We start from the raw sequence: 72089 nt of genomic DNA on the forward strand, positions 1-72089 counted from the left end.
TTCACTGTCCACCCACCCACTGCCTGGATCCAGCTCCAGCCTCTTCCTCTCTGGGGACCTCTGTGTTGCAGTTTCAAGTGTGAGCGAGCGTTGAAGATGGATTCCTCAAAGGAGATTTCTGGGCAGAAGTACACGTGCATTTTAAACTTAGGGAAATATTAACAAATTGCCTCCCTTACATTGCATTAATTGGTATTTTAGGTAAGTGAGAAGGAAAACCTGCTCCCTGGATCTCACCAAATTTCAAATCTGCCAACCTGACACTGTAAAGATATCTCACTCTTACTTTACATTTAATTTTAATGAATAATTCTATTAGTCTCCCCCCTATTCAAAGCTTTATTTCCTTTCCTGAAAAAGATCTGTATTCTTCGACAATTTTTGCATTGTGCCAATCTTTATCTTACTGATTTATAGAAGTTTCTGGTATGTTAGCCCTTCGATGTGAATTATGAATATTTTCTCTCATTTGTCACTTGGCTACTGACTTTGTTTCTGGTAATTTTGAACCATGAATATTTTATGTAATAAAGTAAGTCTCATCAGTTCTTGTCTTTTAAGACTCCTGAGTTTTTTTTCACTTTTAGAAATGTCTTTCTTTAATATGCAATGATATAAAAAATATTCACCTGGCTCAGAATCTAGCTCGACGGTAGAGCACTGGTCTAGTATGCAAGAATACCTGGGGTTGATCTCCACCACTCAAAAACAAAACAAAACAAAACAACACTCATGTTTTCTTGAAGCATTCCTACGGTTTCATATTACTTTGAAATGAATATACATTTTATGCATTTGGACTTATTTTGGTGAAGAATATGGGGTTGGATCTCACTTTCTATTTTATCAGCACCGTGCTCTAACTAGCTGAACTAACTGGTCACCCCACTTTTTTTTTAAATGTTATATATGCCAGGCGTGGTGGTTCACTCTTGTAATCCCAGGATTTGGGAGGCTGAGACATGAGGATCACAATTCACGGACAGCCTCAGTTACTTAGTGAGGCCCTCTACAACTTAATGAGACCCTGTTTCAAAATAAAGAATAAAAAATACATCAGGAGGTGTAGCTTGGAGGTCGAATGCCTCTGGGTTCCATCTCCAGACCAGCAAAAAATAAAAATGTTATATGGCTTTCATACATTTATTGTATAACCTCTGTTTTCTATCATTAAGGCATTGGTGCCTTTATTAATAATTATATATCTATAACTTTTATCATATTTCTAAATATATTTATCATAATGTACAATTGGTTTATTTTAGTGAGCTATTACTACAAGACAGATTTAAAAATCAGATCACACTAATCCCATCCCCTTTTCTGTAAATTGTTTTTATATTAGACTTGTTTTTTCATGTTATAGGACCAGAATTTCTAGTATATAAAAACACCTGTGTGTTCCTTGACTTAGAAATTTGGAAGTGGGAATTAATTACAGTTATAGGTCATATTTGTGATATTGTCTCCAACAACAGAAAACCCATTTATAGTCAAATACTTATTGTCTTTCCTGAGCTCTATTCTCATTTTGAAATACTTATTGTTTTGCTTGTATTTAGTGCCCTTACTCTCCCTCTCTCTAGTAAATTGAAACTTTCATTCTTTTAAATTTTTCATTGCCTGTATACAGAAAGTCTACTTACTTTATATATGGGCCTTAAAATACTCAACTTACTGGATTTTCTCTGCTGTAATAATGGTGTCATATTAACTTTATGAAACAGGTTTTAAATTTTTCTTATGTATCTCAGAAACATGAAATTAAACTGGGACCATCTGCATACGGAAGCATCCATTAACATTGCTAAGGAAATTTAAAATTTCACACATATATGCAGAGAGGAATGAGTGCACTAAGATGGGTTTTCTTGGATTTTAGAACATTAGGTAGTTCTACCTCTCGCCATTTTAGCCAGAAACCACGGGCCAACTCCTCCGTGCCCCGATGCACGCCAGGTATGAGCACCTGGGGACTGGTGGGTGTGACCTCAGCCCACACTGCACAAGGGCCCGGCACATCTCAGGAGAAGACAGGACATGCTGGTGGGTAGAACTGAGTGTAAGGAGAGGAAGTTTCAAGTCCTTTGACTTGCCCCCAACCAGATCATAATAGCCATACAGTAAAACATCTGCAAATGTATGAATGCGAAGATAAATCCATAAGTTATCAAGCATTTTGCTTATTCCAAACTGGAAAGATCATGCGTGTTTCTGCTCTGTGCCCGGCGTTCCTCACAATCCAAAGCCCATGTTGAGCTGGAAGTGTAACTCACAGTCATGACTTTCCCTATGTCGACACTTGTTCATTGGACGTCCCCAACTTTGGGCCACAGATCCATATCTTTAGCGATTATTTGTGGAATCTGAGTGGAGCCATCAATCCCTAGACAAGCATCCAAGGAGAATGCCTAAAGAGATCTACATTCTCTTCCTGGGGAAAAATGAGCTACCTCCCCCAGAGACTACAAAGGCAAACACAAGAGAACACAGGTGGATGGATACGGATAATGGGGAGGGGGATAAAAACTACGCAGAAAGTTCAATACGACTATGTCAATATGGATACCAAATCTAAAGGATTTAAAAGGACAAAATTCAGAGATTATGGTGGGAAAAAACTTTAAAATAAAAAATGCTTCCCCAATACAGAAAAATAGATTTCATTTCATTAAGCAAAAAGAAACCTGAGGGACCATATTAGTCTCAAAAAGTAGACTTTAAAATAATGGCAGCTTCTAGGGATAAATAAAGACATTTTTTAAATGACAAAAGAGCCAATGATAAAGATAACATGGTTAGACAGAAGCAATAATTTCTGTAGCACAGAGGGGTGACTATAATTCGCAACAACCCATTATATATTTTATGAATAACCAGAAGCAAAAAAACCCCAAAGGCTCAAACACAGTGATGATAAGGAGATGGAGACATAAATTACCTGATGTTATCCTTGTGTTTAAATATCACACTGTACCCGTAAATAGGTACCGTTATTTTGCGTTGATCAAATTTTAAAAGAATGTTTAAGAGAGGTGCCACCTACCCTGATTTTATCATTACACAAGGTACATGCATCACAAACGATCACATTGTACCCCCCAATACACACAATTAAGAAAATACATAAATAAGATTTATAGCGCTGAGTAGTAAGTCTCTGAGTTATCCGAGGATCACACAATAAATAGTTCTTTAGGTATGGCATTACTGAAACAAATATTAAAATATAAAATATTTTATGATTGTAAATCATAAAAATATTTATGATTATATAATATAAATATGATTATAAGATATAAAATATGTTGAGATCTGTATTTTCATACCGTGTGTCAGAATTTGTCCTAGCTGGTCATTTGTTGAGAGACACTGATACAGTAACTAAACGTTTTATTTTTCTTTATCCCCTGTGTAAGAGACAGCTAGGGCTTCCAGATGAATAACTCTGGAAAGTCCTCAGCAAGCTAACTGGGGATGGTGCAGGAAAACTAAGACGAGGGGCTTCCCACCTCTGCCTAAACTGCAAATGAAAAGACGAAAGAGTTGAGTGAGGAAATATTCCTAGCAGGGTCAAATTTATAGGAGATTCTCATTAGGACTAGATCACACTGTCCTCTACAGTGGCTGGCTTAGATCAGCTTGCCATACTTGATGTAGTTTATAAACTGAGCAAGATGAATAGAGCGTTAAGGCTTTATGGACTTGTTATGACAGCTAATTTCATATCGCCTGACATAGTATCTGGGCACGTGCCGAGATGTCCATTCGTTTTCACTGTGCTAGAGATACTGTGCACTGAGTACCTCCCCAAGTCCAGGCGTAATAGCTGACAAACGCCCCTGCTCCTCACAAGAAGGAAAGTTGTAAGTCATTGGAGTTCAACGGGAAAAGTCAGCAGAGAACTCAGGGCCCATGCATCTTCTTAATGACCGTGTGGCAGAAATCTCGCACGGGCTGCTATGACAGTCTACCAGGGGACTCAGAGGACACCTAATGAATTCGCCATAACTTTGATTTAAGTGGCGTGAGACCTGACCGATGCGGGGCTATTGCTATGCTGTGGAGTTTAGCAGCCCCTCTATGAAACCGCCCCTGTGACTTAAGCTCTGTCTTTGTTTTCCCCCTTACTGTGATTCTTTTCAAATAGTATAAAGTCAGCAGGTGCTGTTATAAGGTCAATACCACACATTGTCCTATGCAGTCATCCTGAAGGAGTCGTGCTACCCTGCACCTTAGTGTGTTTCCAGCCCTGACAGCTGCTCACCCTTCTAACCCAAGGGCTTCCCAAGCATTGGTCTCTGCAACAGGTGCCAATATTCATCTGTGTTTTATTCATGGAACACTATGTATATGATTTCATCTCTAGCTTTCATCAGATTAAAACCCAAAGCTTAAAAATAAAGAAAATGTGGAATTATCATATGGCTTGTATATCAACATTCATGTAGCTATTTTAACTGCTTATAATTTCCCATTTTCATGACCGAATCCTTTTGTGTGTGTGTGTGTGTGTGTGTGTGTGTGTGTGTGTGTTTTGAAGATCCTTAAAAATATAGACATTTTAAGAGTATTACTTAAAGAGCCAGTCACATTGAATATCTATAGTTAGGTACATTTTTCATTTAATATGAATCTAAAAGTTGAAATTTTTATCTCATGTTAAAGAGTAAAATAAGACCAGTCTTCTATGTTTTCTCAACCAACTCTTGTCAAGCTCTGTACAAACGTCTCCATCTTATTGCAATGAATGTAATCTCCAGAAGACTCTGCAGCAAAACTTTGTTTGCAAACCAGCTTCTGCTTAAGGTCCCATACAATGAAATAAACTACAGCTCCTTCAATTAGTGTTTGGGGCTCTAATTTCATTATCTAACACCAATGGTGGAGATGTTAATCATGTGAGGAAGGATAGATTTTGCCTTTCTGATTTCCAATGGTTGCTTCTGCAAGCTTCCATAGTTCACGTTTCTCTAAAATCATAGCCCGAAAGTCGTGGCCTGTGGTGGCAAGGATAAAGTACTGAAACAAGTCACGTGAAAAAAAGGGAAGTTCCATTTCCTATTAGAAGTCACGTGGAGAAATGGGTAGTGTGTCTATAGAATACAAATGTCCTCAGATAATTTTTTCAGATACGTCTCTCTTATGCCAGATCTGTTTCATGTATCATAAATATGTAAACTAGAAGTGGCTTCGACAAATGAACCTGGGAAAGCATTGCTGCTTGATGAGCGTGCTGCGGGCGTCTTTGGGGAATGCCGACTGCTCAGCCCCTGCAGGGCGGCCGGGAGTCTGGCGCTGCTTGCTTTCGCTGCACGCCAGGGAGATGGGTGAATGTGAAGCGATTACAGAGGAAATGGCCAGGCCCTTGGGTTTTCATCTGGTGGCTTTTCAATGATCAGTGGTGGATAACAGAAACAACTACAAAAACTTGAGATGGTAAATGAGACCAAATATACACACTGTTATACATCTAATAAGAGGAATGCAAACTCCTCATCATCACGGCGTATCATTTTACTGGAAAAACAAGCAGTGGAAATAATGCAAATGTATATTGTAATTCCAAGTAGTTTTTTGTTTGGTTTGGTTTGGTTTGGTTTGGTTTGGTTTGGTGGTACTGGGGTTCCTGGAAGCCCTTCTGGGCTACACTCCCAGATCTATTTTTATATTTTTTATTTGGAAACAGGGTCTCTTAAGCCAGCACTGCTGGCCTTGAACCTGCACGGATCCTCCTGTCTCCGCCTCCCAAGCACGGGGATTATAAGCGTGCGCCACCACGCCCGGCTAATTCCAAGTAGTTTTAATGCTCTGAAGACAAAAAAAAGATAGGGTGATATGAGGTGAAGAGGTAAATTTTATGGAAGAAGCAGGAAATGTCTAGGTGAACATATTCAAAACAGCATAAATGTTATTTTTAAACATGAGGAATCTTTTAAAACAACATGATTTAAGAGATAGTATTTATATGCCAAGTGCCAGGATGGCTGTAACCCTAACCTTGTTCCTACGTAACTGAGTAACACTTCAACATCTGTCGCAAACATTTTCCCATCTCTAGGTTGGCCTAAATCTGCTGCTTTGTGCCTCTTTTTAATGCAAGGAGAGAATATTTAAATGAGGGAAATAGAAGAAATGTATCCATATGAACTCTCACATGTGCCTCCATAGAATTTCTTTAGCATTTTTAGGCTATATTTTGCATTCCTGAGGAAGTATTTTTATAGAGAAGTCTGAATGGGTAAATATTTATTTATGGTTGAGAACCAGTGGAGATGCTGAAATAGCATTTTTAATGTAGAAAATATGTTGAAACACATACTTCAGAGGAAGGATTGGCAGATGAAGAAGAAGGAGAAGTAGGGGTAGGATATGGTGGTGATGGTGTTGATGGCGGTGATGGTGTTGATGGTGGTGATGATGTTGATGGTGGTGATGGGGCTGTTGATAATGATGATGTGGTGATCGTGATGATTTCAGAGTCAACAGCGGTGATTTTAAATTTAAATCACTCAATAGCAAAATGGGACATTGCGTGACAGTAGAACACAGCATAGCACTGGGCTTGAAGTCAAGGGAACTGAGTCTTAGCTCATGCTATACTGTTACTCAGTCAAGTGTCCCTGGGCCCCCCTCTTATGTGATCTGAGAACCTGACGTATCTGCTGAGGGATACAGCTAACCTCATGTTAGTGCTAGATTCTATGATACATGCCAATATGCTTCCCAGAGCCCAAATTCTATTCCAGAAAATAAAGTATGTACTACCAATATTAAATTAGAATAAAGATAAAAATACTAACTGGTTTTTTGTTTGGTAGTAGCTGAGAAGAGAAAAATATCATATAGAACCAGCCAAACAGAAATATCTTAGGACTCAAAAAAATAAAAGCAGGTGTGTAAGTATAAAAACAAAGAATTATCTTAGGATTCAAATAATTTTCTTATATATGCTTGAGGTATACATCATTCTATGTTGATACATGTATAAGTAACAAAATTATTGCTTTATTTAAGAAAGGTAGATTATCCATAATCTTCCTTCCGTATTATGTGTTAAGAGCCCATTTAATCTAGCCTGAGCAAAGTTTTAGCATGAAATATTATACTGTTGACAAAACTCTCTATGGTGAGAAGCTGGAACCTACACTTACCCTACAGAAGTGCGGGCCTGCACCATCTGATCGACAGGGCATTTCCTTTCCCTTTCTGCTCCTGCTCACCACGGTTCAGCTCTCTATTTGCAAGCATTTGATATTTTTAGATTACATATGCAAATGAGATCATCCAGTACTTTTCTGATGAGTCTAACTTAGTTGATTTATTATCTTCCAGGCCTATGAGTATATCTAGGTTGCTTCAAAGGGCAGTATCTCCCTTTTTAAAGCTGAATAATATTCATATTTTTAAATAGATGCTAAAATTCACTCACTTGTCTAATTTATGACACTTAGGTCAGCTCCTATAGGCAATGTTTGAATAGATATAGAAATACAGATATTTCTAAGAGATGATGATTTAATTATTTTTAGAGTGGGGAATATATACCCAGAGGAAAACTTTCTCTGTCATAGATGGTTTCTCTTTTTTATTTTTGAAGAAACTCCATACTACAATACCATGATACGTGAGAAAAAGTTGAAATCCTTTCTTCTATGGTCTGGTGTAAGGCAAAAATACTCATTTTTACTTCATTTCAATAGAGTATTAGGAGTATTAGAAAGAGCAATCAGTTAAGAAAAACAAAACAAAATTCCAATACAAAAAGAAAGAAAAATTGTGTTTGCAGATGACGTGCTAGCATACGTAGAAAATTCCAAAGACCGCACACAATTGTGGTAACCAATAAACAAATTCCGTTAAGGATAGAAATTCAACATGCAAAAATAAATTGTACTTTTTATACTAATAACTAAACAGAAATCAAGAAAATAATTTCATTAACAATAGAATAAAAAAGAATAAAATACTTAGAAATTCCAACAGCTATTTTCAGAAAAATAAAAAAATCAAATGTATAAAAGATATTCAATATCATTATTAAGGAGGAATGAAATCAAAACTACACAGAGAACCCATCTAATTCCAGTCAGAATAGCAATCATAAAGAATATAAACAATAACAAATGGTGAGGATAGGAACGAACAGGAACTCTTACATACTATTATATAACTCTCATATATTATTGGTAGACTTGTTCATTAGTATAATCACCAAAGAAATCAGCATGAAGTTTCCTCCACAGTCTAGCAACGGAACTGCCATACACTCAGCCATACCACTTCTTGGTATCTTTCAAAAGGAATTGAAGTCAGACTACTACAGTCATGCAGACACACTCATGTTCATTGCAGCACAATCCACAATATCAAAACTATGGAATCAACCGGAGTGTTTATCAACACAGGAATGGATGGCGAAAATGCGGTATATAGAGACACAGTGGAATTTTACTCAGCCGTAAAGGGGAACCAAATGTGTCATTTGTGACAAAATGGGTTGCACCAGAGAACAGTGAGCTGAGTGACATCAGCCAGTCTCAGAAAGTCAAGAGTCATGTTTTCCCTCCTATGTGGAAGCTAGAACAAAAATAGGGCGCAAAAGAGACGTCGGCGGAGTGAGCAACAGAAGAACAGTGGAAGGAGGTCGAGCAGGGAAGTGAGGAGGAGAAATGGCCGAGGAAGAGAACGGTTCAAATAAGGTTATTTGCGTAACGTTTTCATGCCTACTCACTGACCGCACGGGGAGGGAGGAAGGGGATGAGGAGGGTGGATGGAGGGCTGTGCCTGTGTGGTGTGTGCATATATGTTTGTGTCAACTTGAATCTCAGTATGATATATAAATACACCTATTTTTATTTATTGCACCAATAAAAGTATATACAAATAGAAAAAATTCTAAAATTTTACAGCACCTCAAAAGACCTTGAATCGCCAAAACAATCTTGATTTTTAAAATTAAACTGAGTTCAATGTATCACACTGTTTTTAAATTACCCTGCAAATCTATAGTAAAGAAATACAATGCACTAATAAAAATATATTAAAAATTTGAAAAAATAGGAAATAGACATATAGGCAAGAGAACAGAATAGAGAGCCCAGAAATCAGCACAGGTGTATATAGTCAGCTAAGTTTCAACAAGACGGCATAGGGGAAGTACAGTGTCTTCAATGTAGGATGTCAGGAAACTGGATATCCACATGCAAGCAGTGAAGGTGGACCCTTATCTGTCACCACTCACAAAATTAAGCCAAATGCTTCAGAGGCCTAAACATGAGTATTAAACTCCTAGAAGGAAGCACAGGGGGAGAGCTTCCTGCTTTTTGCCTTGGCAACAGTATACAGTATTTTTTTTTTTTTAATGGTACTGGGGTTCCCAGAAACCACAGGGGGAAAGCTTCCTGCTTCTTGCCTTGACAACAGTTTTTTGCTTTTTTTTTTTTTTTTTTATGGTACTGAGGTTCCTGGAAACCCCTCTACCTCCGGGCTACACTCCCAGACCTATTTATACTGCTTTTTTTGTTTTGTTTTGTTTTGTTTTTTGTTGTTTGTTTGTTTGTTTGGCAACAGGGTCTCCTAAGCCAGCGTGGCTGGCTTCAAACCTGCGTGATCCTCCTGCCTCCGCCTCCCAAGTTCGGGGATTACAAGCGTGCGCCACCACGCCTGGCTTGCGGTGGTATTTTAGATCTCACACCAAATCTCAGGCAATGAGAGCAAGCGAGACAAGTCGATTCCATCAAACTCAGAAGCTCCTACATGGCAGGGGGAAACTCAACAAAGTGAGAGGTCAAATCTTTCTGAAAGGTTCTCCAGCAGTCCATGGATCTTCACCCCGAGCTTCCTTTAGCTTCTTGCATAAACTTAGTGCCGGGGAAGGAGTGTTGAAAATATTCTTAAAGATGTTTTCTTCAGACCATGGAATGGATGTATGACTGAGTCATGCCTACACTTTCTACAGGCTTTGGTGGCCTCTCCTGGAAATATTAATACGCATTTTATTTGTAATTAATCCCATTCATTCCATCCAGATGAGAGGTAACTAGAAATCTGTGATCGAGAACTCCCCTCTCCTGGGTTCCTTCATCTCTATTACTCATATTTCTCCTGTGTCAGTAGTAATCCTGTGTCTTCTGTAAACACAGTGTTCATCTCATTCTTCCCTAATCTTATGTTTTAAGTTGATTTATCTCTTTGCTCTAGTTTTTCCAATCATGCCTTGTCAATGGAGTTAGCTATCTAATGCTTTTTATTTTTATTTTGAAGAGTTCATGCATGTGCTACAGCCCTTGGACTCTTTTGCTATCGAAATAACTGTTTGGTTGGGTGTATTTTGAATCATGAATTGGTAGTATGACACTGTCTTCTTCAAACAAAAGCTTTCATGAGGATGCATGAGGCCAGACTAATTTTTAATTAATTAATTAATTAATTAGTTTTAGGATGGTCTGATTAAATCTTTCTGATCTGCCAATTCCCCTAGACAGTATTTTAGTGCCAACTAATCAACATCCTATCATTCTTTCGATTCACGAGCGCCCACCTTATTTTTTCTCAGGGAAGTGATCTTGAATCGTGCACTGAGGTTTCTTCTCTTTCTCTCTTTGGTTCTCTTCATCAAGAGTACAAGTCGGGTCTCGGCTGATACATTATCTCCCATAGGCGCCAGTGTCTCCTGTACCTTCCAAAAATTCCTCCTCGCCTCTCCCCACGGCCTCTCTGAGGCCCCTTCCGCTGCCCTGACCTCCTTTCGTGGCTCTGTTTTCCTTTGAGATGTACTTCCTTCTGGTTTTCATTTACCACTCACATTTCTTTCCTGAACTCAGGCAGCCCAGTTGTTCCTTCTTCATTTCTTTCTTGGACTCCTGTGTTTTTGCTTTGAGCTTGTATTTGACAGAAACCAGATGTTCATTAAAATTTTCCCCTTTTTTAAAAAAAAAAATTATAATGATTTTCTTCTGTATACTACTGGGCTAAAGGTATTTCTCATCCTTGTCTGTTTAGTTTTGTTTGCTATTTATTTCTTCCTTCTCTGTTCACAGTGCTTAGAAGAAATGCTTTTTGTGGTTGTTCTTAATATCGTCATTATTTATGTCAGCATGAACCTTTGAAAAAGCAGCTGTTGCAGGTTGAATAGTCAGAGAACAAGTGGTTGTCAGTGCCAGACAGAAGCCTCCCAGCTCCCTGCAAAGCCCTGGTGTCACCTGAAGGGAGTGGTTCAGCCTCAGGGTCACTGTAAATAACAAGGTCTGGACAGCCGCGGCTGCAGGCTGCCCCAGCATCTTCTCGGCTCTGCGTCCTGCTTCTAAAGGGCCTATTCATAACGTCTATGTGCAGCCTCCCCATCTGCCTCCGGACCTGGGTTCCAGAGGCTCCAGAGCTCAGCTGCCCCAAACCCACAGCCCCTGGGTCTGCCCCGTGCAGGAGCCAAGGCCCCCAGGTGCCCTTCCCAGCAACTCTCAGAGGGCAACTCTCCCTGCAGGGGCAGCCTAGAGCACTGGCCACACAGGATTCCACGTGCCTCGTTTCAAAGAGAAGCTGGGGACCTCACTTCTGTGTCTTATATCCCTTGTTGTGAATCACTGTCTTCAAGATGATAGAGTTGCACTAGCTACTTTTTAAGTGTATTTTTAATTCTTTTTTTATTTTAATCTTAATTTTTTTATTTTTTGGTGGTACTGGGGTTCCTGGAAACCCTTGTACCTCCGAGATATACTCCCAGACCTATTTTTATATTTTTATTTTGAAACAGGGTCTCTTAAGCCAGGGAGGCTGCCTTAGAACCAGTGCGAGCCTTTATTTTGAAACAGGTGCTCACTATGTTGCGAATGGCCTCACTAAGTAGCTGAGGCTGGCCACAAACTTGGATTCTCCTGTCTCAGCCTCCCGAGTACTGAGATTACAAGCGTGTGCCACCATGCTCAGGTCTTTTGCTGGTTTTTAAATGTACTTGTTTGTGTATGTGTGCTGGGAAATTGATAACAATTTGGCCCCATGGGTAACAGCCAGCACTGTCAATACGGAACGGAGTGCCACTCAGCCATCCCAAGGATCTTCTGAGCTCCGCCCAGCTCCCTGACAGTGACCAGTGAGCCCTCCTTTATTCAAGTCATTCCCCTGTGGTCATGTGAGTGGGATCATGAACTGTGTCATCTCTAGAGATGGGCTTTTTTATTCAACAAGTGTCGGTGGATATCCAGCTAAGTTGTTCCAGGTCTTATGAGTAGTAGTTTTCCAAGGTGTGGAGGTCTCACACATTGTCTAACTTTTCACCTGCCGCAGGACAACTGGATTGCTTCCATTTGAGAGCTCTTATGATAAAACTGCCATAGATATTCACATGCAGATTTCTGTATAAACAAAACATTTCATTTCTTTAGGACGACTGTTCGAAAGTATAATTGCTGTGTTCTTTGGGAAGCACTTTTTTCATGTAAAAAACATACCAAGCTATTTTAAGAGTAGCTTTGCCTTTTTTCATGTAAAGGTTCTACATTCAGAACTCTTATATATTTTCTTTGATTAGTACTCAAATTGTACTGTAGTTTTTTTCTATCCTCACAAGTAATACAAGTGACCCAGTATCTGCATTGTCACGAGCATTTGTACTTGGACCCCTAGATGCAGCACGTGTCAGGGTCCCATGACTCTGACAGACATTTCCTAGTGGCTCACAATGAGGGACGGTCTCGGGTCTATACCTGTCTCTCTAGCATCACTGGCTTCAATAGCTCATGGCTTTTGCAAAGTTTCTAATTCTCTGGGTTGATTTGTCCTTTGGAGTTCCATGAGTTCTTTATGCCTTCTAGATTGAAGTTCTTTATTCAGATATGTGGTTTACAGACATTTTCTTAAAGTTTGTGTTTAATTCATTTGTTGATCATTTTTAGAAAAAAAAGTTTATCAACTTTGATTAAATTTAATTTATTTGTTTATGGTTCATGCTTTCAATATAAGATCTAAGAAATATTTTTCTAGATTGGAGTCTGAAATTTTTATGTAAAAATTTGTAATTTTATACTTTACGTGCAAAGCCAGCACCTATGCTGAATTAATTCTGTTTAAGAGATAAGGTTAATTCTGGGACTGGTGATGCATACCTGTAATCTCAGTGCTTGGGAGGCTGCGAAAGTAGGATCACAAGTTCATGGCCAGCTTCAGCATCTTAGCAAAAGCCTCAACATTTTAGTGAAACCCTGTTTCAAAAATGAAAAGTAAAAAGAGCTAGGGTGTGGTTCAGAGGTAAAATTCCCCTGGGTTCAACCATCAAGACCAAAAAAAAGGTAAGGTTAAGGTTGAAGATTTTTTTTTTATTTAAAGCAATACATTTTTACAAATTCACTTTTACAAACATTAAATTGCCATAGCATCATTTGCTGAAAGAATAGTTATTTCCTTTGGCACCTCTGCTTTTGTACCAAGTTAACTGGGCATGTCTTGGTAGTTCTTTCTTTGGGATTTCTACTCTGTTCATAGATTTCTGCACCTGTCCCTTTGCCTATACTGGATGGCTTTGATTCCTGCAGCTGTTAACAAAAACCTTAACACAAGGCACACTCGTTATTCTCATCTTTATTTTCCCTCCATCAAAAGTGCTTTAGTTTTCTAGACTCTTTGCTTTACCACACAGCTTAGAATCAGCTTCTTTAGCTCCAACAAATTTCTTGAGGAGATTTTTAAAATTCGGTGATGCTTACAGGTGAATTTATGTCAGGGGCACAGAATGTTGGTCTATCCATTGAGTCTTCACCATAGTGCTTCTAAATGTTCGTTCATTCAAAATGTTTCCATATTTTGTTGAGTTTGTGCTAAAGCACCTCACTTCATTTTCTGTATTTGTTTTGCAAATAAAGATGAGGCGCAAATCAACAAGCTCACTTGAGTCCCAGCTTACTGAAGGCACAGCGCAGACTCAAGCTCTACTTTTCAGACACAAAAACCTGCCGCTCCCACTCTTCCACCCTCGCCTAAGGAGTGTCTTAAACCACAACGTGCCTCTGTGTGGGGAGACCGGCGCAGGTGCACAGAGTGCCCGCCCTGGGTCAGCTCCTTCCCAGGCAGGTGGACAGAGTGCCGGCCCTGGGTCAGTTCCCTCCCAGGGTCCTCAGGGGATTCTCCAGCTTCCTTCTCCACTCTCACTTGTAGACCACACGGCCTTCTAGAAACATCCGCGCTTTCCCCGGGGTTTTCATCTGTGCTTCAGAGGCTCTAGGTGTTCCGATGAGAGGCTGCAGGGGGCTTGAAGGACACAACCAAACAGATCGGTGCCTCCATAAACATTCTCTTTAAATTCAGAGATGCTCAACCAGAGAGGACGCAGGATCTTGCTGCCAGAAGACTCCACCTGAGCTCTCAGGGAATGCACATCTAGACTCCACTTCTGTCCTCAGTTTTCTTGCTTAGATCATGTCTCCTGAATGGGTTTGGGTGTCCCCAAGACATTTAGGAGACAGTGGTAACCAGCCAGGAAGATGGCTGCTACACGCGGGATCATCTAGGGGCCCGCGGTGCAAACAGAAAGACTGGCCATGACCCCATCTACATAGAGATGTGTGATAGAGTCGCACTTGCATATGTATGCATACATGCTAGAGTTTTGTCTGATTCCTGATACACTCATTTTTACTTATATTCTTTTTTCTTATTTTATCTTTACACCAGCCCTGGTGTTTCCTCATGGACATGAAACCTGATCCTCTCAGTATTAATTATTGATGTCTAATGGGTAAACCACACATTCTACCAGTGTCTGCCACAATAAGCCATTCTGGTAATTGATGCACCCCAGCAGGTCACATCTCATTATACTGAGTGACTTCGTAAACTGATTTGACAGGTTATATGACCACACAATTCCTCAGCTTCAGAAACAGGTTTCAGGTTGCGGCTGGCAGATAAGTGATGTGAGCCCCCTTGGAGTCGGCAAGCAGGAGCACAAGTCGCATGATTTCCAAAGTAGTTAAATACCTTTGATATCTAACCATGGAAAAATGGACCAGTGCTTCACTTCCTACCCCAGCCCACGAAATGCAGCTGTGTGCGTCAGGGACCAGGTAGGAGGGGAAGCAGCTTCAACAGAGGTGTCCTGTTCCCTGTGGACTTAAGGAAAAGTCAGAGGCTCGCTCCCCAGGGTCAGCTGAAACCGGAGGTAGTGCTTTCATTATACAGAAGAACACAGAGGGAAATGTCTCCACATTCTCTTTGTGAGTCTCCTCTGCTAAGGGAAATGAGGTCCAAATGACCACTTAGAGGAAGACTGCGGAGAAGACGGGCAGCATCATGCGAGTACCAATATTGTGAAACCTGGTGGGTGTTGGTATTCCGATTGACAAATTAGATTTTGGGTATTTTTCTCTTTTTTGCAATTCAAAACAATAAAGATGAATATTGTAACAAAAGGTATATTTTCCAGTTTGGGTATCTTTTAAATTTAATTTACATAATAACGCAGTACTCGGGATTATATAAGGTTTACAGGTAACAAAACTATGACTGAAAAGGTGTCTCACTACCTTCTAGAATTGGATTTTTACTAGGTGACACACTCTGAGTGTTACTTATTTCTCTCGAGTGATCTCCACAAGAGGCTTAGTATCTAATTAACAATATATTAGGAAGGTAGAAATATTAGGATAATATGGGATTTAAATCTTTTAAAAAGGTTAACTTTGATTTCCTTTCTGACATAAAGGACAGCTAGTAAAGTCAGAAATACTGCAAGGAGGAGAGGAAAGAAGACGTCCTCCCCCCGCATTGGATTGATGGTCCCATCATCAGTGGTTCTAGACACCCACGTGACCATCCCAGCTTTGGCCATCCAGAGCGTGAGTCACGCTGATGTCAAGTGCATCCCAGGTGAAGCACTTGTCCAAACTCCAGACAGCTGTGACTAACTGATGCAGTCTGGCCCCCGAAGCTGGCCCTGCACCTGTGGGGGAGGTACATTGTCCTTGTTGCCTCTCATTTCTAGTCCCACCTCCGATTTGATGCACAGAGCCCAGATGCCCCGGGCACTTGTGCTCCTGGTGCCCACCTCTCCCACTCTAGTACTCACACCACCTTTGCCGATTTTCAGCTGATGCCCTTTGATCTTTTGACATGAGCTGCCTGGACATCGCAGAGGTCTGTCTTCTTAGTCCTCATTGTCCATATCCCATCACTGGGTGGACCCAAGCTACCCCTGACCTTCAACCTCATCACTTAGAGTCCCGGCACCAATTCAGTCCTGTGCCAGAGCATTCTCTCCTGTCCCCAGCCTCCACTGGCTCTCAGCCCTCTTTCTTCCTCCCCATTAAGGCTGTGGTATGACATCACAGAGGCTTACATAAGGCCACACAGGAAAGAGCATCTTCATACCAGCCCCTGTGGTCCCTCCTCCAGCACACTGCACCACTCATAGCTTCAATCTGCTAAGAAGACTAATTATTTTAACCACCTTTTCATGCCTTCCCACCAAATGGCAACTCTTTTATGAGGGGGAGTACTGGGGAGAACCCAGGGGCATTCTACCTCCGAGCTACACCCTCAGCCCTATTTTTTATTATTTATTTTGAAACAGAGTCTCACTGAATTGCACAGGGCCTCACTAGGTAGCGAAGGCTGTCCATGAACCGCTATCCTCCTGTCTCAGCCTCCCGAATGCTGGGATTACAAGTGTGCGTCACCACGCCCGGCTGGCAACTCTTGACTGTTCCGTGTCCCTGTTTCTGCTGTGCCAGGCTCGAGACTTCCAGAAGAATCCCTCAGCCATACAGATTATTACCTTTAAAATTCTTCATCGCTAACCTAAATGGGTGCTTCACACTCTCTGCTGACGTCCCACCCCCAGGGCTAACTCACAACTTTGCTTTATGAACTCCACACGTAGTGGCCCCCCCTTATCAACCTGAGTCTCCATGTATGCTCACAGAGAGAACAGAAATGTCCTGAGTTTTTTTTTTTTAACTGAAGATGGAAATATTAACTATCTCTGCCTGTGCAGATGGCAAATTAAGATTAAAGAACAAAGAAAACAAAACAAAAAAACCCAGAAAGGAGAGAGAACTGTGCTGAACACAGACAGAAATCTTAAGAATGTCTTGTGGAATGAATGGCTCCTCAGATAGCTGGTAGGAGAGAGGTTGAAGCCCCATTGCCTGGGGGAAGACATGATGCCACCCTTCTGAGCAGATGCTAAAGCTGGGCAGCAGGAGGGACAGGTGCACACGTGCCATCTTTGGGAAAATCCAACGGGAAGAGTGGCAGGAAGATAAAAGGATAATGTGGCCAGTGGGGTAGCCAAAACTGGCGGGAGGAGAGAGCGGCTAACCGCAGTGAGACGTCCATGTGGTCCACGTGTGCAGCTCCAGCCTGTGGAGTCGCTGGTGTGTGGAACAGCAAGTGGAAGGCGCTCTGCGTCAGCACACTGGAGCCACACTCGCGCCAGGCCAGGCACTGGCCTCCCTGTGGTGCTGGCATGAGCAGTGCTGTCACTTTGCCAGTCCTCTCAGAGTGTCCAGCACACACAGGGCAGGCCTAGCAGTGCTCAGCAGAGGAGAGGACCTACAGTCTTCATGAACCACATAATTTGGACTCAGATTAGACGGGATTCTGTTATGGAGAGAGCAAAAAAGATAGCCACCTCTTCTCCACAAAGCCAAAATAACAGTAGCACAAAAACCTGTCAAGCACACATGCAGGGACAGGAGACATCAACTGAACAGTCTTATTTCTAATCTCAATGTGAACTCTTAAAGTATTAGCAAAGAGAATTAAATGATCCTTCAAGTAATATGAGGCATAAGGTTCATATCCATATAAAGTCAATAATATATACATTAAGTAGTCAATCACATGTTGGCCTTAAGCAATAAAATCATCATAGTGAATGCTGACATGGGACTTGGTAAAGTTTAACATCAGTTTCTCTTTTCTTTTCAGTGTTGGGATTCAAGCCCTGGGCCTCACACATGCTAGTCAAATGCTTCTTAAAGAGCTATACTCCAGCCCCAACATCAATTCTGACTAAGCAAAAATGCTCTTAAACAAACATACAAATATAAAAATAAAACATAAAAATGAAGAGCCAGATGCACAGACTATTCCAAAAAGACTGCAAGATGTATTTTCTGTCGGACAATAATTTCTAGTTTTCCCTTCATTCATCTTGACAGTGGTGGAGCCTGGGGGCGGAGAACAGGAGTTAGAGCTTCACACCATAGCGGCCACCTGCAGGCAGGAGCCAATGAGGGACAGAACCTGAAGACCCAGGTGAGCTGCCTGAGGGGATCCTGGCCCTGACCCACCTGTCGCCAGCACAGACGCCGCGAGCGTCAGATGTTGAGGATCTCAGGGCAGAATTCACTCTGGGTTCCTCACGGGATCCTGGCCGGAAGCAGCCACAGAAAGTCGCTGACATCCTTGGGGCTCAAATGCAGGAAAGGAAAGTAGATGGTGAGGACTAGGACCGGGCCCAGGTCGCTCCATTGATGGTGTGGACTAGGACAGGGCCCGGGTCCCTCCATTGATGGTGTGGACTAGGACAGGGCCCGGGTCGCTCCCATCACCCATTACGTGTGACGTGGAAGAGGCTCCACTCAGACAGCAGTCTCCTCTTCTCTGCTGGCAGGGGAGATGGGAAGTGGGCACGGGGACTGGCCTGGTCAACACACTTGATTGTAGAGATGAGGAGGGCAACCTGAGGGAGAAGCCATACTACTGGCCGAGACTACTTGTCTAAGCTGCTGTCCAAACAGGACAGATTTCCACACGAATATTGTCATCACTTAACCACATTCTGGTTGGAATCTTCCAGCAGTATCAATTTATTGTTTATAGCACCTAGTCAAATATATGCTTTTCTGTGTGTGGTACTTTGGGGTGGAACCCCGGGGCTGTCTACATCCAGGCTACATTCCCAGACCTATTTTATATTTTATTTGGAAACACGGTCTCACTAAGCTTCTGAGAGCCTCCTTAAGTAACTGAGGCTGGCTTTGAACCTGCACAGTCCTCTTGTCTCAGCCTCCCAAGAGCTGAAATTACAAGTGTGCGCCATCATGCCCAGCTTGAATATATGCTTTTAATAATTCTGAAATGTGCTAAATGGAGTGACTGGGTGTCACGCCACAACAAAACCTTTTATACCCAGTTCAGCTTTGCTCCCCAGCAGAGGATCCCGTCCCCCTCTTTCTTCACATCACAGACAATTTAGGAATTTAGTTTCAGTAGTTTGGAGAAAGCAATTAATTTTAGTAATAGGAAGGTATCAGACATTTTAAATAAAATTCACTTTATAAGTGCTTTACCAAGTTAAGAGGATGTTGTCTCTGACTATTTTAGTCACTCCTAGAAAGCAGGTGATTTAAATTCATGAATCTATTCACAAACAGATTTAGATACATTTATCTGTTTTCTCAGTAGCTCTCAACTGGTCAATCCATATTCAGTAGTCGGCCTAAACGAGAGAATAGCTAGAAAATAAGCCCCCTGCCCAGTCCCCAGCAATGCTTCTGGAGAGTACAGCCCCAGAGAGCTCTGGTCAAGCTCTGTGAGGACAGTGCAGACATCCTCCCGAGAGGCCGCACCCTTATTTTGTCTAATATAGAAAGCTGGGGCTGTCTCATGTGTAAACAAATGAACAAAGTTATCCAAGGAGCTACGCCCTAACTCACCCTTTATTCACATTAGTTAACTGAAGACGCCGAGGGTCCCTGGGGTAAAGGCGACACGAAGAAATAAGTATCGAATCTCTTGGCACTGACTTAGAAGTACTTCCAGTGAAATCGCACCTTGAGTAAACCAGACATGTAGAGTGTATGCCCCCAAATGCCCTTTCACTGAATGGTAGTAGACCTGCTTCAAAACTTCCATCATCATTTATGAAAAATATTATACCTGTCCATTTGTGCTCAGTTTTTAAATATTTCAATAAGGCCTTGGAGGTAAAGATTGAACTCACATGTGCCCTTAATTTGCACGTTTGTTAACAGAGGAATCCTTTATTTATTTATTTTCCTTTGGAAGAGAGTGTAGCTGTTCCTAATGAGCCCAGATGGAGCTCTAATTGATTTGCACTGGCCCTTGATGTAGCATCTTAAAATAAATACCAGTGAGTTCCAGAGTTTAGCTTGGAGTGCCCTCTGCTGGTCACTAAAATGGAAACTCTGATACAATATACTTCAGAACTTACAGGCTGCATTTTTCTATTTTAATTATTAGTTATTATTTAATAGTACACATTTATGGGATCTGGCACGATCATTTGATACTTGTATATATGAACAAGAATGAAATCAGAATAGTTAGCTTTTCCATTTTCAAACTTTTTTTAGCTTTTTGATTCCACATACTAGTTGTACCAAGCACTTTATCATTAGTCTTGTAACTTTAATAATATAATCGTGCACAGATGTTTTTGTACAGGCTCTACTGGAAAGTGATTGCCTACTGAATAACTTGATTATGTAATTAAGACTTCTTCTCTCATAGCTGATAGACAGGTAAGAGTGAGAGAGAAGAGAGACTTCGTAGGCCCAGCAGGCTTAAGCTCATATCTCTCATATCTTTAATATGAAATATGCTTTCAAGTGTCAGACACTAAATTGGACATTATAATAATATAATTCTGTGTATTGAATTATGTTCCCCCAAAAAAGTACTTCTATGCAGACATCCTACTCCTGGAACCTCATAATGTGTATTTTTTGGGGGGGGTACTAGGAATGGAACCCAGAGGCATTCTATCTCCAAGCTACACCCTCAGTCATATTTTTTATTCTTTATTTTGAAACAGGGTCTCACTGAGTTGCAAAGGGCCTCACTAAGTAGCTGAGGCAGAATGTGATTTTATTTAGCTATGATATCTTTGCAAATGTCACTTATTAGGATGAGGTCATATTGGAGTGGGGGGCCCTAATCTAATAGGGTCAGTATCCTTATAAAGAAGGAAACTTGACACAGATACACAGAGACACACAAATAGCACACCACCTGCCCACCACAGACACCAAGGACAATAGTCACCTACCAGCAGCTGGAGCACAGGCCTTGGACACATTTTTCCTCAAAGCCTCAGGAAACCTCAAACCTCAAGCCCGAGGACACCTTTATCTTGGACTTTCAGCCTCTGAAATGACCAGGAAATAAATGTCCATTGTCCTAAGCTACTTATTTATTGCTGCTTGGCTATGTAGCCCTACAGAGCAAGGAGGAATTTAGAGTCAGAAATACAAGCCAGCAGCGCATAACCATTGTGAAACACAGTTGCACAACTCCTGGTGAGGGAGCTGCGACTGATATCAAACTTTCACTGATGGACTGAGCATGTGCATGCCTGTGCATAGACACACGAACACATGATCCCAGTTACACAACAGCAGGGTGACCAGAAAGCTGGAATTTAAGTTTGCACATCAGCACACACAATAGCCATCTGTGCATGCAGCCTTTTCTATCTCTGGCAGTGGGAACATTAATTGCAGTTATAGTTAGATAGAGATTGTCCCCCGAAGAGCTCAGAAATTGTGTTCCAAGTTGATGCAATTAAGTCAAGAGGGTTGTAATTTCCTAAGTGGATAAATCCATTTAATTTTTCTAGGTAGTAATGCAGGCTGGTGGGGTGTGGGTGAAGAAGGTGGGTCCCTGGGGCAGTGGCCTTAAGGATTGTGCTTGTAGCTTTGAATTCCCTTGCCTGCTGGCTTTCTCTGATTCCTGCCTCCCCTGCGATGTGAGAGAGCCTTACTCTCTCCTCTCTCTTTCCACTGCCATGCTCTGAGCTCCAGACTCTGGCCTCACATAGGCTGAATGAGAAATCTCCAAAAAACTGTGAGCAAATAAGTGCTCCTCCCTCTAATTCATGTGGTTAGTTATGCTGGATTATAGCAGTTAATTGGTACCAGGCAGGTGAGGTTGCTGCTATATCTAAATCTGACCATGTGTTTTGTGAGTCTTTGGAACAGGTTTCCAAGAGGAAGTTGGAAGGCACAGAATGTGGCTAGAAAGGCTGATGGTAAAGACTGTGCTTGGAAAATTTTGGAGGGCAAAGAGGGCTCATAGTCATAGTATTCCACGTGACATCGCTTCTGGTCAGGAGCCCTCTGCAGATATAAAAATACAATTGCTCATGAAGTTGTTGCCTCATTCCGGAATGAATGAGTCTGTGTATATGCCACTGTGTGCTTCCTACTGCTATAATGAAGGGCCACAAAAGTATTTATCAATCTTGTCCATTATTCCCTTGTATGTACCCCCAACTTGTCTATATTTTAAGAGGTTTTGAGAACTAATACTGAAGTTTCTTTGGGAAGGGGCTGTTTTGTCTACTAAATAAAGCTCTTCTTGCTCCCACACCACTTACTTTCAATATAACAAAAGACACCTTGAAGTTCCAGTGTTGACATTATAGGGTATGAATTAGGACGTATGTGCCTCAGCTGGAAGATGAAGGGAGGCCACCATGACATCTGTTCTGATGGTGAGTCTGCATGCTTTCCTCTGCCTGGGTGTTACTTACATTCTGTTAATTGAGCTCATAGTGATGCACTTGTCTCTGTTGGTAGTTTAGGTACAGGGATGCTACAGGGCTGGCAGTATAGTTTACTGCTAGTAGAGCACTTGCACAGCATGTGTGAGTGTGAGGACCTGTGTTTAATCTTTAGGAGAGAGAGAGAGAGAGAGAGAGAGAGAGAGAGAGAGAGAGAGAGAGAAGAGGAGGCTGTGAGCACAGGCTGAGGTGTGCTGACCTGGGTGGGTTTCTTTCGTGACTGTTTGGCCAAGCTGGATTTTGCTATCCAGAATTCGCTTCTTCAAAGGGCTGGACAGCAGGGAGCTCTGCAGGATATCTGGAAGGTGGGCATGCAAGGCTAACAGTGTGAGGATACAGCCTGGCACCTAGTTCTGCTGGGATTCTGCCTTCTTGTTCACCTGGAGTGGTGGCCAAGCCCCACCCGCACAGCCACTGCATGGCCTTGCTGTGCCTCCCTAGGTCCTGGGCACATAGACTGGGGGGGGGGGGGCTTTCCCACAACTCCATTTCTTGGGGTAGAGGCTGTAGATAGACTTCCCTTGGCCCTGTCTCTCTGGCTCCTGTCCAACCTGTTTCAACCTACCAGACCTGGAGCCATGGTATCTTGAAGCTCCCACCTACCAACAGAGATGAGTGTCATGTGGTTCAGCCTATAAAATAAACCCCTCAATCTGCACTCCTCAGTATTGATGGGCTTCCCTCAGACATGAATCCTGGAATCCCAGAGGAAACTGCAGAGTACATGGGACTTCTTTGGTCTCTGCCTCCAAACCCATGTTTGCCACCATTTCTCTCCTTCCCTCTGGGGCCTAGCATGGGGCTTTCTCAGAACCTCACAGGACCCTGCAGCTGCCCCTCGGTATCTTCAGAAGGATATTTTCCATCAGCATGGCTTACAGAAATATCTGTGCAGGCTAGTCTTTGATCTACACTGGAAGACCAGGCCTTTCAATCATTAAAGAAGTGTATACTCGGCTCATCCAAGCTACACTTACAGCCCTTAATTTTTATTTTGAAACAGGATCTTATTCAGTTGCTAAGCCAGGCTTTGAACCTGAAATACTCCTACCTCAGCCTCCCAAGAACTTGAATGACAGGAGTACATCACCACGCCCAGATCTCCTGGGGGTTCTAATACTGAGCAATGACTTGAGAACAGGAGGGAGGTGTGGACACACAGGGATCCTCCATAGCAGTGCCAACTCCAGCTCTCCCAGTCTACTCTGAGTTGGCAGTGACTTTGTAGGCCTAGAGAATTTCTGTGTGTCAAAAAAGACCCTTCTCCTTGGATTTCTTGGGTCAATATGCAGTCAATATGCAGAGGACCATAGAGCCTCATGCCCTGGTCAAGAATATGTCCTGGTTGCCTGGGGATGTGGCTCAGTGGTAGAGAACTTGCCTGACATGTGCACAACTCTGGGTTCAATTTCCTGTCCCCTGTTAAGAGAAGACAGACAGAAGTCAAAAGAGTCTGAGCTAAGCACAGGACAGGCCGACATTTAGACTCAATGCATGTTTTGATTCTGAAAGGCACCAGCTACAAATGCTATCAAAATCTGATCTACGTGTTTAGTCTATGTGAAAAACTTAATGGGCCTTGCACTTAAAAGAATCATATGGTGCAGATAAACCCAAACCAAAGAGCAGTCTACAAAGCCACACGTCCCACGAACACGAAGACCACGAAAAACAGCATCTGAGGAATATTTCAGAATAACAGAGAATGAAAAGAAAAACAGCCTAAATGAAATGTACAAAAAAGTCATAAAAATATCATTAGTATATTGAAAAAACATACATGTGGACTGCATATTAGATATCAGTCTTGCAGTGTAATGTTTAATTTCCTGAGACTAATAAAGGCATTTGGGTAATTGAAGAAAATGCTCTCATTCATGTGAGGTGCATATTGAAGAAGTTAGGAGTGGAACACACGATGCCTACGATTCCCTCTCAAGTCAGAAAAACAACTGTACATAAGCAGAGCTACATATTTTTAGAAATAGGAAGAGGTGGAGATGAATCCAATGTGACCGGATTTTGGAAAAGCAAATGATGTGGGCCATATGTTTTAATCTTTCAGCAAAATTGAATAGATTTGAGTTTCCCTACTGTGAGTGCCTTGAAATGGGATGGAAGAGTGAGAGTGAGAATTTTTTTTTTCTTTTTTTGTGGTGGTACTGGGGATGGAAACCCTTCTACCTCCAGGCTACACTTCCAGACCTATTTTATATTTTATTTGGAAACAGGGTCTCTTAAGCCAGCGAGGCTGGCTTTGAACCTGCACAATCTTCCTGTCTCTGTCTCCCAAGTGTGGGGATTGCAAGCGTGCGCCACCAGAACATCACAAAATAGCAGGAAAGAGATAGGTGGCAACAAACAACAACAACAAAAAGAACCATATGGAAATGTGATGAAAGGAGGATTTAAAAATGTACAAATAAGTCAGGCGTGGTGGCGCACACTTGTAATCCCTGCACTTGGAAGGCTGAGACAGGAGGATCACACAGTTTCGAAGCCAGCCTCAGCTGCTTAGTGAGGCTCTCAGCAACTTAGTGAGACCCTGTTTTCAAATAAAAATATAAAATAGGTCTGGGAGTATAGCCCACAGGTAGAAAGCCTCTGGGTTCCACCCCAAGTACCACAAAAAAAAAAAAAATAGAAAAAGAAAAAATGTGCAAATAAAATAGAATGGCTGATACGTTTATAAATTTTAATGTTTTGATTAATTTTATTCTTAAAGTAATTCATCGATTTTTGAGCCTGAGTACTTTTCTCTCGCTTCATTGTGGAACCGATAACAAGACTGAGCACCAATGGAACAGGGAAGAAAACTTTTATTCTTGGCCAAGAATAAGAGAAGTGGAACTGGGTGTGGTGGCGCACAGCTGTGGTCCCAGTACTCTGGAAGTTGAGATGGAAGGGTCGCAGGATCAAGACCATTGCACAATAACTCAGCAAGTCCTTGTCCAAAATAAAATGTAGGAAGAGACAGGGGTGTAGCTCAGAGGTAGAAATCCCTGGGTTCAATCATCAGTACCGTGGGAGAAGATATAAGAAGTAGAACTGGACTCAGAAATTAATTCCTGGACCCTTGTGAATCCAGAGGTTATAAACATAGGGCCAAAGAAATAAAGGGGGTGGTTAAGCTAACAAATGGGATGTGCATGCCTTTTCTGGAAATGGATGAAGAGTTTTCAGGAATTTGTGTGTCATCTCTTTTGATCTACCCATGGTTAGCTCGTCATCCCCGTAGGAACCATTGACTGTCCTGGTGCTGGGCTGTGTGTCATTGGCATGCAGATGGATTCTAATGACATGGGAGGCTGTCTGGTCACTCTGGCAGCCATCTCACACCCATGTGGTTTTGGCCATCCCTCTTCAAGCAGTCTTTCTGGCCCTCAGGCATCCTGACCTTAAGGATGAATAAAACTAGGGCAGGGCAGAAATTCAGCTAGATCACCTAGGGAGATGGAACCATCTGAGCAACTTGTGACGTGTGCTCAGACCTAAGAATGAACAGGGTGATTCCCAGCCATGTCTCCCTGCCCATCACTTGTCTTTGAGACTGGTAGGGAGAAAGCACTGTGCCTTTCACAGGAAGAAAGGGAAACTGAGGAAGGGAGGTTAAGCCGTGAAGAAGCAGTACTGAAGCTGCTTCAGAGAAGGAGGGAGCCGGCACAGAGGTGGGGAACACGGGAGGCAGGGGTAGTGGCAGGAGGAAAGTCGTGAAGACTCAGGGGACCCGGGGGTTCACCCGTGCCCCCAACTGCAGCATTCCCACGGACCACTGACCCCACAGCCCAGTCCGAAGAGCCACACTAAGGAGGAACACAGTCCAATCTGACCTGTATACCAGGTGCCTGCAGGTTAGTGGAGAAAACTGTTTACGAGTTACCCCAAGAACAGCTTGCGTCTGATGGGGAAAGAAATCCATTACCCATGTTTAGAAGTTCACTGTCTGGAGCAACGGGGCATTTTCTGAATTTTGCCTGCAAAGGGCAACCAGAAGCACTTGACTGGAACTTAGGGAGCCATTTGGAACTTGTGTCCCCAGGTGTCTTCCGGCTGTAGAGCCAGTGCCCTCTGCTCTGTGAAGCTGCTAGAGCCTTCCCGCCACGGCTGGGGCAGCTGTTCCTTCCCTCCCAAAATATAATCTACTGCATGGTGTCAAAGCCCTGGGGTGTATAAGTGAGGAGCTGCTATTGCATTAACCTTGGCTTACATCTATTTATTTTCTTTTTAAAAAACATATTTTCAGTTTTATTTCAGTCATGTTAGATTATCCATGTACTGTAAAAATCTGTGCTACCTGATAATAAATCCATCCGTTCTATTTTCTACTCTGTGACATAAACTGAACCTCCAGTGTTTCACACACTTCAAACCTGTTTTGTGTGTGAAGGAGAAAAGAAATATCAAGTGATCACAGAAAAATTGTATGGCACATAGAAGCTACATTCTGGCCATTGCCACATTATGATCATTAATAATTATTTGTTTTTAGCTGGGCATTGAGGTGCACACTTGTAATCCCAGTACTTGGGAGGTTGAGACAGGAGGATTACAGGTTATCAGCCAGCCTCAGCTACTTAGTGAGGCCCTCTGCAACTTAGTGAGAACCTGTTTCAAAATAAAGAATAAAAATATATGGCTGGGGGTATTGCTTGGAGATAGAATGCCCTGGGTTCAAAATTCAGTATCACAAAAAAAGCAAAATTGTTTTTAGGGAAAATTAAAGGCAATATCATATTCCTCAGTCTCCCTCCCCCTTTATTTCATTTAAGAAGTGTAGGCTACTACACAAAAGCAAGCACTGAAATTATAAAAAACAAATCAAATTGTTTTAAGATATTTTCTTTAATTTTGATATAAAAGAAAAGAAAATGGCCCTTAGGCTGGCAGAGCTCAGAACTGCTATGAGCATCTGGTGTCTACTGAAGTGTAGAGAAGGTTCTCCAGGGCCACCGTGCATTATCTGGATTAGCTGGATTATCTGGATGCTGTGGAAAGACCTGCCACAGACTCTCCTCGTGACTCTTATATCCTGGTGCTAACACCCGGGCCCCATCTGCTTCACGTCGCACTAAGCCCTGGGTCAAGATCACTGAAATGCAACGAGGAAGAGGTTCTCGGCTCACTGAGCGGGTGCGCTGTCCCCTGCAGGCTCTTTGTTTGCTCCTTGGGAGCCCATCTTCCTGTTGCTGCTTCCAAAACCATCATCACTTAGCGAGTTCGTTGCCTGGTTGGTTTCTCTTTAGCTTCTTCTAGCTCTTTCTGGATCTCAGAAGCTATTTGTCCAACTTTTGAATTGTTGAGTGCAATATTTTCCAAATAAAAAACCGAGTAAAGTCACGTGGTAGTTATGAGGAGAAGACACACACTGCTACTGCCAGAGTTGACGATCTGTGCACACGAACCATCTTACCAAGGAGGACAGAAATCATCTGAAGGTGGTTCCTCCAAACGTCAAACATAACTCTTGGTATGTGTAACTTCCCCTCTTCAATTGGCGCTAGAGCTTTGAAGACATCATGAAACGTTGCAAGAGCGCTCAAGAATGTGGCTGCCAAGTGTGGCCAAGTCTGCACAAAACCTCTGTTTTCTATAGGTTAAAACTGACGCCTTCATCTTCATCATCCTGGATACGATTTGGTACATCTTTCAGTACGCTGACAATTTCATTAGGTGCCTTACTTGTAAAGGCAGGATCTAAACAAAGGGCCACAGAATGTTTAAGAACTGCTACTTTCATCTCCATACTTGGAATGCAGTTTGAATCTGCAGATCTTCAAGCTGAGGAGGTAAGAGGAACAATATCTAATATGTGCTGATGGTAAGACAACCTCAAACATTTTTCTAGAACTTTACTCACAAACTTTGGTTTGCGATGTCCTGACCAATCTTCCCAACTCCAAGAGAATTGAAAGTTACCTAAGATGATGAGAGAAGGCCAGTTAATAAACCTGTCTGTGCCAGAGTCTTCATTGTGTCCAATCGCATGTATAGCATTTTAGTTGCCTGTGTGAGAACTTGAGAAATAGAACCAGGTTGAAGCTTGCACAGTCCAATAAGAAGAGGTGAGTACATCACATCTATATGAAGGGGTCTAGAAGCTGAAGAAGCTCAGCGAAGATAACCTCCACCATGGGGTGAGTTTATCAAGGGGACCGTATTCTTCCCTGGACAGCTCCCTAGCTATACAGCACACATCTTCCTTTTCCTCTAGTGTGACCTAATAATACAATGAAAACTCTCTCCTACAACAAATCTTTCTACCGAGTGACTTCTGAAGATGACCTTTGGCATTGGGTACCCTGAATCATCGGAGAGAGGAGGGGTTGTAAAAGGAGGCAGACTGCTTCCCTGCTTCACAGAGGATGCAAACAAAGTAAGATGAGGTCTCAGGAGGCATCATTCCTGCCAGCGATTCATTTCCAATGTTTGAATCTGGGACCCAAGGCAATTTATTTATTTTTTTGCTATAAATTCTTAAAAATTTATTATATGTATAAATAGATATGACAATTTGTAGTAAAATTATAAGTGCTAAATATTTTTAACTTTTTATTGGTGCATTGTGCTCATACATCTTAGTAAAGTACAAGATGGTGGAGGCATACATGCACACATCACCAATTAGCCCTCACCCAATTCCCGCCCCATTCCCTCCCCCTCCCTATGCCTCATGTTTGGCTTAGTGAAAGAATTTGATATGTTTGTTAATGCACATCACGAACATTAGAGAATTTCCCTCTTCCCCTTTCCCATCCCTTCAGGTCACCTTATTTACTCATCTATGTTTCTCCTTCTTTGTCTAGAGTCCCTCCTATCACCCATTTTCTCCCTAGCTTTCACATATTAGGGAAAGCATCCGATTTACTATTTTTTTTATGACTGACTAATCTCCCAGGCAATTTAAATACTTCTTTTGTGGCTGGGGTTTCTCAGCAGTCCACACTTGTAACATGGGCACAGGAATCCTTTAGCATCTTTTTTTTTTTTTTTTGGCAGGTCTGGGGATCAAACTCAGGGGTATTCAACCTCCAAGCTTTACCCCCTGCCCTATTTTTTTATTCTTTATTTTGAAACAGGGTCTCACTGAGTTACAGAGGGCCTCACTAAATAGCTGAGGCTGTCCGCAAACCGCGATCCTCCAGTCTCAGCCTCCCGCATGCTGGGATTACAAGTGTGTGCCACCACGCCCGGCTCCCTTTAGCATCTTTTAAGACAACTTTCAGTGTTGGCAAAGATGCAGTCCATCTCTGCATCTTTCTTTCATACAGCTCCTATCCAATGCAGGAAAAAGAAGACAGAAATGCAGACACATACCAATCCTGTCATACCTGAGACAGATTTTCTTTCTGAACTACATATCAAATTTTCAAACATAGCAACCCTTGATTAAGTGGCCATTACCTGGCAACTCATAGCAGCATCATTATAATTGTGTCTTTTCAATGACTCTTTAGGTTAACAAATCATGGCTTTTAAAGTTCCCCACCAAAGTTGTAATTCCTGGTGTTCAACAGTCAACTTCACAGGTAATAGACATGCAGCTTCGAAAAAAGCCTTTTGAGGTCTTGCTCCTGTAGTTAGGCAGATCCACTTCTCAAAGGCCAGCCAAGCCTTCCAGGTTGCTCTCCAAAGAGCAGGCACTCTTTTCTCCTATATGCACATTAAAGATCCCGTGTGATCGCAGCTGTATTTGCATCAGAGGTATTTCTCTGTTCATGAGGCCATCCTTTCCCACCCTCCTTGCTGTGCCCTCCCAACGTGCTTCCAGCTGGTCAGCCATTGTTTGCCTGGATCCTGGAGCTGCTGCCAGTGGGCTCAGAGGCTCCCGGGCCATAGGTGTCTGGTCCTTGGAAAGCTTCCTCCTCCTGCCTTCTGCTTGGTGTTCTTCAGCCAGGGCCGCACAGAAGGCGACTTGCCCAGGGCCATCCAGTCCTGCCTGGGCTTCAGTCCCACCTGCTGGTCCATGCCCACTTTAAAACCGGTGTCTGTTACCTGACAAACTTTGGGATCTCTCCACCAATCAGTAACATCTCACAGCAGAAAAAAGGTTTCTGCTGAACCTGGATAATTCCCTTAGTCTGTACAAGGAGGTGAAAGATAATTTAACTTAATTAAAGTGATTCTTTTTACCCCCTCCAACTTCTACTGTCTTATCATATTGAAGTAGAGAGATAATTAGCCAAAACCGCAGAGCCCACGATTCTTGCTTCATCAAGTTCTGAGAAGACAGATGAGCCGGATGACAGGGCCAACCCAGTGATGAATGGTGTTTAGCTCAGAGCTCTGGCCCTGATCCTGATGCCTGAGCCAATCACTCACAGTTGAACTGGCTAAGGCGACCGCGACTGCTCTGTCTCTCGGAGACCAGAGAGCCCCAGGAGAGATGACTGCCTCCATCTGGCTGTGCAAGACCATCCAGGCATTAGGTGTGCTCGGTGATGGTGTTTCCATGTGAACAGCATCCACTCAGCCTGGGCTGGAAGATGAGGGGCACAGGGAAAATGCAGTGTTATATCAGCAAGGGACCGCCATTTGAGCAGTCACTGCCCCGGGGTTGACTGTGAGCTGTCCTCAGGTTTCTTAGGGCTCCCAGGTTATCTTTCCTCTGATGTGCATCCACCCAACTCTGGGACCCGACTGAGTCATCCTGCAGGTCTCCTCTTCATCTCTGTGCACTCAGGACCCTTCTTCAGACCACTCAAACCTGGCTCTCAACCAGAGAGGAGGGTGTACAATAAGGAAGCTTCAAGATAAGCAACCAGAAGCTACAAAGAAGCAGGGCTTGGGAGCTGCTGAAATGTGCACTCAATAGAAAAGAAATTAGCAAAGTATTTCAGGGAAGACTTTCCTTAGAAGTGTGGGTACGTGTCACCTCCATAGCAGCTGCGTTCAGCCCAGACGTGCCTCCATGCAGAAAAACATGTCACCTTCTTTCCAAATGTGCAGAGGTGACGTAGAGAAAGGCAACCCGCTCACCCAGATCACTGCCAGTCTCAGCAGGACCGCCAAGGCTAGCCATAGTGCGGTGGCCGTGGGGTGGAGTCAGACCACCATCTCTGCTGTTGTGAGCTGGGTGACCTCAGACAAGTCACCAAGGGTCTATGGGGTACAGTCTCCTGCTCGGTGGAACCTCATGGGCTTGTGCAGGCAGCTCAGGATCATGACAGGAGCAAGCACTTTACCAAGGCCGGCACTGCAGTGAAGACAAAGGGCCACCCCTCCAGCATCACCTGTGATCACTCCAGCCCCCAAGGCAGGAATTAGAGGTGTCCCCACCAGGGTCCAAAAGCGCCTCTGCTGCTAAGCCAAAGCTGGTCCCTTTGTACCACAGACTGTCCCTCCTCAGGAGGGTCATGATAGATGCTGGGGCTGGAAAGCTCCCGCAGGCAGAGCCCAGACTGGCCTTCCTTGCTGATGGGTGAGTCCTGCGTGCTCCCACAGTGCAGACAATGGCAGCCATAGCCGCCACTTGGAATCTTCACATGTTAATTCACGCTGCCAGACATGGTGGTGCAAGTCTGGAATGCCAGTACTTGGGAAGCTGAGACAGTAAGATCACAGGTTTGAGGCCAGCTTCAGCAAGACCATTTCAAAATAAATCCGGGCATGGTGGTCACACTTGTAATCCCCATGCTTGGAAGGTGGAGACAGGAGGATCGCGCCGGTTCGAAGCCAGCCGTGCTGGTTTAGAGACCCTGTTTCCAAAAAAAAGTATAAAATAGGTCTGGGAGTGTAGCCCAGAGGTAGAAAAGTTTCCAGGAACCCCAGTACCACCAAAAAATAAAATAAAATAAAAACATAATATGCTGGGCGTGGGGGCACACACTTTTAATCCCAGCATTTGGGAGGCTGAGACAGGAAGACTGCGGTTCAAAGCCAGCCTCAGCTACTTAGTGAGGTCCTTTGCAACTCAGTGAGACCCTATTTCAAAATAAAGAATAAAAAAAAAATTAGGGGCTGGGGTGTAGCTCAGAGGCAGAATGCCCCTGGGTTCCATCCCCAGTACTGCAAAATAATAATAATCATAAATATATAATAAAAACAGATAGGGATATATCTTTAAGGAAGAATGACTCCAGGTTCAATCTCTAGTAACAAAAAATAAAACAAAATAAAGTTATCATTGGCATGTAATGTTTAGGGACACTCAGAAGGGAATGACTGACATTCACAAATACTTAATATAAAGACTTGACCCATGCAAAACAGAAATGCACATTGGTTACCTACCCAATTAACTTATGTAGAACATCTCAAACGTTGATTATGTTCCATACACTTGGAGGTGTCCACATCCACCTGGGCGAGCGTGTGTGCGCACAACTACAGACACAGCTGTGCAAACCGTCCGCTTGTATTTTGTGTGTCCTTACAATTATTTTTTCGCCATAACACCGAGTGCTGTGTGCATATCACTATCCTGCTGGAACCACGTCAGGATGTGAAGCACTAATGCAGCAATAAGTAAATAATAAATATAGGTAAATGAATAAAAGAACTTTAAAAAATGGCGGTTGCTTGGTCGTGAGTAATATTTTTGTAGTCCTGGAGTCACCTGCACGCCATTTGCACCTAGCCTCTTTGGTCTTTTTTCTAGAATTGCTTTAGTAAAGGACGTGTATGTGTGTGTGTGTGTGTGTGTGTGTGTGTGTGTGTGTGTGGTGCGTGAAAAGGGGGAGCCTCTTCTTGGCCCGCTGAGGGGAGCCAGCCCAGGCCATTCCTGCAGCCCGTCTCCCTGGCAACTGCCTTGGCCCTTCTAACTCAGGTCAGCAGTTTGCATTTGATCAGTGGTCATTTTCTTTTTCATCCCTTCACTTCGCATGTGTAAGTATCTGCTTGCTCCTTTTTCTTTTTTTTTTTAATAAAAAGTTTCTATTTGAAAAAGAAATCTGAAATGATTGTTTTATTTTAGAAAACAAATGTGCAGAACACCTCCCTCTGCTCTCCTGCCTGTTGCAATTACTGATGCAATTCATCTGCCCAAAACCCCTTCTGGTGGGGTTGTTATAGCACTGAGCTACGGAATTCCTGTTTGAAGAGGTGTCTGTCCTCTCGGCAGGGTCAGAGCCAGCGGCCAACAAAGCCTTTGGCTGTGTTTCTGCACCTTCCTCTGTATAAAGAAATGTTCAGCCAGCCTTCCCTAGCCCGGGGCTTTCCCCAAATTCTTTTCTGCAAATACCCATAGCATGCAGGGCATGGTGGCACATGCTTGTAATCCCAGCATTCAGGAGGCTGAGATGGGAAGATCGTGGTTCGTGGACAGTCTCAGCTACTTAGTGAGGTCCTTTGCAATTCAGTGAGACCCTTTTTCAAAATAAAGAATAAAAATAGGGCTGGGGGTGTAGCTCGGAGGTAGAATGCCCCTGGGTTCCATCTCTAGTACTGCAAAAAAAACATACCCATAGCACAAGATTGGGGGCCATCATCTTCTCCCACCTCTAGAAACGTGTTCACATGAGCCATGTCCAAGGATGAGCCTACTCACCCTCCAGGACAAAGGACGGGTGTCTACTCCATGTCTGTGCACAGTGGCGTTCTGGGATTTCCTTTCTCCCCGACTTCTGCTTCTTCCTGGGCAAATGTCGGATTATCCCTCCTGGAGTTTGGTTCCAAAGCAGAGGACCCTCTTGGCTTCATCCATCAGCTTCTCTGTGTTTTGCAAAGGGAAGGCGGTGGATTGCAAGTGAAACATACGTTAGAGGGAGGCTGTCCCCAGGACAATTTGACTGACAGCTTGAAGTGCTAAAGATGTTGCTTATCCTAATTCTCATTTTTTAATATCCTCAGTAAGTGATTTTTATTTATTTTTGGCAGGATTTGAAAGTCAGGGTCCTGGATCAGCCTCGTCTCTTTCCACTGTGGCATATTTCATGATGGGCTAAGAAGGATGACTGGAAGAGGAGAAAGCCCGCCCAACTACACAAATGTCCTTCACTGGGAGTTCAATCTAACTAGCAGATATGGGGGTTGGATGTCTAAGCCAGACAGCGATCACAGGTGAGGTCCAGTGCTCCCAAATAGGGCTCTGCTCGGGAGGGAGCTGCCACTGGCCCTCCTGTCCCTAGGAGCCGGCCCTTCCCACAGATCTCCAGGTGTGGCCTGCTTTCTAAGCAGCCCCCGCAGCAGTCTCAGAGGCTGTGCTAGGAATCCATTCAGGGGAGAAAGACTTCTTGCCAGCTCCTTTCGAGTCAGGGGAGGCTTTGGCCCTCCAGGTCTTACAGGGCTGATCCACTGGGCTGGCAAAGCCCACCTCCAACCCAGCTGCACAGCTGACACCCAAAACTTGCCTGACTTTAGCACTGAAGGTCCTGACTGTCCCGGAAGTCTCTACTCTGTATCAGATACCCTAACTTGGAGGCAAATGTTATTTATGATCTGCCCATAGGGATTTTCCTTGGGGCAGGGGTCTGAAAACCATATCAAGGCCCCTTTCCCAATGAACAGGTCTCATCCAAGCTTTTCCAGACTATACCACCAGAGGGCAGCAGAGGATTGTGGCTAAAACCTGGATGATGCCCCGCAGCAAATCCTCTCCAAATGGAGGCCCAGGCCCTCCCTCCATTCCCAGATTCCTCCTGACTGGGACTCTGCAAGGGCAGAAACTTTTCAGGGGCACAAGACCACTACCGTCTGCCCCACAAACCCTTTGTCCACCTTGTGTTTGTTCAAGACCTTCAAGGTCGGGTCTGCTACCCAGATATCTTCAAAGTCCCCAATCATTTGCTTGAAGTATATTTGAAGGGTGGAAGTTTAATATAGTGTAAAAGAAATGACAATTGCAATCTCGAAAAAAATTTAAAAGAACATTATTTGTTTTTATCAGGTATTGGTAGAATGAAGCGGCATTTAACATCTTCTTAGGGTCATGCTGATATGGGAGAGGTTCCAGTTGATTCTTTATTCCCCTAAACCCTCTGTGGGGTAGCTGCTTCATCCTGCAGAAGGTGACAACTAGGATGGGAACAGGGCTCCAGATAGAGCCTGGGAAGCCCTGGGAACCCCGGCCCTGCACCTCTCTTTCCTGAGGACAGCAGGGAGGTGAGTGGATGCTGCTCCCCTTTGAGAGGAATGGAGGAACTGGCTCTTCTGGAACCTTCTGACCTCCAGAAGCTTCCCAGTTGTGCCAGGGGATGGAGGCACCACCTTCATGTAGCACATGGCTGCAGGGCCCGATTCCCGAGAAGCCCGGGAAGCAGCCTGCTCCATAGTGACTGGTGCACCTGACATCCAGGAGCCTGGGGAACTGGCTGGAGATGGGGTATACTCTGCACATGCTCCAGTGGCCAGGGTCTTCGGTGCCGGGGCTTCTGTCAGTTCCACTCTGCTTCCTGGTTCCTGCCTGGCTTGTGGATGGCACCCAAAGACCTGTGAGAGAGTGGTTATCCCAACAGGCCCGCCTGGTCCTTTGACTGTGCACCCTGTTGGTGTTTTACCTTTGTTTTGCTTTTCTCTCTAAGCGACTTATATCTTATTATACTTTGCTATTTCGCAGGGCTTCCAGGACACATGACCACAAAGTCGATGGCTTACAATAGCAGGAATTTTCTCAGATTCTGGAAGCAAAAGTGCCAAACTTTTTTCTGAAGCCTTGGCCAGGCCACTCCGCCTTGGCTGGTCCTGGCAGAGGACCAACAAGACCGGCCCTGACCCTTCCTCACCCTACAGAAGGTCAGGAATGAGCCGTCCCCGTGTTCCTGGGCGCTTGGGTGCATCCCTCCAGCCTCTGCCTGACCTTTAGGGCCGCCTCCCTTTCCTGTTCCTCTGGACTCTGTCTCTTAGTAAGGCAGCCACACTGAATTCAAGGCCATCCCAAACCTGTAGGATATTCAGTCCTTCACCCGAACTACATCTGCTAAGATCCTACTTTAAAATAGGGAGGTTCCAGGTGTACATGGATTCCTGGAGGATGCTCGTGGTCCCACGGGCCAGGCAGGCCTGTGTGAAAGGCTTCGTGTCTTCCCATTCCACTCTCAGACTGGCCCTCTGAAGTAGCAATTAATAGAAGTCCCATTTTGCAAATATGAATCCTGACACAAGACATGTCGTTTGTCCAGATCTCAAAGCTAACAGGGCCGGGGGTCAGCTGTAAGAGGGCCTGAAGGACTGGTCCATGGCCACACGACCCAGAGAGGCCATGGGAGGCCTTTCCCACGCTCCTCCTTGGGGCAGAGCGGAGTTTAGACACCCTCAGCATCTTTAAAAGCAGAACCAGTTGAAACAAACCTTCAGCTACAGTGAGAATGGCTCAGCATCCAGAGGACAATTATGAGAAGAGACGGTGCTAGCTGCCACACCCAACTGCGGCCCCCTGTGACCTGCTCCGAGGCCCGGACCCCCAGGGAGCTCTTGCTAGTCTTAGGCACTGCCTTCGCGAGCCAGCAAGACTCCTCCAGAGGCCCCGCTGTAATCTGGAGTAAAATGAGAAGGGAGGGGGGGAAAGTGAGGGAGTCCTAAGGAAGGCGCTAAATAGGGGCGGGCCACGCCCACCGCCCCCACATCACAGCACTTCCGGCCTCTGCAGGCCAGATCGAAAATTACAGGCGACCCGAGGCATTGCGGTGACCCCTGGAGAGCGGCCCGAGGCTCTAAGGGCCCTGCCCCGGGCTCTCCTCCCAGATCTGCTTTCGAGGACCAGCGCCCGCGCCAACGGGACCCACCTAGGGGCCAGGTGTGGCACCTGCTGCCTCCTTTTCAGGGGCTTCTCCGCCAGCCCACGTGTTTTTGTCAAATACCTGACAAACGCAACTTAGACAAGGAAAGGTTTGCAAGAGGCTCGGAATGGTCAGTCACTGATCCACGAGCTCCTGGCAGGAACGGCCTGGGGCACGGCGGAGGAGGAAAAGCCTCCCTCCCTTAGCTCAAGGCGCGTGGAAGGAGGGAGGGAGGGGCCAGGAACAGATCCAGATCCCCGAGGCCACGCCTCCGTGACCCTCCTCCAACCAGGCCGCGTTGCTGAGGCAGGAGCTTGGGGAACCTCTGCCCTGGAACCGTAGCAGGTGGTAGGATTGCTGTGGCTCCACCTCGGCTGTCCGGGAGGACCAGGCCCTCCACTCTGGCTGCCGCAGGTGGATCCGAAATGGCCGACGCTGGGCCTTAAACTGATGGCATTATATTCAGCAGTGTCTTGCCAGGGACTTTGGTTACATGCACCACGAATCCTTCAGTATGTCCAGGACTCGCTTCTGACAGAGCTCTAGATAGAACTTTTAAAATTCCACAGGAAATAGGAACTACTCCGAAGGGGTGAGGCGATTGTAATCTGGCACGTTTTCTGAGACAGACACACGCAGAGCGAGCAGCAATGTCGCGCGGCCCTTGGTCAGCGAGGGATGCAGGGATGCATCTCCAGGGAGCGAGCCCCAGGCCAGCCAGAGATGTCACAGAGGAGCGGGGCTCAGCGGGACCCTATAACCGTCCCCTGAACAAAGGCAGGAGTTGACGCGTGAGTGGGTCAGGACGTGAACCCCCGTTCATGTCCCGTGCGTGACATTCGCTGCGTTGCCGTGCCAGTGCGTTTAATTTAATAAGCCCGTGTGTCAGGGGCCACTTCGGATGGGTTACAGCTGCCGCCTCCCACGCCCTGGGCCCTTGGAAAGTTGGTCTCTGCTCTTCCCCAACCTCAGCCGGGCCCTGCACGCTGCTATTCACTGTGTGGGTGCCTTTCTCCAGAACCGAGGCCTGCCTTTCCAAAGGTCACCCCTCCGTAATTTCCCAGGCTACCTTCAAGAATCTGTGAACGTGACCATCGGTGCCTTGGGGATATTATTTCTGTGCAGAAAAGTGCTGAGCATGAACAAAACAGGTAGCAAATATCCAGGTCACCTCAATCTGAAGCCAGAAATGGAAATCGCGCACACATTGTGTTTAAAGTAGGCACCGCATTGGCTCTTTTGTTTTTTATGCAACAGAAAGGAGTCATGTAGGTCACTTTAAAAAATAATAATCATAAAAGCTAAGTTTGGTGTGGTGATGCATGTTTGGAATCCCAGTATTTGGGAGGCCGAGACAGGGAGATCTTAGGTTCAAGGCTGGCCTCAGTAACTTAGTAAGACCCTGTCTCAAAATTAAAAAATATAATTGGGGCTGCAGATGTAGCTCAAAGGTAGAATATTCCTGGGTAGTTCAGTCCCTAATAACACACACACACACACACACACACACACACACACACAGAGAGAGAGAGAGAGAGAGAGAGAGAGAGAGAGAGAGAGAGAGAGATAGAGAAGAAAGTAATAGTGAAAGCTAAAGAAAGACATTGAAAAATAATTAGTGTTGGGCATATAGGTTATTTTTCTGTTTGTTTTTGTGTTACTGGAGATTGATCCCAGGGCCACTCTACGAGCTACACTCCCAACACCATTTTAATTTTTGTTTTGAAACAGGGTCTAATTAAGTTGATAAGGGCCCCACTAAGTTGCTGAGGCTAGCCTTGAACCTGTGATTCCCCTGTCCCAGCCTGCCAAGTACTGGGATTACAGACATGTGCTGCCATACTCAGTTAGTTTGGTCTTGTGCACAACACAGAAGAGGGATAGCTTTTTAAAATAATTTATTATAGTCAGAAACTTGGTCATAAAAGGGAAAAATATTTGCAAAATATCACAAGGAGCTGGCACAGTAGCACATGCCTCTAATTCTATTAGTTGGGTGGCTGAGACAAATATTCAGATTCATGAGCAGCCTCAGCAACTTAGCAAGGCTCTCAGCAACCTAGCAAGACCCTGACTCAAAAGTTTAAAATAAATAAGTAAGGATTTGAACTGTGGCTTGAAGGTACAAGGCCCCAGGGCTCATTTCCAAGTACCCCCAAAAAATTAACAGGAAAAAAAAAACCACAAAAGATTTTTTGTGTCTTTAAGTAAATGGACATGAATGAAACAGAAAAAGGACCTAAAAGACAATCAAAGATATGGAGCAGCCACCAAAAGCAAAGCCTCGGGGCCAGCCATTTCTAAGAACAACGTGGACTTTCTCAGCACCTGGCTTTGGACCTTCTGTTGGTGGGAGCCTCCCAGGTGTTTCTAGAGCATAACTGCTGAACTGGGATTCTGTTGGCTTTCGTTTTGATGCCTAGAATATAGGAAACAGGTTACTCTTTTGAAAATGACTGTGCCTACTCTGTAGTGGGCACTATACATGATCTGTCTGTGAATCTAGCTACAGGTAATGCAGTGACCACCACACACGTGTGAGGCCCCCTATGTGAGATTCGTAGGCTAGTGTGGACTCTCATGTTCTCTGCAGGTCTAGTCCAGCCCTCTCTGTGTCTGCAATGTGTGTCTCCATGATATCTGAATTGCATTTTTAATCAATTCACACTTTTATTTATTTATTGTTTTTCCCTGAGGGTCTTTTGCCTATGAATGTTCATTTCCTCCACACACTCAGTACAGAATTTAAGAATGTATTGATTGCTGGTGATGGTTTTGATTTTTTCCTCTAATTAACAGACTTTGCAAATGCTGTTCTGATTTAACTGGCAATGCCTGCTGTGGCCTCTCTTGGCCTATTTTTCTCTCTTTAACCTGAAAGTGAGTTTGGTTCATGTCTGTAACCACTCACTGAAGATAAATGTCCCCAAATACAAAGAGCTGGGCGTGAGGCGGTGATGGAGGAAAGAGTGAGCAGTGAGCTTCTCGCTTCCTGCCTAGGACCAATGACTAGAGAATAGGGGGTGAGTTTTGGAAGAAAAGTAATCTTAGCCAGAGGAAGGAAACCAAAGTCATCTTCTAGAAAAGAAAAAAGCTGCTTGGAGAAGCAGGACAACTCAGGTCAAATGTCCACTGCCTTGGAAAGAAGGACCACTGAGCAGGTACTACGGAGATGGAAGGTGGAGGCGATGGGGGCTGTGGACCAACCGCTCCAGCTTGTAAGTGATGTGACCTTCAGTCTACAGCGAGAGGGAAGCAATGGCGGCTTACTGACAGCCGCCACTGAGGAATGAGCTCAGCCTGGACGTGTTTGCCTAATGAACCAGGTTACTTTGTGCACTCATACTTTTTTTTTTTTTTTTCAGTACTGAAGATTGAACCCAGGGGCATTCTTCCTCCAAGCTACACCCCCATCCCTGTGTTTTATGTTCTTTACTTTTGAAACAGGGTCTCATTAAGTTGCAGAGAACCTCACTAAGTAGCTGAGGTTGACTGAGAACCTGTGATCCTCCTGTCTTAGCTCATACTATTTTGAGTTGTCTTTTGTGATTAAGAACTAAACCAGTAGTACAACTACTATAGAGATCAGTATGGAGGCTCCTCAGAAGACTAGGAATGGAACCACCTTATGACACAGCTGTACTACCCTTCTCTTTCTTTCTAAAAGAATAAAGTCAGAATACAACAGTAAAACATGCATACCCATGTTTATGGAGGCACAAGTCTCAATAGGCAAATTATGAAGCCAGCCTAGGTGTCCGCCAACAAATGAGTGGATAATGTGATGTGATACACACACACACACACACACACATATATATATATATATATATATATATATATATATATACACACACACACACACACACACACACACACACACACACACAATGGGACTTTGCTCAGTCATAAAGAACAATATTGTGCCGTTTGCAGGAAAATGGATGGAACTAGAAAATGTTAAGTGCGATCAGCCAGTCTCAGAAAGTTAGGGGTTATATGTTTCTCTCATACATGAAAGCTACAGAAAACATAGGAAAAAAATGGGACTTCAGATAAATAAGTAGAAAAACCAGTAGAATAATGGAAAGGGATTAGAGGAAGGAAGTGGGGAAGGAGAAAAGGAGAATGAGGTTCAAATAATGTTATGTCCACATATAAAGATTTCACTCCCAATTTCACTAACATATACAGGGAGGCAGGAGGGGGGGAGCCAGGCAGAATCTGGAGGGAACCACACACACTGCTGTGTTCATGTATATTTTTTATCACTTTTAATCTTACTATATTGTATAATTACAATAAACCAATAGAAGTATGAAAAATCTGAGTGACACATTTGAAAGTCCCAAGGCATTTGAAGAGGGCAATCCTACTTTTGTCTGGGGAGATGCTTAAGACACATTTGGGAAGCAGAGTCAAGATGGGGAGTAGAGATTAATGATATGGCTGAGGGGGGAGACCCAAGCTTGGGCACTGGGAATGGAAGTTGAAAGAAAAATGATTCAAGAAATTCTTAGAAAATTAATAGGAGTTAGAGGTAGACCAGAGTTGGAAAATATAGAAGGGGCAGATCCATTTAGATTAGCCTTGGGTTTGCAGTATTTGTGAGTGACAGATAGAAGGACAGATACTGGAGAAGGACGTGCCTAGTCTTTGCCACTGGTCGTTGGAGTATTGTTGTGTTTTTATATACTCAATAAATAAAGTCACCCTTCCCACCTTGAGCATGGAATCCCCATAGAGAAATAATGGAAGTGTCAGTCACTTGAAGAGGTATGAAATTTATCAATGAAGAGAGCTCTACAGTCAAATGTGTTTATCAGTATATCCCTGCTACATTCTGTGGACCAAAAATACATGTAAGAACACAGCATCTCTGCAGACATGGAGCCCCAAGGAGGAACTGGAAAAGCTGAAGACCTGTATTATCTGTCATGTCTGCCCAGACTCACCCATCAGGAATGAGCGAAGGGCAGATGGGCGAGGAGCGGTGCTGAAAGGGAGTCCATCCCCTGGACATGCAGAAGTGAGCCATTTCCTAACTGCCACCTGGCCCTGGGGAACCTGAAGGAGCGGTGTCCTAAGGCCCCTTACAAGTACACAGCTGATGGAGAGCCAGATGAGAGGCTCACAGGAGTGTGCCCTATGTCCTATGTCCGTGAGTTTATCAGAGAGAACCTCGGGAGGGCTTGGTCTCCCCAGGCAAGGATTCTACTTAGGGAACAGCAGCTGTCAGAAGATGGAGCCCTCAGAACCACCACTGTCTAAAGAAGGATATCAGAGGAAGAGGAGCTCTTTAATGGGAGCAAACAGTCGTGTCCAAGGAGAACCAGGAAACGGAGTGTTCCTGAGGCTGGCAAGGTTGAGTGACACGAAGTCACAATAAAAATAACACTGTCAAGCAATCCATCATGCTGGGCCATGGAAAATGCTCTTAAGTGGTGATAATATGGGAGTCATGAATGGCATCCATAGACATAGGGCAGGATTCCCAACACTTGTCATGCAATAGTAACTAGAGATACTCAGTTCAGGTCCCTGGAATGAACATAAGTGTGCACAGCCTGCCTGAGCTTCCTAGGCATCCTATGTTAGTAAAATTCAGGGCAATGACCTTGAACGGGGTCATTTGACGTTAGGGGTCCAACGGGAAGATGGCGTCTCTCAGGCAGCCCCATGGGTGGGGCGGGGCCTGCTGAAGTCTGCCAAGACTCAGAACCCTGCCTCAGTTTGACCACTTCACATCTCCTATCCTCTTGGCCAATAGTTTTCATCATTTGCCCTTTGGGACCTCAAGGACCCAGGGGCCCCTCAGGATGGACAGAGCTACTCAAGTTGGATTCATTTCAACCTGAGCATAAATGACTGTAGCAGTGCTACCTTTTCATTGTGTAGTTGGGATTTCACCTGAACAAGGGTCCAAAATTGTATATTGAAGTTTGGAAAAGTTTGATATACATTGATGAAATGGAGTCGGGTAGAAAATCTTAAGATTGTCCTTTACATGGAATTGTAAATTGTGTTTTACATTTTTGCCTTAATGTGGTTTTGTTTTAACATGTAATCTTAAACTTAATTTCATATAGTTCAATGTATATTTGAAAAACTAACCTTTGTAGAAAATATTAGATAACAATTTCAATGTTTACAAAAAGTCATACAAATGACTCCAACTTTACTACTAAGCCTAGAATAGAAATATATAGTTGTGAGTCAATTCTTTGTGAAGGATAGGATATTTTTATTAAGAGTTAGATATCAGATGCAGGGGCACATGCCTGTAATCCAGGTACTTGGGAGCCTAAGACAGAGGAATGGCAGGTTTGAGGCCAGCCTCAGCAATGTATTAATACCCTATATCATTATAAAAAAATGAAAAAGGCTGGGGGTATAGCTTGGAGGTAGAATGTCCTTAGAGGTAGAATGTTAGGGGGTTATCTCCAGGACCAAAAACAAACAATCAATATATGTATGTGTGTATGATTATATATTATATTAACATTATAATGTATCAGTGAAATTTTATATTTTATTTGATATTTAGTTGTTTGACCTATAAATTATTTTATAGCCATTACAAAGATATATTTGTATATGAAATATGGAATTTTGAGAGAGGTATATTATTAGAATTGTTCCTGAGAGGATGGGTGTGGTGGCACATGCTTGCAATCTCCATGCTTGGGAGGCGGAGACAGGAGGATCACACAGGTTCGAAGCCAGCCCTGCTGGCTTAGGAGACCCTGTTTTCAAAAAATTTTTAAAAAGTATAAAATAGGTCTGGGGGTGTAGCCTGGAGGTAGAAGGGCTTCCAGGAACCCCAGTACCACCAAAAAGAAGAAGGAGGAGGAGGAAGAGGAGTAGGGGGAGGAGAAGAAGAAGAAGAAGAAGAAGAAGAAGAAGAAGAAGAAGAAGAAGAGGAGGAGGAGGAGGAGGAGGAGGAGGAGGAGGAGGAGGAGGAGGAGGAGGAGGAGGAGGAGGAGGAGGAGGAGGAGGAGGAAGAGGAGGAGGAGGAGGAGGAGGAGGAGGAGGAGGAGGAGGAGGAGGAGGAGGAGGAGGAGTTCCTGAGAAATAGCCATTCTGTTGCCATGGCAGACCGCCCGCTCTTGAGGGCTGAGATGATAAAGAATGGCTATGTCTGCCACAACTGGAAGCTGTACCTCAGTTTACCTACTGCACATCTCATACTTTGAACACTACATACTAGTAGTTTTCAGTTTTTGCTCTTGGAGATCTCAAGGATCCAGGACCCCAGGAAGCTGCTTGGTCCATCAGGGACTTAGCTAAAGGAAGCAGAGGGCACAGAGTGAGTGGCTTTAGTTTGATTCTCCAAGATGGAAATTTCCATTTTTTACTCTGTTGAAGGATCTGCGGGGAGGTAGCTGAGTCCTGTCCCCGCCTGTATTCCAAAGGACAACTTAGGTAATACTCAGTTTATAGCACTTAGGAGAGCTTTCGTGCCTATCCTCATATTGTTATTGTTTGTTTTGCTTTGCTTTGTTTCTTTATTTGTTTGACTGTTAGCCCATCTCTTTCTCTAATATTTCTAACATAAAATGCTTAGGAAGACCAAGTGGGCTGCTTATGGATTCCAGGGACTTAAAAGGATGATTTAGAAATTTTATAAACCAGTATTTTCTTCAGTGGAGAAAAAAATCCCATAGAACAAGGAGAAATTGTTATAAGTCACAGGAGATCCAGGCAACAGGTTTCAAAGAGGAAGAGGCTGAGGGCTGAGGGCTGAGGGCTGAGGGAGACAAGGTCCATCTGAGACCCACAGAAGCCGTACCCACCCACCTTCCACTGGGAATGCCTCAGATGAACTCTGTTTTCTGGGGTTCTCTTAGTTTAATGCCTGAGTGGCTCAAGCAGTAGTCTAAGAGCTGTGGAATAGAAGATGTCTGTGTCTCCATTGCTTCCTGGTATATTTCAGAAGATTTGGTCATGACAGCAAAAGACTCTACTGTCCAAAGATTTCTAACATCTTCCTACAACACTTCCCATGCACTGCTGATTCTCCTCCAGTATTTAAAGGTCAAATTCGGGAAAGTGATAAGGGTGGTAACAAACCTGAGCATTAATATGCAACAGGATTCTCGACTCACTATATAATTTACAAAAAAACACTTGAAAGTTTGCTAGATAACGGCTAGCTTCTACAGTATGCAAAGGGTTCTGGACTTATCGCTGCATTCATTATATGTGTGGTTCTCTAATGAGTTCAAACAGCCCTTGTTTTGAAAAGCCATGAAATCAACATTTACTGAAAGTTACCCACTTGGCTCATTTTATATCTACCTTTTGAGAGGTAAATATTAATATTTTCATCCAATGTTGCAAAAACCCAGACCCAGAGATGTACACAACTTGCTTATGATTTATCAGCTAGCGTGTGAAACATAGATTCAAAGAAAACTTGGGGTTAACTAAAGCCCATATTATAGGATGCGGGGCAAGGTACCTGGTAGGTAAAACATGATCTTCTAATCAGTGTGAGGACATGATCATGCTTTCCTTCAATAGCGTCAACTAGTTGCAAAGTAGAGACAATTTCTCCGTTTTCTTTTGTCTTTTTTTCCTGCAGTTCCTGGGAGTGCAGAATAATGTGGACATGTTTCTCATCCAGTTATTATCAACTTGAGGGAATGGGATGACTTCCAAATGTTTCTCATAGATGTTCACTGTTTTAAACCCACGGGGACAAATGAAGAGCATCTTTAAAATGTTAGCAATTGAAACCGATATGTATTAAGACAAGAATGATGATTTTATAACTATTCAGAATGTAATTTCAAAACTCACCCTGGGTCCTGCTCAGCGCAAGGCACTGACTGTTCCAGTGACCGCACGTGGGAGCTCGGCACCGAGCGCTCCCTCGTGCCAAGAGGGGCTTCCAGAGTTCTCTGCTGATAAGGTCAACAGGGAGGGAGAGGATTTGCCGAATTAAATCTGTCGCAAGGAACGAAGGCTTTTCTTGTAAGTTGAGGAGCATCTAAAGAGGACAGTAAAAGCATATACCCAGGTCCAGAGGGAAATAAAGAGTACACGGTCTTCCTGACGGCAGTAAAACAAGCTGCCTGGACTTCCCTCCTTCACAGTCGTGGGATCTGCAGGTTCTCCAATTCACATCCAGCACAGAGCTAAAATGGCACCTAGTCCTCATTACGTAAGATAACACACTGAGAAATCGATAGGATCAGAGTCCCTGCCTTCTAAGTGAGCATGAAGCCAGACTCCGCTCATTTACTTACCTTCACTCTTTCTGTAGTATGAGCTGCCATTTTCAAGACTGATGAACTCTGGGGGGATTTTTAAACAGATTTCAGAGGCCGGGCGTGGTGGCACACACTTGTAATCCCTGCGCTTGGGAGGCTGAGCCAGAAGGATCGCACAGGTTCGAAGCCATCCTCAGGTACTTAGTGAGGATCTCAGCAACTTAGTGAGACCTTGTTTCCAAAAAATATATAAAATAGGTCTGGGAGTATATCCCGGAGGTAGAAAAGCCCTGGGTTCCACCCCCAGTGCCCCCCGAAAAAAACAGATTTCAGGGCCTTAGCCCTAGATATTCTGAAAGATCAAGGGGACCCCTCCCCCCAAATTGTGAATTCAGAGCTTTACAGCATCCTGTGTCTTCCTCGTTGTAATGTTTTACTCGCTCCCTCTCTGCTCCTCAGTGAGGCCTTCCTCAGGCCCACCACTCAAAACAACCAACTCATGTTCGTTTTCCATCTGAGCTCGTTTTCCATCTGAGCTCCGTGATCAAAATCCAGCCAGACTTTGCTTATGAGACCTATTTTCTGCCCTTTCAATTATTTGCACCCCTTACCTTTGGATATTCTCAAATTTTGATCCCTTTAAAAAGTGTGATTATCCTCCTGTCTTCGCCTACCAAGTGCAGGGATTATAAGCGTGCACCACCACGAAGGCGGAGACAGGAGGATCGCGTAGGTTCGAAGCCAGCTGCACTGGCTTAAGAGATCCTGTTTCCAAATAAATTAAAAAAGGTATAAAATAGGTCTGGGAGTGTAGCCCAGAGGTAGAAGGGTTTCCAGGAACTCCAGTACCACCAAAAAAAAAAAAATGTGATTATCAGCCTATCAGTTTGACTAAGATTGCATTGAATCTGAGGGTCAATTTGAAAAGTACTGACATCGTAGCAGCATTCAGTCTTCTAATTCATGAATCGTGTATGTGTGTGTGTGTGTGTGTGTGTGTGTGTGTGTGTCCATGCTTTTTAACCTCAGCAATATTTTTTTTTGTGGTGCTGAGAATTAAACCAAGGGACATCTGCATCCAAGCTACATCCCAACCTCATTTTAAATTTTTATTTAGAATAGGCTCGCACTAAGGTACTGAGAAGTTAGGTTGTTGAGACTGTCTTCAAGACTGCCATTCTCTGGTCTTAGCCTCCAAGTAATAAGATTACACTTGGCTCTCAACATTACTTTATACTTATTGATGTTTAATTTTTATTTCTTAAATATACATTTACATTTCACACAAATACAACTAATTTCTGTATCCTGGTCTGTAAACTGCAACTTTGCGAAATGTGACTCTTAAAAACTTTAGACTTTAGAAGGGTTTTCCACATACATTCAGATCATCTACGAAGATAGTTTAGCTTATTTATTTTTCATAAAATTGGTTACCTTTCACTTAAAAAAAAGTGTGGTCATGAGTGGTGATATTTTTCAGAGGCTATTTATTATTATTCTGATAGCACTTTCTCTCTCTCTCTCTTTCTCTCTCTCTCTCTCTCACACACACACCACACACACACACACACACACACACACACACACACACACACTTCCCATTATCCCAGTTAAATCAAGTCACCCCAGGGAAATAAAAACAAACTTTTCCCCTGACTTCGTGCTGTGCATGATACCGTCATCGCGCCGCCATCTTTATAAAGCTGGATTCTCTTCCCATGGCCCCTGTCGGAAGGGCTTCGCTAGCTCATTGCTCTGTCTGTGGGCCGGTTTGTCAGTTGGAAGAAATGTGGCGTAGAATATTTGGAAGTATACTGTATGTCCCGTGAGACTTATAAATCTGTTATAAATAATTTCTTGTAGTTTCCTTTTCAGGGAAGGATTAGTTCATCACAAACGAGGATGATTGTCCTCAGCCTATTGTTTTGGAATGGGGCTGCACTATGGAGCCCCGTGGACGTGGTTATTAATCTATATTGAAAATGCAATCACTGACCACAGGTTATTTCAATTAAGCCAGGCCTCACCCACATGTTTTGTTTCATTCAGTGAGGGGACCAGGTCTCTCATCGGTGCCTCCTACTGCTAGGTTTATTTGTGAGAGCTTAAGCATCGAGTCTCTAAGGAAATATTCTGGGTTGTATACCTGCACCTGGTTTCAGCTGGGAAAAATTTCATCCTCCAAATGCATGTTTGGGACTGGAATTTTTCAGCCACCACAATGCAAATGTAAAATACACGTAATATCATCCCTAGGCATTAGCAGAATAAAAACAGAGAGGGCCTATGATCTAAACAGAATTGGAGTACCGCTGAGGTCCCACAAGCAGAGCAGCAGCCTATCATAAAACCAGGGCTCAAGCAAGTTTGCTTTCTGTTTTTCACATAAAAATAAACAGAAATCAAATTTTATTGATAAAGTGTGTGTGTGTGTGTGTGTGTGTGTGTGCGTGTGCACGCATGTGTGTGCACATGTGCATTTTCATTGTAGTTATGGGCCATTCAGCTGTCAGTCCACTGCCCCTTGGTTCTATCTCTGAGACTCATGTATAAACTTTACTCTCTATAGCTCACAGTTGGTTGGAAATAATTTCCTTAATTTAAGACTGATTCTTATCTTTGCTTTTAAGAATGGCATGACATGTATTTTTAAGGTTATTATTTAAAAGAAATATTAATAAGATATCCAAGACTCTACCTTGTCCTTGGCAATAGCTGGGAGAACTGGCTACGCTGAGTTTCTACTTTTGTGCCCCAGGGAACCTCTCCTCCCCGGCTGCAGGTAGCTGGCAAGCTGAGCTCCTGGATCAGCCTTTGACCATGGAGCCTCTTCAGGGTGAGGCCTCCACAGACTCACCCTTCTGCCTCGCATCTGGCACGATGCTTGCCCTGATGCACTGCCAGTCTTGGAGAAGGGTGGAAGTTTTTTTTAGCAAGAAGCACACTAAAGTTCCCTGCCTGAAATGGGCATCGTCTCTCAGTACAGTCTTGTGCATCTTTGGCTGTACCTACCATGGACTCAGAAGACACTTAGAAGGGACAGGCCAGAGGTCCTATGATAGGAATATGTCTTCAAAGCTTTGGCACCAAATTTTGTGGGAAAGGAAGGAGGAACGCTTTTAAAAATATATGTCCTTGAAGTCAGTCCATGGGAATGGTATGTAATCCCCAGATGTGTAAAATAATAAGCAGATCTTTTTATTAAATGGATGTTCCTGTTAAGAACATACTCAGTAAGATAGGACTGATATTTTGAAATATACTCATAGTTTTCTTTTAGCTTTTCATGAAAATCTTATGAAATACAAATGATCTGTATCTCTCCATGTGTAGAGCAAAACCTGTATCATACTATAAATGGCAAGAACTTCTGCATATTTTATGTATTTTCACATTCAATGATAAAATTAATTTTTTAGCAAGCAAATTGAGGCAAGGAGTAAATTATCCTGCTGGTGTTGCCATAGAAAATATACTAGGAGATGACTGTCATTCCCAAAAAGTAAGAGAAAATGAACTCTGGTGGAAAGCTATAATAGATATTACGATTTACCTTTCATGCAAAATGAATATTTTTATTTCTACTATTTCTTGCATGACTATGAAAAGACTCTATTCCCACATGAGCCAACTGTGGACGATGGGTGCCTACAGCAAACTGAGTGTGTATCGACTCTTCCGCCTCTGGCCCCATCCTGGCCCCATCCTACCTTCTCCTCTAGTGGTCCTGAATATTCAGGCTTTAATGCTATAGTATGATCCCTGTCCTTGGTCAGCATGTTGTAACTCCTATGCCCTCCTCTCTCCCTTCTGGCTTTTGGAACCTTAATTATTCAGCAGTATAATAAGGCGTCTGCCAACTGTTCAGTCCCCTGGCTGGGTATCTGAGCGCCCACATGACCAGCCATTTCTCCTTGGATTTATTTCCAATGCTTTTCACTCCATCTCCAGCAGGATTCACCATGACTTCAGCCTTGTTTCCTCCCTGAATCCTGCTGACATTCCACATGCAATTTGGCAGGCCCATCACCTTCTGTCACCTTCAAGGCTGTTAGAGCTCTCACCTCCCTGTCCCTCCTCATCAGGGTGCTGTGCTCTCTGCAACTCAAGCCTGGCTGGCCCCCCATCAGAGCATCTAAGGCCCATCTCAAGGAGAGGGTGGAGTGCCATGAGAGCAAGTAGGACAAGTGGTGGGATTTGTTTTGAATTCCTGTCCTGAACCAAGGCCTGGCAGCACTGCTGTGGGAAAGGAAGATGCATGCTCTCTTCTATTAAATAAGTGCAAAGGGTTTTGCTTACCAAACCACTGATGATTTCTGAGAGCAAGCTCAGCTAGGTCTGTTTCCCGAACTATCACACACTATTATGCAGACGTGGCCAGTACCGCCAGGACCATATCCCCAAACCTTAGCTGTTCTTTTCCTGCATCCTCTGTCCATTCCCAACCACATATCTCCTTTTAGGCCATTCAGGTTCCACACCTGGGATCTTGTAGGCTTCTCAATTTCCTGTCTCTTTAAGTACACTCTCCTGTAGCCCTACAATATAAACCTTAGTCATTCCCCCTGGCACAGCAAGAGCCCAACCTTCCCCTACCCTCAACAACAAAAGAGAATCTCCCCTCCTTCCCAGGGATGCCTGGTTCACACCAGCATAAAAAACTCAATCAGCATCCAGATGCAGAAAGTTCCATGCCTTCTCTCTCTGGGACATTTATGTCACCCCATAAGCTTTTATACACACTAACTGCTAACTCACATCTGGGATTTTCTCTTCCAAAGTCCTCTGGAGCAAACCTCCATGAATTTATGAATCTCCCTTTTTCACGGAAAGATATAGTAGCTGGGATTGCACAAAATGAGGATTACTCTAGAATGGAGCATGATCCCAGTGAGGATTTAGAAATACCAGGGGTGGGAAGATGTGGACCTCTATTTGGCAATTACCCAATTCAGTTCACAGTGTGGTGTCTAGAGGGACGGTAGTGGGAGGTTGGTGAGGTTAGCAATTCAGGTGTGCTGAGAGCAGCCAGCTCTGGCTCTGTGCACAGGGTAGTGTTAGGTGAGAATATGTTGAGAGCCGGCATCCTTTCCACTGGAGTGGTTGAGGGGAAACACCACCAGTACCTTTCTGATGAGTTATTTTTGTCTTCCCCATAGGACATGAAGATGGCCTGCATGCCTTAATTATCTGACCAAAAAAATACAAAGAAAGAAGGTCACTTTACAATGTTTACTCTGGTCTTGATGCCAATTTTTTATCACTAGCAGAGGAAGTTGGTAAGCATATAGTATGGGAAACTCCTGCCAGTGTTCATGGAGAAAATATTGGTGACATTTTCTAATCCAGAAAGTGTTATAAGAAAACATCCTATTGCATATGAATATGTTTCTCACACAGTAACCTGATGGCCAGGAGACACCTGCTTTTCTATTCTAATATTCAGTGGCTGACCCCACAGTCTAAAGGGGTCTTCTCAATGGGCAACAAGAACACAGGAAGGCTGGCAGTTTTTACAGTGACCAGGGCTCCAGATCTCACGCTGGACAGAGGTATGTCATCTTACAGATGTGAAATTATAATAGAAGAAAAGAGACATAAATTTGATTAAATTAACAGGAGTTGAGTTTTAAGGGTCTCCAAATTTGTACTTATTTTACAGACTATGCTCTGTAGATTTAATGGACTATATACACACTATATATATACAAGATGGACAGACTCCTTAACATATACATAAGTTTTATTATTCATGCCAGATGTTGGAAACTTGGAAGCTTAAATTAAAAACGTTAGTTTGAATAAAAGTTAATTTTATCTTTACTCTGCCAAATACCTACCTATGTACTGTTTGCCTATTGGGCATGAGGCATGGCCAGGCCTGGGCTCCATGGTGAGACCATCTCTCTGATCACAAACTGAGCTTTGACTGTTTGAATTCCTCTCTTCCCTCTCCTGTGTATCTCCTCTATGGTTTGCCAATTTATGCTCCTTTTTATTTATTTATTTATTTTTATTTTTTGTTGAAGACTTAAGGAAGTTTATTAAAAAGATAAAAATACAGAAGACAGTTAAAGCCCCATGCCATTCAGAAATGGCACGGGGAGGGGGGGGCATTCGAAAGAATTCACCAAAGTTACAACAAGTGGACCCAGCTTTTTTATACACATGACCTCCATCTTGTTCACATAATTCTGACATAGTAAAAACCCTGTAAGGTTCCTCCCCTTATTTCCCTGCCAAGGTGGAGCCCAGGTGTCCTTTCTGCCTAGGTCTCTTTTCACAAAGGTCATGATCAAAGGTCAGGTCGACCCCAACCTCTTATCCTAGCTAGATTATCTAAATTATTATGTAGATCTATCTTTAGAGAGAGAAAGTCCTAGCTCCCCTCTCCTATGGACTTACTAATTACTTTTAGCCAAGTCAATCTAAGTTTCAGTAGCTGTTTGATGCCTGACCGAAACCAAGTCTTTCTCTCCCCAGGTCTGCCATTTTGAAACAATTATTTGTTTTTATTGTAATAATCACTCTCTGACTAAATCTTGGGTATCAGAGCCTACTATCAGTCTTCCCCAAAACATGCACACACTCACACATACCCACCCAGTTCCATATCTGTCCATTAATAAGTGCATGTGTACCTACACATGTGTGCACCCCACACACATATACACATAAACACACTGTGCCTTCTCTCTGTGGAAGCAAATGTGATAGTCTACACTCAAGTCTAAAATTATATCATGGACTGGGAGTTGACAGGACCCTGTATATACAACTCTTCTGAGAGTTCAGGACCAGGGCCTCAGGGGAGAAGCTGCCGGTGAGATGTTACTCCCTCTCCAGCCCAAGGGCAGCTGGCTCACTCCTCATTTCTTCCTCCATGCGTTGTTTCCCTGCATGAATCACTATCAGCACAATTTCTGCATCAGAGGAGCACAGGGCAGACCACAAAGGCAGGAGGAGCCTGCAGTGGCTGGTAGAGCAAATCACTCCTCATTTGCTCATGCAAAGGAAAGTGGTAAACTTTCCTATAATGTCAGTGAGGCTTGGAAGAAAAAGAATCTAGTTCCAGTTCGGCTCTGGACCTGGATGGGCACACCTCCCGGTGCTGTCTCTGTCAGCCCGGGTGCATGCAAAGAGGAAGAGACAGGCTGGTTCCAAGTGTGGCTGCCTGTCACGCCCACCTGGACCATTAGAGTTACAAGATGGGAAAGGGCAGGCTGCCCAGGAGCAGAGTGTGAAGAAGAGAACAATCAGAAGAAGGGACAAGAGGTGTGCGCACTGGGGTCACCTGGATGGCTGCCAGGCAGCCTGACACTTGCTGAGCTGGGCCAGACCACAGCAAATAGGGTGTATAGGTGGCAAACTAACAAGTAATTGGCTTTGCTGTCCCTGCCAAGATGCGAGAGGAATGGGCTGCTCTCTGTCCACACAAGCCAGACACATTCTGCTAAGTTGTGGGCCTGCTCTATGGCCAAAAGCACGAGCCTACGTTAGCAGAGGAGCCCCTCCACACTGCCCCCATAGCCAAAAAAGAGGGCGATGACCTTAAGATCCTCAGGGCAGAGGCATCTAGGAAGAGGGTCTTCTCTGGGGCGATGAGAGCTGGGATCATTCTGTCCCGTGGCTACCCCAAACCAGGAAGCCATGCATCCATCCAGCATATGGCAGAGGACCACCAGGGAAGCTCTCACGAGCTGGGAGCTGGGAGTAGCGTTATCCTTCCTGGCCAAACCCTTTCCCCACAGCCACCCAACTCTCCAGCAGCTGGGAAATGCAGCCTAGTGCGGTGCCCTGACACAGGAAACGGCCCTGGCAGGCCTCCCGCCACAGAGCGCAACTCCTCGTCCTCTCTGTTTCTCATTTCCAACAGATATGACCCAAAAATAGAAGATGGAAAATGAAGATGTTCATGGAAATTTATAAGTTGTAGATAACTGACAAAAAATATCATGAACCCAGAATAAAAAGATATTTGGGGAGAAATAGAAACAGTTATAAAATAGAAACAATAACAAATAAAGTTGAACATCATTAACTTAGATTCAAATGGATAGACCTTATTTTAAGAAAAATCGCATTAATATGAAAATGTTGCTAACCTCTTTAAGTTATCCTTCATGAACGAGTCCATTTGATAAATAATTACTTGGCATCAACACCCAAAAGACTGTAGCTAATTTAAAATTAGGTTCTTTTTATTTTCTACCTCTGAGCTATACCCCCAGGCCAATTTTATTTATTTATTTTGAAATAGGGTCTCATTAAGTTGCAGAGGGCCTCACCAACTTGCTGAGGCTGGCTGCAAACCTATAATTGTCCTTTCTAAGCCTCCCAAATCCTGGGATTACAGGCTTGTGCCACCTCACCTGGCACAGATCAGTATTAATGAAAAAAAAATACAGACATATAAATGTTACAGATTAGAATTGGTTCCTGATTAGAATAGTTGTATTTCGACTTCTCCAGATGCTGATAGTTTGCAAATTGCACAATTTAAGATGATAGAGGGACTTTGCCCATTTCCTAACGATGCTTAAAATTATGCATAAAATGATACATCAGCAGTGGAAAGAAATAAATATGCTAACCAGACATCAGGAGCAGCCCAGGCACCCTTTGTGTTATGATCTGCTATCTTCCTCCACGGGGAAGGTGGAGGAGGCCGGGGACACTGGGCCAGGCTCTGGGCCCTTTTCTACTGGGAATTATGGATTTGGACCAGTGTATCCCAAGCCCTGTGATCAAAGACCTTTTTAAGAAAGCAGGATGTCATCAGAGGTGTGACCAGGAAGGGAATCCCAAGCCGCTGGCCTTGTTGTCTACAGTGTGTCCCAACCAAGTAAGAGAACAGAGCCTATTGCCCATAGCCTGAGAAAGAAGAGAGTCCATTGCATGGCCATTGCTGTGGTGACAGCTGTGCCCACAGACACTTGGCATGGCTATGCGGGGATAGCACAAACCCTGTGCTCAAGGAACTAAGTATTATAGCAACAAAAACAAGGAAATTGGACTCTTCATGGCAGAACTCTAAGTTAAAGCTAAAACATGAAGTAAACATTCTTTTTTAAAGGTTTTTCTGCTTTGGGTGTTTTCTCAGAGGCTTCAGGGAGGCCAGAAAAGCTCAAAAGGTTTGATTAAGATGTATCCAAACCAAACATTTCCAAAGATGAAAATTCTGGTTATCTTCATAAAGTGAAAGTGATAAGCCAAAAGAAATTCCATAGAAATTTCCAAACAAGTTGAATCATGGATGCGCATAAAGTGTGTCTTTTAACTATGTTAAGTAAACTGAAAACAATAGCTTGAGACTTCCAGGACATTTCTGAAGATATTACATTTTTAGAGGTCTGAGGAGTAGATGTCTCCAGACACTATAAGAACTTAGACAAAAGGGTGCTTAATGATAAACCTGATTAAAAGCTAAAAGAAGAAATCTTTCCTCCCTCCTTCATCCTGGAATGTTTTCAAAAACAGTGAATTATTTTGTGAACATGCATTCCCCCTAAGAACAATGGCGAAGGGCCGAGGCATGTGGTGAGGAATAGCATCCAGACTAGGTGAGATTTATGGTAAATAAAAGACAGGAAAATTAGACAACAGATGGCAAATGAAAGGAGTCTCACGCAAACCAAAGACTTTTAAGATTTAAGATGCTCTTTAGTAATGTGGCTTAACATAATTCGGCTTGATTTAACAATAAAACAAATTTATTATCAGACAAGATAATGATTACACAAAAAGTCTTATGGATGAAAGCATCTTCTATTTCCTGAGGCTCTTGAAAGCTATACAGACATTGCATCTAGTTACTTTCCAATGTAAATATTTAAATTAGTGTTGTAAATGGATAAGTATGCCCATACAGGCCAGATCCAGCTCTATTAATTGAAATTATAGTTATCACTGAATGGTCCCTGTGTCCTCCGCCCAGTGAATGTAACGATGTAAATTTCTTCAGATTGCAAGAAAGAAGCAATATTCATGAAGATTGCTCCAGACTTGAGACCATATCCTTCTCAGAATTGTCTCTTGTAGAAGTTGTCAAAATACCTGTTTATCAGGTCCAAAAATTAGGAATAAGTTCTACACTTTCAAATTTTAAAAAATTTATAAATAAAATATTTTGTGACACATGAAAACTATATAAATTTCATATATATACATATATACATGCATATATATTTCTCTTTTCATATCTTTTTTATCACCGCTATCCTTTTATGTGTTGGCTACCAGAGTTTCCACATCATATACAAAATTGTCTACTGGTAACAGAGACTAAACTACCCATAAAGCTGAGAATACTGCTCCTCTTACCTTTGCTGAGCCCAGGCCTCATAAAATGTCTACATAAAGGAGGGGAAGGCAAGCCAATCATGCTTTCTACAGTGTGTGCACCCTGGAAGGCTTTCAGGAGCCAGGTCAAACATCAGCTGTGGTTGCAGAGAAGGCTTCTGTGGTGAGGTCCCAGAAAGGAAAAAGCACACTGAGCTGCCATCTGGAGAACAAACAGCAAACAACTTTATTCTGCAGACCCGTTCCTTATATAGGGTTCTGCACAAAATGGTGTGTTTACTGGGTAGAGTGACGTGCGCATACATGTTACACTTTGCTTAATCGGCACACATAACTACGAAATGTGCATGTGTGAGATGCACACACACCAGCTATCATGGAGAAGGCTGCACACCTGCACACGCACCAGCTATCATGGAGAAGGCTGCACACCTGCACACGCACCAGCTATCATGGAGAAGGCTGCACACCTGCACACGCACCAGCTATCATGGAGAAGGCTGCACACCTGCACACGCACCAGCTATCATGGAGAAGGCTGCACACCTACACACGCACCAGCTATCATGGAGAAGGCTGCACACCTGCAACTGTGCTGGAGGCCGTGACCCAAAACTTTTTGAGATGTATGTGTCTGGGGCTGCACAGGGTCATTCTGTCACCACCAGCTTCTACTCTCCCTGGTCCTCACAGAGACTTAGGCAGATTTGGCTAGAGATACCCAGCAAGAAGTCAGAGGAAAGCACAGGTAGAAGAGGAGAGGCAGCCAAGTGCATGTACCACCTGTTCATGTCTCCAAGACTATGGGTTGAGGAAGCAGCCATTTTCCATATTCCCCACCATTTGAAACAGTTTCCAAAAGCATCATACTCATACACCACTGTACCCAAATTTGTTGAGTCATGGCAACAAAGAGATGTGTCCTGGTGAGACAGAAGATGCACTGACCTATGCACGCTCCTCTGGTTGGCTCTGATGTGTCCCCCAAGGCCTTGTGTGAAAGGTTCGGTTCCCAGGGAGGTGCTTCTGGAGGTGGCAGAGCCTTTAAGAGGTAGAGCCTAGTGGGAGGTCTGTAGGTCACTGGGGCTGTGTCCCTGAAGGGGATAATAAGATCCAGCTCCTTCCTCCTCTTTTTTTTCCTTCCTGGACATTACAGCAGTTTTTCTCTCCCACATGTGCCCTGTCCTTGCCTTTTTAGCAGAGACCTAACAGCAATAGGTCAACCCAATCGTAAGTTAGAACTTCTAATAGCATGAACCACAGGATGTTTTCTCTTATCATTTTTGTCATACTGGAGGTTGAACCCAGAAGAATTACATATTTAATCCCCTCTTTTTTAATGTTTGATTTTTTTTAAACAGGGTCTCACTAGGTTGCTGAGTCTCACTACATTGCTAAAACTGTCCTCAAACCTATGATCCTCCTATTTGGCCTTCCAAATACAGAGATTACAGGTATGTACCACTATGCCCAGCCAAGTTTACTCTTTTTATTGGTGTGTGTGTGTGTGTGTGTGTGTGTGTGTGTGTGTGTGTGTGTGTGTGAAATTGGCAGTGAAACCCAGGAGCATTCTAACTCCAAGCTACACCCCTAGTCCTATTTTTATATTCTTTATTGAGCAGAAGGTATGCTGGGAGCAGCGCCATATCTCTGCACACTCGGAGTACACTTTACACTTTGCTCTCCTAGGAGGCCTGGCCTGGTAGAAGAAGCTCCATAGCCTGCCTGCTTCATGTGCTTCTGCACAGCCTGCCCTTGCCAGGCCACAGGTGAAGCACCAGCCCCTCAGGCCTGCCTACTGGCACCTGCACTCACAAGAGTGTTAAAATCAACAACCAGTAAGACTGTAGCTAACAGGAAAAAGTGGAGCATGGTGGCATACATCTTTAATCTTAGTGCTTGACAGGGTGAGGCAGGAGGGTCTAAGATTCATTGACAGCTCCAACAATTTAGTGAGGCGGTCACTGGCTTAACCCTGTTTCAAAAACAATAAATAAAAAAGGCTGGGCGTGTAGCTTAGATGTAGAATGCCTTTGGGTTCAATACTCAGTACAAAAGAAAAAAACTAGAAAAAGTATTTAGATCAGTTTTCCTCTTAAATTGTTTTCCTAGGTGAGGAATGCAACAGCTGTGTGATTCAGTTGCATATCACGCAAGTCTGCGTTCAAAAGGCTGCTCATTGCTCCCACAGGTGTGGAAGGAAAGGCTGTCTCTCAGTGGACAGGAGAAATGAAGCCAGCCTGTGAGCAGATGCTCTTAGGACTTGAAGGGCTAAAGGTCAGAAGAACTTTGGGGTATGGGGTTTGAGGGAACCCATGTGCATTCCTGCAGGGGTAGGAGGTAAAGGGCTCATCCGGACACTGTTCTCCTGGGTCGCTGGGGAGCTGGGGCTCTAAGACCAGAGCGAGGAGGCAGGTGTGGGCTATATGGGAGAGAGCAGCAGGCTGTGCTGAGCAGCACACCATGCTGTCCTCCTCGGGCTTGGCAAGGGTGCCCTGGACCCACTGCAGCCTCCTTCAGAGCTGCAGAGCTGCTTCCAGTGAGAGGGGAGCTGGGTCCTCTGCTTCTCAGTGACACCATACAAGTTCAGGAGAGAGCCGCAGTTGAGTACTTCATGTATATTCCTTCTGTGAGTTGAAACATGTGTGGGCAAGAAATGTGACCAGCTCAAGAGACAACAGTTGGTATGCTCTGGTGCCTGTTCCTTCTGCAGCCATTAGTGTTTGGTGGGGACCAGGCACTCTGTGTCAATTTCCATAATGTTTTCTTATTTAACATTATAAAGTCCCCAACTAACATAAAGTCATAGTTCTACATTGTCAGTTACAATGCTGAGGACCTGAGAGTGACCTCCCTTTGTGAAGCCAGGCTTATGGCTCATCATTTTTTTTTTCTCGCACTTGGAAAGGGAGTTCTTGTGGTTTGTCCTAAAGTGGGAGTACTTGACCTACTTGTTCCCAGATCAACAATGACACTTCTCCCACTAGAGAAGCAGCCTAAGTCAACACGGGCTTCTTCTCTTCCCTGTGTGGATAGTCCCCGAGTTGTCGCTGATCATGATGGGGGCTTGGTCCCGTGGACTCCTTCCTGTGTGGTGGTCTCCATGAATCTGCCATTCCCTGGGCATCAGGCCTTGATCTCAGGCTGAGTGAGGGGCAGGTTCCCGGCGACTGTTCATTCAGATGCTGGGAGAGGCTGAGAAGTCAGCCTGTGGCGCCACCGAGGGCTGCTCCTTGGTGGAGATGTGTCCTTTGGAAGCATACACTCTTCCCCCGTGAAGACCTTCTACTTTAGGGTCACACCACCCAGATCTATTTTAGTTTTCATTTTGAAAAAGCATCTCTCCCTAGGTTGCTGAAAGCCTCACTGTGTTGATGAGGCTGGCTTCAACCCTGCAATCCTCGTCTCAGCCTCCCAAGTACAACAATTACAAGTGTGTGCTATCACACCCAGTTAAAAAAATAATTTTAACAGGATGAAAATTCAAATAAAACTCTCCATTTCTTAGGATGCCATTAAAGTCCCTTGGGAATTTGGACAGTTAAATGTCCATGTAAGAAAGGGGAACGAACTCAGTGACCTCGGGGTGCCTCAAAAATTAAAGAAGAAAAAAATGTAGATCAAATTAAGTAGAAAAAATAAGAAGGTGAGAACAGAAATCAATGAAATAGAAAATTGAAAAATAAAATAAGAAAATGAGGACATCAATAAGCCTTAACCAAGAGAATTATAAATGACCACTCTCGAGAATAAAGGGTGACATCAATGCAGGTTATACAGATACTGAGAGATGATAATAAAGGAAGAAAGAAATGGAGTAAACATTTCTCCAAGATTATATGCAAATGGACAGAAAGCACATTAAAAACATGTGAAAAATCACTAAATATTAGGGAAATAAAAATTAAAACCATAATGAAATACTATTTTCCACCCATTGGAATAATTATAATAAAAGAATAAGAATTAGGTGTGAAGAAATGAGAAGCTTCATTCATTTCTGGTGGAGATGTAAAATGGTCATTTTCTATGGAAAACAGTATGGTGGTTCCCCAAGAAATTCAAAGTAGAATTACTATATAACCCAGCAATTCCACTGAGTATACAAAAAATGCAAATATAGTCTCAAAAAGATATTTTTACATTTATGTTCATAGCAGCATTATTCAACATAGTCAAGAGATAGAAGAAACTCAAGTATTTATTGACAGATGCATACTTACACAAAATGTGGTAAAGTCACAACCTGGAATTTGGAAATTATAACATTTGCAATGACATATGGTTTATGTGCTGTGTGGAATAAGTCAGTCACAAAAAATACAACTACTGTATAATTCCATTATATGAAATAATTATAGTGGTCATAGCCATAGAAACAGAAATAACTCACTTCCAGAGGCAACACACGAAGGATAGTGAGTTATTTTTCAATGACTATAAAATGTGTAGAAGACAGATGAGCTCTAGAGATTACTTTTTATCATATGAATACATGTAAAATAGTTAAAATATACTTAAGACAGTAAATGTTATATTCAGTATACTTTTTAAAAGTTAAAAATTTTTACAAGATAATAAAAATAATTACAAATAAGTTTATGCCTTACCTCCAGGAAGATGGTGGCCGAGGGAAGCAGCACATATCAGTTCTGCTGATACTCAATCTCTAACACAATGAAAACAGCATTCTGACAATAGACAGAAACCAGCTTAAACTTGAACAGAGCAATTACAAATGAAAGGCAGCAAAAAAACAAAAAAGCTAGAAGGCAGATCAGAGAACAGAAAAGTACCCTGCCTGCTCCAACAGCTATGGCCAAGGGTGCCATAACAGTGCCATCTTGCCTCACCACACCAGGACTGCTGGCACTCTAGCTTCTATTGAATGGAAGCAAAAAAACCAATGACTTTAAACGAAGTAAGGGGTTACACTCATCAAAATTGAAAGCCGTCAGCTCCTTCTGTGCAGACACCAGCTCCAACTTGCAGAAGCAACAGCCTAGCTCACTGCACCCTCCAGAGATCCAGTGCAGTGCTCAATAACACCAAAAGTGAGCCTGCCATTTCCCCAGGAGTCTTCACAGTGCAGCTGCAGGGACTCACACAGCAAGCAATAGACTTACAGGTTTTGAGACCTTGTGGTTCAACCTGGTAAAGGGGTAATGGAGTCTGCTGTTAGAAATAGCAGAGGCTTTGCCGGGCGTGGTGGGGCACGCTTGTAATCCCCGCACTTGGGAGGTTGAGACAGGAGGATTGCACAGATTTGAAGCCAGCCTCAGCTACTTAGTGAGGCTTTCAGCAACTTAGTGAGACCCTGTTTCCAAATAAAATATAAGAAAGGTCTAGGAGTATAGCCTGGAGGTAGAAAGCCTCTGGGTTCCACCCCTAGTACCACCAAAAAAAAAAAATAATAATAATAATAAAATAAAAAGAAATAGCAGAGGCTCAGATTAGCAAACAGGCCACATGGACAATTAGGCAAAAAGACCTACAGTCCCAGGGCTCAGAGCCATGGTAGGACCTCCAGAAATTACCACAGTCTACCCAATCATGGTGACTAGGGGAGAAGTCAGAACAACCCAGCCCTAGCTGTAGAGAGGAGGGACTCCTATGTACATATACACTAGGTTTGGTCCCAGTGGCACCCACTGCCTACAGGCAGAAAGAGAGTAGGACTCAGCATTGGTCAAAAGTTTGGAGGGAGACTTACACTTAAGACTAAATGCAGCCCCATAGATACCAGCCACATGTATAGATTAAAAGATTCTCAGAGATTCAGGATTGCTGAAGGAATGTATTGATGGCACTCAGTGCCAGCACAGAGAGGCAAGTCTGCACAGTATTCATATATTTGTGTGGTCGCATTATTTTGTTGTTGTTTTGTTTTTTGTTATCTATTTGTATGTGAGTGTGTGTATGTTTGTTTCTCTATCTGCTTTCTTCCCTCCCCCTTTCACAAGCCTCCTCCCTCATACTTATCTACTCTCTTCTCTGTGTTCTATTTCTTTCTTTTCTCTTCTTTGTCTTGTATTAAATCCACTTTGTATCACTATACGTAATATTCTACAGTGGTTACTAGAACTCTACTACACATTTACTACCTCTAATCTCTATTATATACTACCTTACCAAACTCATACTCTCATTCTCTTAGATCCTATCTTTGGCTGATCCTTACCCTATTCTTGTATTTATGACTTCTTCACTTTCCTCCTTATTCAACATTAATCATTGAATGCAACAGAACTTGTCTTTGTATATACCAACTGACATCTACTGACTGAGAGGAATCTATCTAAAGTAACAAAGACACACAATTCTGAAATCATAAGAAGGAAGAACAAAAAGGAAACAATGAGCTCCCACAACCCCACAATAACAGAACCTGACAACACAGAATTGAAGAGATCTCCAGAAAGACTAATCAGAAATTTAACAGTAGAAATTATACAGGATTTCCAAAAATAATTTTTAAAGAGCCTAAAAGAAATAAAGGGTGCAGTCATTGAAGCGAAGGTATCAATACACACTATAAACAGTAGATTAGACCACATAGAGAATAGAATCTTGCTCTTAGAAGATGATCTTTCTAAAAATGAACACATAGTACATAATTTAGAATAAACAATTCAATAGCATGAATTAGACATCGAAGAGATATGGGCCCATCTTAGAAGAAGTAACCTAAGAATAACAGGCATAGAAGAGAGAATAGAAGTTGAAACCAAAGGGATCAACAATCTTTTCAAATAAGTAATATCAGAAAATTTTTCAAACATAGGAAAAGAGGTGAATACACAGGTCTAAAAAAGCCCTCTTTAGGCAAGATCGGAGAAAAAATTCACCATGCCACATAATAGTCAAACTGACATACATAGAAGCCAAGGAGAGAATCTTAAAGGCAATTAAAGCAAAAGACCAAGTGATATTGAGAGGCAAACCAATTAGAATCACTTTAGACTTCCAAAATCAAGTCATGAAAGCTAGGAGGGCCTGAAGTAACATATTTCACACTCTGAAAAAAAAAAAAAAACACTCTGCAGCCAAAATTTTTCTACCCAGCAAAACTCTCTCTCAAATTTGATGTGGAAATAAAAATCTACTATGACAAACAGAAGCTGAAAGAATAAATGTCTTCAAAACCGGCACTAGAGAAAATACTCAAAGAGATTATCTACAAAGAGGCAATAACTAATAAGTGCTAGAACCAGAGAAACAATAATTTCTCTCAAGCAAACAACTAAGTAAAATAGAACAAACACTACCTCAAACAGAAGTTAAAACTCAAAATTTTATGAATTAAAAGTCATTTCTTAATAATCACACTGAATATAAGTGGCCTCATCTCCCAAATAAAAAGATATAAGTTAGCCAAATTAATTAAAAACCAGAATCCATTTATCTGCTGCTTGCAATAAACACACCTTGCAAGTAAAGATAGTAACAAACTAAAGGTGAAAGACTAGAGCAAAGTAATCCATGTCACTAGAACTCGAAGACAAGCAGGAGTAGCAACTATGATATAAGACAAATTAGACTTCAAGCCCAAATTTGTCAGAAGAGATACCAATTGATTTTTGACAAAGGTGCCAAAAATATATACTGGAAAAAAGATAGCCTCTTCAACAAATGGTGCTTGCAAAAGTAGTTAAATATATGCAGAAAATAGAACTAAACCCCACTTTCCACCCTAAATAAGAGTCAATTAAAAATGGATCAAAGACCTGATAATCAGACAATAGACCTTGCAGCTCCTTGAAGAGGGCATATGTCTAGCACTTCAAAACATAGGCACAGGTGAAAACTTTCTCAACAAGACCCCAAAGGAACAAGAAACTAAAAGGCAGATCAATATGTGGGAATGCATTAAACTGAAGAGCTTCTGTACAGCAAAGGAAACTATCAAGAACCTCAACAGAGAGCCAACAGAATGCAAGAAGATTTTTTGGCCAACTATTCATTGATAGAGGACTAATATGTAAAATATACAAAGAATTGAAAACTCAGTGCTAAGAAAACAAGTAACCCAATCAAAAACATGAGCAAGTGAACTAAATAAATACTTCAAAAAATTTAAATGGCCAAGAAATGTATGAAAACTGCTCAACATTATTAGTAATCAGGGAGATTCAAATCAAAACTACCATGAGATTTTACCTTACTCCAACCAGAATGGAAATCATTAAAAAACAAGCAATAATAGATACTGGTGAGGATGTGAAGAAGTGGAAATTCTAGTACATTGTTGGTGGGGTTGCAAATTAGTGCAACCACTTTGGAAAATAATATGGAGGATCCTCAGAAGAATGGGAAGGAATCTATCATATGACTCAGCAATACTACTTCTAGGTATCTACCCAAAAGAATGGACAAAGCTACCAAACTAATGTATGCATATCTACGTTCATAGCTGCGCAATTCATGATTGCTGAATTATGGAAACAACCCATTCTTTCATCTGTTGATGCAGATGAAAGAATGAGCCAGATATGGTTCATGCATACTGTGGAGCTCTGCTAAGCAATGAACGGGGGCCAGCTATAGTTACACGATCTTAATGGTCCTCAAAATAATTAGGCAGAGTGAAAAAAGCATAGAGAGTACACGGTATGTGACATTTTCATAAACTCTGGAGAAAATAAACTCATAAATGGTGACAGAAACCATATCAGCAGTTTCCTGGGGCCCCAAAGTTGGTAGAGGTAGGGTGAGCAATTCTTAGAAGTCTGTCTTTCTCAAAGTAGCCCACCTTTCCCAGGGGGAAAGGAAGTATTCTCTTGAGGTAGAGAAAGATGGAAAAGAGGGCTAGGGTTATTGTGGAGATTCCTCTCTGGGACTTGGGAGGGAGAGACCTGAAATGAAGGACATGGACAATTGCCTCTTGTGCAACTGACACTTTTATTCTCTAAAACTAGGATCTTTATACCCTTTTTCTAACTAAGTTAAGTATCACTTTTTCATGGGAGAAAAACAGACATCGCAATACCATGAGGAATGTAAGAGATGGAGAAGGTGTCATAAATCACTAAGATACAATCATCAAAGAAAACTAAAAAACTAACAAACTAAACATAGGGGAGGACAGAGCAGCCCAGTAAAGGATTAACTGGGGGACCCTTGTGGTGTGAATTCTGGAGGGGACTGGAGTTCTTCTTGGAGTCTTGGGGGAGTCTGACCTTTTGCCAGCCCCCCTTTTAACTCCTTCAGAATCTTTCATTCCTCAGGCTTCGTCCATGTACTCCATCAGGTTATTCTGTTTATAGGTGTAAAATGCCAACTTATTCTTAGAAATGTCCGAGAAGACTTGGTGCTAATTTAAATCCTCAAGCTTCAGAAATGCCACCAACTTTTCCTAATGAGAAATACAGAGAAGTAGAGACAAATGGAAGGTACTTTTTAGTTACATACCCCTGGCAGAAGAGTGGGTTTGTCGGAGGAAGGGCTTGGTGTTTTAAGCATCCATGGAGTTCCCCAAAATGGAAATCCACCTCAGGACAGTTGTGATCCTTGACTTACATGATGGAAAAAATTTTCAGTTCACATCAGTCAGAGACATAAGGTTTATTTAGGAAAGTTGGAAACACACAGTCAAGAGAGAATGAGGTCTATCTCAACAGGGTGACATATTTTGAGGGTTCATGGTTCTTTGGTTAAAGAAGACTTGTAGAAGGGTGGGTGTTGGAAGGTCTATGAGGCTGGTTTCAGTCGATGGCCATGATGTGGTTTCTGATGGTCTGTTCATCCTTAGCGTCCTCAGGCTGAGGGTGGTCTCTATTACCTGTTCAAAAGATAAGTTAGAAAGTCCTCTAAATTATGTTTCTCAAGATACCTCCTCTCTCTTCTTAACAATGCATAGGACTATTATATGATTTTTTTTTGTTTTGCTCCTTTTTTTGCATTTCATGTGAGGGTCCACAAATTTACCAGAAATTAGAAAAAGATAGGCCTGGGAGGGAAAACAAAACTGGCTTAGGAGTAAAGGTAGAGGAACTTTAGCACCCACACTCCTATGCTAAAGTTATATTTTACTTCTCTATCCTATCTGTCTCCTTTCTACCTATTTATTTCTTCTATCATACATTAGCTTCAGCTTTAAAAGCAATACTAGAGCTGGGCATGGTGGCATAGGCTTGTAATCCCACCATTCGGGAGGCTGAGACCAGAGGTTTGTGGTTCATGGACAGCATTAGCTACTTAGTGAGGCCCTTGGCAACTTAGTGAGACCCTGTTTCAAAATAAAGAACAGAAAATAGGGCAAGGGGTGTAGCTTGGAGGTCAAATACCGCTGAGTTCAATTTCCAGACCCAATAAATAAATAAATAAATAAATAAATAAATAAATAAACAAACAAATGCAAGACTGAAGATAACACATGATTTGAATGGTATTACAGGGTTATGAATTAGTCTTTTTACCCCAGAATTCAACTCGGGATGCTGCAGCCTCCACAAATGCTCTCTGAGGGGAGACCCTATTTCCTTGCACTTTGTAACAGTGATGGACAGTCATGAAATAGTTAGCCAGTGGAGAGATAAACCTGCCAGTTAGAGCCAATGATTCTGTCTTCAACTGTGGTTTGGGAAATCAGAGGATGTGAAAAGAACGCCCCCTCCCTGCGCCGTAGTTGCCTGGAGTATGGGGTATGTCACCATGGTTGTATACTTCACAGTAAAAGATGAATGCAAATTCCTTAGAAACAGTAAATAATGGATCACATATGCAGGCTTGGAGTCAGAGCAGCATCTGTAGTTGCTCTAAATGTGGTCCAGTGTCAAGACCCATTAACCATCACAGGCAGGATCTAAGTCGCTGCCCAGATGGGAGGGTGAGAACATTCCCCAGGGAGCAGTCTCACCGAGCGCTCTGAGTCAACATGTTCTGGCTTTCTCTAAGTGTCCTGCAATGTATCGAAAACTGCTGGAGGCAGGAGATCAAGACAAATTGACTGTGGTATCCACGATTCATTCTGATAAAACATCGCCAAGATCTCCAAGAAACTTCCAAGTTATCAGATAAACTGATGCATCCGTCATCAGAAAGATTACTAAGCTTTGATAATAATGGCTGGGCTTGCATTTCTATTTGTTCCTCTAAAACCAAGAGGAATTATTGAAGCCTGAATGTCTTTAGTGCCTTTTATGTCAGTGATGCTGTGACTCCTGTGTGGTTAGAAATTACACCTCTGTGCATACTCACGTGCCCTTCTGATCAGACAGTTTCCCAGTGGAGACTGGATTCACCATGTTGAATACACTGTCCCACCTCAGAACCACTGACAAGCCTAGCTTGGTGGATAGCCTCATTTCGGTTTTAGGGAAAAAAGAACTTGATTAACAGAAGGAAAACAGCAACAATGATAACAACAGGGTTTCCTTACACACACAAACACATATACCATACCTACTCACAAGATAGCAATGTTGAAAAGCATGAAAACCATATTACCTTTTAGTCTGCCAAGAAGCTTTGGATTACTGACCTCTGTGGTACAACTTAATATACTGTAACCAACTGAATACCTGAAACACTGATCCAAGAATTCCCTTTATTTATTGATGAAAATTGGTTGCTTGTATTACAGAAACAAGAACAGTCCAGGAGCTTTATGCTAGCCCTCAGTCCATTCTGACTTCTTAAGGGCCCGAGATTGCTTGCACACTGGCTCCTGATAGAGCACACCCTCCACATGCTGAGAGACCCAGACCATGCGTCAGTTTATTCCACCTGCCCTCTTTACTAAGTGCCCTGCACTGGAAGTGATTTGAACAATTCTGAAGAGGCAAGTCCTTCCTCTCATAGACACATTGTCATGGAGAAATAGACAGCAAAATAAATGCAAGAAAAATACCAACACAGAATGGCAGTTTTAAAGGATGAGGTTATATGGAGCAAGTGGTTAAACTATACCCTTCCTACTGGGGAGGCAGCAGGTGCCAATCAAACCTAAATCTGAGTGTGATAGAGCCATATGTACATGCCAGGGGCTAATGCAAGAACACTTCTCACAAGAGAACAGGCAACAAGCAACGCACTCTCCCTCCCAGAGTTTAGGCGGAAGACATGAAGACCCCAGTCATAGGAAATGGCTGAGATGAAAGGATCCATGTCTTGCTCCATGGTTACAGTGCTTTACATAAGAGGCTTTCAGCAGACTGAGAGATTTCCACACTGGCCTTCTAAAGCCAGTTTTCATGTCATGAGAATCTGAACGAACCACATCCTGGGAACTGTGGGGGCCTGTACAGGGTGAGGGCAGCTGTCAGCCAATCAGTGAAATGTAGATTTCTACATATGCAAAGCTCTGAACCCTACCAAAGACTATGTGAACTAGGAAGAGGATCTGAGATTCTAGACCTGATGGGGGTCTGGCCAGCGATGACAAGAAGCAATGAGTGGATCTTCATTCACCTCCAGAGCATAAAACACAGACTTTCTTTTTTTATTTTATTGGTGTATTATATTCATACATCATATTGGGGTAAAAAACATATGTGCACATACACGTACACATCACCCATTTAGCCCCTACCCAATTCCCTCCCCATTCCCTCCCCATCCCTCCTTCCCTTGCTTGGCTTAGCGGTTGACTTTGATATGTTTAAGAACATTGTGTGTAATACACACCTTCAAGATGGTGAGAAAGAGGGGCGTCTTGCTGTGGAGGAAGATGCTGTATGTGGCTTTCTCTTTCCACACACTTTCAACTTGGGAAGCTGTTCTTCCTCATACTTAAGGTCCTATAGAAAGCAAAAAGTAAAGTTTTAAGAAAACCTCTGACCTGGTAGAAGAGAGAAGGTAGTATATGAGTCATGGTAACTTCTGGTGTTTTACCATAAAAGTACAATAGAAGAGTAACACATCCTGGGCTGAGAGCAGGGACCTCCTTTAGCAGTGAAAACCCAGCAGAAGAGATATCCTGTTTATTGCCTCCGCAGAGCAGGCAGGGGCGGGGGTGGAGGGCTTAGAAAGCAACAGCATTTCTGAAAAGAGTCTAAAGAGAGAATGATCAGAATTCAGCAAATAAAATCTGAGATGTTAATTTTATGACTCAGGGTCACTGGTCACCAGATGCCCAGATATTTAGCCAAACATTATTCTGGGTCTGTCTGAGAAGCAATTTCTAGATAAGATTAGCATTTGAATCTGTGAAGTGGAGAAAGCAAATGCTCCTCTCGACATAGGTGGCCACATCCAATCCCCTGAGGACCTGAGTTCGACAGAGAACAAGAGAAAGAGAGAATCTGGTCTCCTCCTACCCTCATCAGTTTATCTAATAACTTGGAAGTTTCTTGGATATCTTGGCGTTGTTTTGTCATCCTGTCAACCTTCCCCCAAGTGAGTGGCATTTGTGGACATCACTGTCTCTTTTCCTTGTCTGAGCTCAGTACTCTGTGTGAGCCTTTGTGACTCTGGGTTGTCTCTGTCCCTTCCTGTAGGGAGGCGGTCGAGCCTTTAGATATCTGTGCCCCAGGCCTGCTCCAATCCACCCTATCTGCCATGTCTAACTACCTACCTGGCAGAACTGCTGAAATTACACCTCTAGTATTCTTAGTCTTAGTTTGCAGACAGTAGATGGATAGATGTATATACACACCCTTGGTTCTATTCTTCTCTAGAGATCATATGGTATCCATGTTGGGAAGGCAGGAGTGGATGTTGAGAGACAGACAGAGGCAAGAGTCTAGAGTTTTGACCTTCTAGCGAATGAGCTGTGAGTAAACCCAGCAATAAGGCAGCAACCTCTGAAATTTCAGATTGGAGTGCATCGCAGCAAAGCCGGCTCTTCAGACGAGGCTCCGAACAGTGAGAAGGTTAGTGCAAAAGAGAGAGAGGCAGATGCAGGTGAGCTAGGATGGGGAGCACACTCTATCCTCAGCCTTCTGTGTCCCAGGTGACCGAGGATACATAGCTGGTGGTTAGCAGCAGGGGCAGAAACCCAGAGAATCCAAACTCCACTCCCAAAGTCACCACCATACTTAGAGACACATGAGCCACTAGCACAGGACAGGTGGTTGAAGCCACCCATTCCTTAGCTCATACCTTAATGAGGCTCTGAGGTCAGCCTCAGGGATCTGGGCATCACAGATAACGATGTGCAGGGACCCCGGAAGCAAGAGTGGCAGCGAACTGACACCATGTGGACCTTCGGCTCATCCTACCACTTCATCCTGGGTCAACAAGGACATTGGAATTCAAGGACCAGGATGGCTTGGTAATGGTTGTCCGGTAATAGCAACTTTTAAGTTCAGAGTTTCCACATAAATGCCAGTGTCAATTATCAAAGGAAATAAATCCCTGGTGTGTGTCAGCAGCAAATAGATAACAAAAATGTGGCATATACACACAGTGGAGTTTTACTCAGCCATACAGTAAACAAAATTATTTCCTTTGGAATAAAAAATGGATGAAACTGGAGACTGTCCTGCTGAGATCAACCAGACTGAGAAAATCAAGGGACACATGTTTTCTATCATCTGTGGAAACTAAGGAAACGAAAGGCAAGGGGAGGGACCTCAGGGGCAAGAAGAGAGGACCAGTGAGAAGTAGAAGGTGGAGGGAGGGACAAGGGCAGGATGGGGGAGGGTGTGTACAGGGGATGATCCGGACCAACTACTGTGATGTGTACATATGAGGATATTTCTGAGGATCTCGCTGTCACACACAATTATAGGGTGCCTATTAAATTTTTTTTAAAATGAAATCCCAAGTTTTGGGGCTGCAGCAATTTTCTCTCTCAACTGTGTTTCCTGGAGTGAGTACTTTCCTGACTACCCATTTCCCATTAAATATGCTTAGGCAATTTCAGAATTCAGGGACCTGGTAAATAATTATGCTCCCTCTAGGTGTGGTGCCAGGACAGTTGTTGTTTTATCCAGATGGTGCAGCAATCTGTGTTGGTACCGCAGAAGTGGGCCTTGGGGTGAGGAAGCCAATTGAAACAACTTGAAAGCACCTTGCGCTGCATGCGTTTTAAAGCCACAGCGATTCTCTGCCCACTGAGGACAAGCTCATGGCCACTGCACCAGGAGATGGCACAGGAAGTAGAGAAGATCCCTAGAAAAACAGTGTCCATGGGCAGGAAGTTTATGCTAAATGTGAAATTTCAGCAGAGTGGATGGCCTTTCCCAGAATGAGAAACCTTTGAGCATCATTCAGGCGTCTCTTATAGACTCACATGTCACAGGTATGTGCATGGTGTGTGCAGTAATAAAGTCATCACAGTCCTAAGACAGAAGCCTGACTCCTGGGGCCCAAAACATCAGATCCGACCACTTGCAAAGTCAAACAGAAAAGGTAATGATGAAAGAATGAGAGAAACTTTAATCAGTGTAGCTACACCCAGAAGGCAAGCAGACTAATGTGCTTAGCCCTGCCTTCGGGGGCTGAGAA

This window comes from Muscardinus avellanarius (genome assembly GCF_963383645.1).
Source record: "Muscardinus avellanarius genome assembly, chromosome: 1".
NCBI lineage: Eukaryota > Metazoa > Chordata > Mammalia > Rodentia > Gliridae > Muscardinus > Muscardinus avellanarius.